General features: G+C 40.6%; 1 protein-coding gene, 4 non-coding genes and 1 pseudogene across 5 annotated transcripts; 5 read left to right on the top strand and 1 right to left on the bottom strand.

Annotated features, from left to right (window-relative positions):
* Positions 1-3,668: 3,668 nt before the first annotated feature.
* On the top strand, positions 3,669-3,741 carry trnak-uuu (transfer RNA lysine (anticodon UUU)). The gene has a single exon. It is a non-coding gene; the product is annotated as a tRNA-Lys (tRNA).
* A 10,926-nt stretch (positions 3,742-14,667) lies between these two features.
* Positions 14,668-14,739, bottom strand: trnaa-ugc (transfer RNA alanine (anticodon UGC)). The gene has a single exon. It is a non-coding gene; the product is annotated as a tRNA-Ala (tRNA).
* Positions 14,740-16,003: 1,264 nt separating this feature from the next.
* On the top strand, positions 16,004-16,116 carry trnal-caa (transfer RNA leucine (anticodon CAA)). The gene is made up of 2 exons: positions 16,004-16,041; positions 16,078-16,116. It is a non-coding gene; the product is annotated as a tRNA-Leu (tRNA).
* Positions 16,117-32,535: 16,419 nt separating this feature from the next.
* On the top strand, positions 32,536-32,629 carry trnai-uau (transfer RNA isoleucine (anticodon UAU)). Its single transcript has 2 exons — positions 32,536-32,573; positions 32,594-32,629. It is a non-coding gene; the product is annotated as a tRNA-Ile (tRNA).
* A 12,225-nt stretch (positions 32,630-44,854) lies between these two features.
* Positions 44,855-56,163, top strand: LOC148826032 (scavenger receptor cysteine-rich type 1 protein M130-like). Its single transcript, XM_088926354.1, has 6 exons — positions 44,855-44,912; positions 50,977-51,059; positions 51,189-51,297; positions 54,338-54,646; positions 54,947-55,027; positions 55,817-56,163. Exons 1-6 carry the CDS (start codon positions 44,855-44,857, stop codon positions 56,161-56,163), a joined length of 987 nt encoding a protein of 328 aa, XP_088782480.1.
* Positions 56,164-56,652: 489 nt separating this feature from the next.
* LOC148826031 (antigen WC1.1-like) lies at positions 56,653-64,888 on the top strand (annotated as a pseudogene).
* Positions 64,889-72,089: the final 7,201 nt, after the last annotated feature.

Here is a 72,089-nt window from a genome sequence, read left to right as displayed (position 1 = left end):
TTAAAATCTGTAATCTTTCCACTTGTACTGTATGTCATCAGAAAATACAAGAAGTTTCTGCTTTATGTAAGGATGGTATCAAAAAGTAATCTAAGTGGTGAGAAAGCTGTGCTCAATGATAATTAAGGGACTTAAAAGTAAAAGGAGATGCTTCATATTGCTTGACTCATTTTAAAAACTAAGTTATAGATGCAGACGCTCTGTTGGTGCCGCGCCGGATGTAAATATCTAAATATACATTCACCCCGGGCAGAGGCCGAAGAGCGCCCGGCTGGGGTGCGCGGGGAAGAGCAGGAAAGGAGTGAAAGTGGTCAGGGCGGGGTTTAGGAAGGCCGCCGACCAGTGCCCACAGTTTTCCTTGTAAATAGTTCCCTGCTCCTGCACCCCTCGATCTTACTCTCTCTCTTTTCTCTCTCTCTCTCTGGCGCATGGGCGGTGTGTTGGCTCGCGCTGTTGGTGGGCGGGGGCGCGGGAGAGCCGGGCTAGCAGGTGGTGACGGAGAAGAAAAATAAAGGCTTTAACTTGCTTTAACTCCGCAAGTCTTGTGTCCGTCCTATCCAAACCCGAAAGTATTACAATATGTATCTGTATAGCAGGTGGTGAACAGCTTTTTAGTATAGATTACACTTATTTGAAAAATAAAAACGATTACAATCTAATCCTTCCACGTTTGATCCCAAAATCCCAAGAAAAATAAATCTAAACGGGGAGAAAGCTATTCTGAAAGTTTATTAAGATACTTAGAAGACAAAGATACTGTATCAATTTATGTTGCATTTGTCTGATTATGATTAAAAAAAACACATAATTAAACACGCGTTTGCGATTTAAATCAAAACGCGATTTAAATCAATATAAATGTTTATATTGTAACGTATACTGTACAGCCTCCATTTCTCTATAAAAATTTACTCTATAACAAATTTACAATTTGTTGATAATAGAAATGTTAGGTTCTCTAAAGCTTTGTGATAGTTGACCCACCCAGGCAGCAAAAGATCTGCTGCACTGGTAAGATGCATCACCGAAGATATGATTAATAACCTTTTAAATCTGAAGGGAGATCTGAAGGGATTCCCCCCCCTACACACACACACCCACAATAGAAGCTGGAAGCAGAAGCAGGGACCGTTGTCAGAAGGGAAGAAGGTGACTATTCATTGTTATCAAAAATGACTTAGATTCGATCATGTTGTGATATTTAGAAATATAAAAGTCAATTGATTGTCCATAATATTGCTATTCTATTTTTTTCGAAGAAATGTTTGTTAAAAGAAATGTCACAGTGCCAGCTGGATTTGAATACACAACCTGTAGGTTAGTAAACAGGCACATAGACCAGTGGGCTACTAGGGAAGTCACATGAAGAGAGAGGCGAAACAGCCCTACACAGCCCTGTCGCAGTACACGAATATAATCATATGGTTATTAATTTTTTTAGATACGCGATTCCATATTATATTAGCAGAAAAGCTTAAAACTACCACTTTTTTACATGCTATTTCACATGTTAGTTAAATACTTTGATGCTTAAAATGTTTAGGGAGAAATGGAATACCGGTGTGTATTTTTTCTTTAAAGTACCGATTCCTGGAATCTGACTGGCTGACACCCTTCTGTGGTTCCATAATATCTGGTATACAGAAAAGAAAGCGTTGATAAAAAAGCCTGGATTCTCATGTATCTGATACAAGTATCTTTTAATTCAGTCTTTGCTGTGCTCTTGAGGATCCTTTTGATATTTTGAGCTCTAGTTGAATGATAAGTGTCGCAGTTTAAATAATTTTCGTAGTTAGAAATTATGAAACACCCTGTTAAAAGCAAGGAACTTTTTATGTCCGTTGCAGTAAAAGAAAATGCCTGACAAAGTAGGGCTTGGACAGATTCCAAGTGCTTGTACAAATGTGCTAAAGAAATTATACTTTGAGTATACAGCTTGTCCAAAGTCATTCATTATTAATACTATTAGTAATATCTTCGGTAAAGGCTTTGATGCATAAATATTTCTGATAAAGGTAGGTTGTGTACTTTTGTCCAACTGAGCAATCTTGCTTTCATAAAATATACCAACATTTTAATGACTGATGATTAACATGCTGTAATACACAGTTTAAATTTAAAAGCTCAAATGCTGTACATGAGAGGTTAAGCTTTATTGGCTCCTCCTGGCGGTTTTACAAGGTGATGCTGGATACTTTCTGGCATGACGTCAAATGACACAATTTACCCTGTGATACTGCGTGATACTGCGACATGCCCACGGGGTATACCACGAGATACCCCACCCATTTTGAATGGCTGCATCTGTACGTGCTGTAATTCGATACATGCAAAGCATTTGCATTCCCTCCAATTATCAATAAATTATTAAACATTACATGCCATTTCTTCCCTAGATGATGTTCATGTTGGATCACTGAGAAAGGCATGCCAGGTTGTGCTTGAACCAACATCTTACTATCATTTTAGTCCCAACCTGACCGCACTAAGCAATTGTACCACAGAGACTTAAATAGGTTGGTTTTCTCCATTTACGGTTTTTGGGAAAAAAATCATCTGCATTTTTAAGCAAGATTGTATTTCAAATTTCACAAATTGTAAGTATTTCTGGAAAAACGCTGTAACGAGCAGGAAACAACATTTCAGCAGTGGAGCCTTCTTTGGGTGTGATATAAAATAAACTTTTACTTGTTTCTTTCAAATGAATTTAAACCTCATCTCCAGCACCTAAACTCATCAGTTGCTTTCAGTAGCTAAAGACACAGGCCATACTGCTCCAGGTGAGGTTCAAACTCAGAACCTCGGCATAGCTTCACTGCATTCTGCCGTATAAGTACCGCGCGCTGACCAATTGCACCACTGGAGATGTGGGACACCTGCTTCTCATACCGTCTGACGCTGCAGAAACACAGGGTGAAAACAGGGTTTCAGTTGTGAATCCATCTCTACATGTGGGAAAGGGACAGTATGATAGAAAAGAATATACAAGAGAAGAAACGGAAAGAATTGTGCTCACTGCAAAGTAGGAAGAAAAGAGGTGGCCGGATACATAAAACAGCTCGGTGGATAATTTGTAACGACATTCTTTGCTGACAACCAGCAGTCGGATTTCTTTTCATGTTCCACTGTGCAGTTTGAACGTTTGTTCTCCCAGTTTGGTTGGTTATATGAGATCAGCTGATATAAATTAGGACTTATCAGAATCAATACAATTGATGTCTGGCAAAGGCAAATAACCTTTGTACATGATCTGGAATGTGACTGGTTAAATTTCAGCACAGTTGCAACCCCCTTTATAAAGGGTGTGCACATGTATACAACCAAGACATTGAAAGTTTTTTGTTGTTTATTGTTCCAAAAAATGTTCCATTTCTTTTCTTTCTTAAATGTTGTTGATTAAAAGATCTTATTAAATGTGAAAAAATCTGATTGTGAAAAGGTCAAAATGTTAGTGAAAAAATGTGTAATGTGAGGAAAGATGAATTGTGGGAGCCCCTTGACTCCTCATGTCGTACTGTATTTCTCTTACATTCTACTGGGAGTGGCGCCGTCACTTCTGGATAAAGTCCGTCAGTGGTCATTCCAGACGGGTCAGGTACGACTACGCTTCGGCACAAGAAGAGACATGTGACTTGCGAGGATCCTGACAGTGTCAACCTTTTTCCGGAGCCTGGATAGCTCAGTTGGTAGAGCATCAGACTTTTAATCTGAGGGTCCAGGGTTCAAGTCCCTGTTCAGGCAGTTGTGTTTTCCTTAAATCCATTATGAACGTCATTATAAATCGGTAAGGTGTCGGTCTTGTAAACTGAAAATCGTGGGGTTCAACCCCGTCTGTGCCTATTTCGTTTGCCAAGACTTGACTTTATCTATATCGTCAATTGTCTTGCAATGCAGAAATCTCTGTAATAAGAAGAAAAGAACTATCAGTAGTAGTTAATAATCCTTCGACAAAGAAACGGGCGCATTCAAAACACCAGCCCCCACTGCTGGTTAGGATGGCTGAGTTGTCTTAGGTGCCAGACTCAAGGACTCAATCATGTGTAGTGACAGTTTTATGTTATTCACAACACGGATTTCCATTCATGTTTATTAAGATGTGTAATTTGTATGTTGGTTGTATGAGAACAGTTTCTTCAAAAGTCCTGTCAATTAACAGTGGAGAGCTAGCCAACGTATGTCTTCATGAAAACGCTCTTTAAGGCGATTACAAATGTCTTGAACAAATCTGCGTCATATTTTTGAAATAGTTTAGCTCAAGATGCAATGGGAGTATAAATGAATTCTCCCGCCCTCCATTCCAAGATAAAACTCAATGTGTGAATCTTATTTTACTTGAAGTTGATGATGTTAGTCATTATTGGAAATTACCCGGTGAGGGCCAACACAAGTTTTAATGTAGATGACACTGTAGCAAAAGTGGTATTGTTAACTCTTGTAGAGTGATGCTGATTTTATTTGTTGCCTTTATTTTTAATGTGAGCTGCATTCTAAATCATAGCATGACTCTGAGCTTTAGTAGTTCAGGTGCGCACACCCGAAGAAGGCTCCACGGCCGAAACGTTGTGTTTTCTTTCTTCTTTTTTTCAGCATGGATTAAACCTATTACTTGATACTCTGAGCTTTACCTACAGATGATAACAGTCGATCTGCAGTACAGTAAAGTTTGGCAAATTTCAAAAATCCATTTACCCACTTCAATACAGAAACAAAATATTTCAAAGAAAAATGGGGAATTGTTGAGGGATCAATTGAATGTGGATCCCAAAGAAATATTGCATGGGGTAAGATATGATTGCCACCGATATCAGCAAACTGGCACTTACGATCAAGTGCCCATGAGAGAGACGTTTATATATGCCCCCATTTTGGAAACATTTAAATTCATGTGCTGGAATTCTCAGATTTATGAGTTGCTTAGAGAATGTCATACGCCAAGATTTTTGTGGTGGAAGTTACTTTAAGTCTCATCCACTGTTCTCGAAACCGAGCCACACATTACAAAATGAAGTTTGGTTTTGATGTTATACTGCCACCATTCCTAAATGATATCAGAACTTTAGAAGGTCATGGAATAGATCTTCCCTTTTCCACTGACAGAATATATGCTACCATCTCTCATATTACTGGTGATAAAGTATTCTTGGTTTTATAGAATCTTTTGCTGGAAATTATTTTTGTTGCATTTGCTTGATTGATAAGAGAGATATGTATATATATAGAGAGACAAGAGATTATATATTGTGGGGATGACCCCAAAATAATCTTGGGGGGAATTTTTTTTAAATGCATTGGCAGTCTCTTCAAGTTGACCCACAGCTAAATTCAGTTTATGGTGTGAAAAAAAAAATCAGTCTTCAATTCTTTACAATATTTTCATGTGTGTGATGATTACTCATCATGACATCATGCATGGCATTCTCGAGGGTGTATGAGGTGAAATTACTTTTGAATATCTAACAGAAAACTTAATTTCACAATCAGATTTCTTATTACGAATTTACTTCTTTGATTACGGGTTTTTAGAGTGTAAAAAAATGTCCTACACATGTTAACTTGGAAGGCACAGGTCGCAATATTGGGCTGAATGCTATACAAACTCGGTGCCTTGACAAAAACATTCCTCTATTATTTGGTGAGCTCCATCAAGGAAATCCAAACTGAAATTTGCTGTTACTTCTTCTTGAAATAATGAATATAGTTTTCTCCCTTATTCGTACAGATGCAACCATTCAAAGTGCGCATTACAGACACGTACCGCAGGTGGCATCGCGCAGCGTGACGCAAGATGACGCGTGGCACCGCAGTACGTGATTGGTTGACCAACAGGCGCACTCGTGGTCCGTTGGTCTGTCATAGAAAGACTTACAGTAAACGTCTTTGCTGTGCCCGTTGTAGATATTGAATTTTACCACTGAAGGGAAATCTTAGTAGCTGAGCATAAAAAGAATAGGAGCATACTGTAACGCATGTGAAGGCCATAAACGATATTAATTTTGGAACATAAACATACAGTATATAGCTGGTCTTGGTACTTTAAAGAAAAAAATACACACCAGTATTCCATTTCTCCCTAAACATTTTAAGCTTCGAAGTCTTTAACTAACGTGATACCGGAGTCAACAAGCATACTTTTAGAATTTGATTAATAGGGAATAGAATATGGAATCGCGTATCTAAAGAATTTAATAACGGTATGATTATATTCATGTACTGCGACAGGGCTCTGTAGGGCTGTTTCGCCTCCCTGTTCTTGCAAGTTGTCCTGTAGCCTACTGGTCTACATGCCTGACTAACAGCTCACAGGTTGTGTGTTCAAATCCAGCTGGTGCTGGACTCTATTAACAAACATTTCTTTGAAAAAATAGAATAGCGATATTATGGACAATCAATTGACTTTTATATTTCAAAATATCCCAACATGATCGATTCTAAGTCATTTTTGATAACAATGAAGTCACCTTCTTCCCTTCTGACAACGGTCCCTGCTTCTGCTTCCTGCTTCTATTGTGTGTGTGTGTGTGCAACAGAGTAAATTTTTATAGGAGAACTGGAGGCTGGACAGTATGCGTTACAATATAAACATTTATATTGATTTAAATCATGTTCTGATTTAAATCGCAAACGCGTGTTTAATTATATGTGTTTTTAATCATAATCAGGCTAATGCAACATAAATTGATACAGTATCATTGTCTTCTAAGTATCTTAATAAACTTTCAGCATAGCTTTCTACCCGTTAAGATTTATATTTCTTGGGATTTTGGGATCAAACGTGGAAGGATTAGATTGTAATCGTTTTTATTTGTCAAATACGTGATTGTATTTCTGAATGTTATGTGACACCTACAGTAGTTCACTGCTTTAAATACATCGAATTAAGAAAGTTATGTGTAGCACCTTAGATCTTTTTTCTGAAGCAGGGAAAATCTGATCATGTTTCTCTATAACAATAATAAAAAACTTTATTTTACATATCACCTTTAAAAGTGGCATCTCAAAGCAATACAGTAGATCGAAAAACAGTTAAAAGGGACCAAAGTAAATACCAGACAAACGCAAACACGTTTTTAATAAAATGCTTTCATTCATTCAGCAGGGAGTGAGAGGGACATCCAGCAGAGAGAGACACACACTGGTGTCCATTGACAAAATTTTTTTTTTCAATTCCTCTTGTCTAACAGGAATGTTTTGTTTGTGGACAGACTGTTAGACTAGAGGAAAAGAGCGCCTCCTTGTACGAAGCATTTCGTTGATCCGATCACGAATTCTTTTCCAGTCGCACGAAGTAAGGGTTGAGAATCTCCGATTCACCATGCGACTAATGGTTTCCCGGAGATTGCAAGGCAAGGCACTTTTGCCTCTGGACCCATCGAAATTTACAGACGTGGTCCACCCCCAGTAAATTTCAAAAGTCACAAGATTTCGAAACACCAGGGCGGCGTAGCGGTCGGCTCTTGCTTTCCCGTCTATGCTGATGCACTGCAAGTACAACCCCCCCTCCATCTCCTGAGTGATGGGTAGCAGTTGGATATCTGGGAGAATTATTCGTCCCACTGGCTTCTGTGAATTCCGCTCTGTGAACGGTGCTTCCTGGGGGAGATAGACGGCGGGGACAGCATCAACAAATTCCTGCGCGGTGGTGAGTGGAGAGGCCGGGATGGAGTGTCCTGAGGCGGTGTGTGCTCTGCGGAGGGCACAGCTTCCGCCAGGCATTGCAACCTGCGCGGCGGGGAGAGGCACTTTTCGGGAGACAGCTGCTCAACTGTTTGACTGCTGGAATATACTGTCTCCTTCCTCTGCATTTTCAGGAGTGTCTCTAGCCTCCCAATCCTCCCCAGTAATGCATCGTACTGCTCCCGCTGCTGCTGAAATGTCTCCACACAGGTGCTACTTCTACATGTTGGCACCTTGGCCAGTGGCCGAGAGCGGAGACCCACGGCCTGTGGCAAAATAACAAAATTCATGTAGGAAATAAAGTCACACAGTAGTATTCATTAGTCGCGGAACAGACGTCAAAATAAACTTTTCTTTTTTTCCGTCTTACCGCTTTCTTTTTTACTGTCCTGGTGGTAGATTTCGAAGATCGTTTCGCCCGTGCGGTGTTTTCTTGAAGAACAGGCTACGAAAAAATAATTATAATTGAATATAAAATTCAAAACGGCAATAATACCTTGTAATATGCGCTGTAATCGTGTATTTCAGATGAAGTCTGCTGTATTTGCTTACCCTTCGCTCTTTGGAAGCTGGAGCGGCAGAAGCACCCCGTCTCTTCCCGTAAAAGGTCTTGGTCTCTATACTGTACTGTGGTCACTCTAGTGCAGGTTCGCAGTTTTTTTTTGTGATGGGAGCTCACCCAATCCCTTGGTGTATTTATGCTATATTCACATGTACGGCTAGAATGCGTTCATTGTCTTCCAATGAAAGGCGGGTTCCTTTTGCCGAAGTCGGGAGACATTAGAGGCTTGCCACACCCGGACTGTTAAACCAGCGCATTAGCACGTCAAAGCCCATCGAGGACCCGGGCGCAATAATTGTTTTGTCCCTTGATTTACTGATCTGCATTAATTATGGAAATCGAGTTCCTGCTCTGTGCAGACGACCTGGTCCCGCTGTCGCCCACAGAACAGAGGCTGCGCCAGAACCTGGCACTGCTGGAGCAGCACTGTCAGACCTGGGCGCCGACAGTCAAACTGAACAAGACCAGAGTTATGGTTTTCCAGAAAAAAAGCCAGACCTCAGAGAAACAGGTACAAATTCACACTTAACAACACATTAGCATCTAACAACGGGAGCAGGGACGAATTAGGCCAGTCCCACTATTGTTAAACATACAGAAAAGGATATTAAAGTATTGAACATTAGTATTGGCTTTAGTATTAGCCATACAGAACATTAAAGTGCCCCTTTTCCATTCAGCGGGTGCCTGAGCCGCTGTGTCCAATCTTCTGACAGTCGCCGTTGTGAATGTCTGTAGAGTGTATCTTATTTTTAGTACTATATTTTTGTATTATATTCCCTATTAATGAAACTCTAAGAGTATGTATCGGCTTGTCCCCTCCTCCTCACTGTGTACTTTGAAAACCAAGTAATAACTTAACTATATGTGCAAACGTTTCATATGTTGCTGTTGTGAATGCCTGTGGAGTGTATCTTATTTGCCTTGCGTCTTGGTTATCTCGTGCGCCCCCCCCTCAATTCAATTCAAGGTGTTTTATTAGCATGACAGATGGGTTCGATCAGTGTCGGGTATTTACTTTGCTTTGAGATTTCACTTTTAAAGGCAATATATAAATTTTTGACTAAAATAAATTGATATCTTTGTCTTCTAAGCTCTCTGTGTACAGTAGAGCCTCCTGTCCAGCCAGCACATGTTCACAGACATTCACAACAGCGACATATCATAAAACGTTTGCACATATAGTTAAATTATTAGTTGTTTTTCAGGAAGTTAAAAAAAAACACTTGAACAACTTATCCAGTCTCTCGAAATAAAAAAACTAATAATAATGTAACATGCCACTGTTTGTTCATGAACAAAGTTACAGTATACTGAGATTTCCTTAGATATGCGATTAAAAAATAAATAAATAAAAATTTGAATCCCCGGCGGAACACATTCCATAAGAATCAGCGCTTTTACAGTATATATCGCCTTTAAAGGTGGCTTCTCAAAACGCTTTACGGGATAAAGACAACAAGAACAGCAACAACAACAATATTGTATTTCATTGCACTTTGAAAACCAAGTAATAACTTAACTATATGTGCAAACGTTTCATATGTTGCTGTTGTGAATGCCTGTGGAGTGTATCTTATTTGCCTTGCGTCCTGGTTATCTCGCGCGCCCCCCCCCCTCTCTCCCTCAATTCAATTCAATTCAAGGTGTTTTATTAGCATGACAAATGGGTACAATCAGTGTTGGGAATGTATATTTTGATATTTACACCCGGCGCGGCACCGAGGGAGCATCTGCATTTATAACTTAGTTTTTAAAATTAGTCAAGCAATATGAAGCATCTCCTTTTACTTTTAAGTCCCTTAAATACATTGAGCACAGCTTTCTCACCACTTAAGATTGCTTTTTGATCCTATCTTTACACAAAGCAGAAACTTTCCGAAGACTCACAGTACAAGTGGAAAGATTACAGATATTAATCATCTTTAATTTTGTTACGTTATACGTTTTAGGAATGTTTCATCTAAACAAACACCACAAAACTATTCTCGATTGTATTTTTGAATGTTATGTTACACCTGCAGTAGTTCACTGTTTTAAATACATCGAATTAAGAAAGTTATGTGTAGCACTTTAGATCTTTTTTTCTGAACCAGGGAAAATCTGATCATGTTTCTCTATAACAATAATAAAAAACATTATTTTACATATCACCATTAAAAGTGGTAGTACCTTTTTTAGTACTATATTTTTGTATTATATTCCCTATTAATCAAACTTTAAGAGTATGTATCGGCTTGTCAGTCAGGTCTTTTTTCTCTATTTGAATTGTCGTTTACACCTCGCACGACTTTAAAAGCTAGCAAGACAGGTTTCGATTCACATTAGCTGGCGAGCCTTGTTAACAAAAAAACTAATAATAATGTAACATGCCACTGTTTGTTCATGAACAAAGTTATACTGAGATATCCTTAGATACGCGATTAAAAAATTAATCCTGTGGAGTGGAATGCCTGTGGAGTGTATCTTATTAAGCTCTAAATTGCATTTTGAGCGTGGTTTTTTACTTTTTTTAAATTGCATTTTGGGCGCGGACAGCACATACAAGGGTTAATGAACTGCGCCAAGAAATTTAAAATAGTATTCTTTAGGTGTGAGGGTAGGAGTGGACCGCAGCAGGCATAATCAGCAAACCAGGAAAACAAAGAACAGGACAGGTGAGATGTGTATCCAGAAAGTGAGTGATCAGAAAAAGGAAATGGTGTTACGCCCAGGTTTTCGACCCAATTGTTTTAACTTGCTAATGCATCAGACACATTTCCTGGCGTATTGTGTTTTAAATAAAATAGGAGTGTCTTTCCCTGGCATTAGCTCATCGGTATGGTGTAAGTTTTATCTGTACCATACCATACAGTATATAGGTACAGAATTCAAGCTGCACCACTGTATCGCTTTGGTAAGGGGACGGACAATGACCAAAATCACGAAGACTCTCTCACACCAAATAATGAAGATGAAAAGAAACGGGAAGTCAACACGGGACATTGTACAGCAGTTGGCTTCGATGGACATCTTCGTTTCTGAAAGCAAAGTGAGACGGCATTATAAAGGGGAGAGGAGGCAAAGAGAATCTAAACCGAGGACGATTCAAAGGTAAATAAATTTCTAAAAATACTTTTCTTGCATGTAAATACAACTACGCACATTGTTTTTAAAACTAACTGCTGATCTCTTTTGATCTCACAAGTCCTATTGTGCGAGCTATCGACAAACTGACTGATGAAAATGATGAGCTACCGGCGATGCAAGTCCAAAGACGGCTATGGGCTGACCTCGGTGCGACCGTTAGCCCGACATCGATAAGAAGAGTACGCAGGAGGCTTGGATGGAGATATGGAAAAACCAACACATGCCCCATGATAAGGCTAACAAACAAATAGGAAAGACTCAAGCAAGCGCTCCAATGGATTGAACAGGGGGAGGCATTTCAGGATGTACTTTTCACCGACGAAACAACAGTGGCTCTGGAACAGTTTTCAACAATGGCATTTTGCAAAAAGGGGAGATATGTGGACAAGCCAAAGCCCAAACATCCACTGAAGGTTCACGTCTGGGGGGGTATATCTAGAAGAGGCCCGGGACCACTTCTTATTTTTGAAGGAATTATGGACCGTGTATTCTTCGAGGAAGTCGTGGTCACACAGCATGCTGCCCCATATATCAGGGAGCAGTTTGGATCAAGGCACCGTCTTTTTCAAGACAACGATCCGAAACACACAGCAGCAAGGGCGAGGCTTGTAGCAGAAGGAGTGAACTGGGTGAAAACTCCAGACGAATCCCCAGATCTAAATCCGATAGAGATGGTTTGGCATTTGTTGAAAGACTACGTTCGGAAAACCGCTAAGCCCGTCACAAAGCAGGAACTGATCGATGCGATCTATAAATTCTGGGAGGAAGAACTGACCGAACAAAATTGTAACAATTTTATTAACAGGCTGTTTCGTGTTCTTCCTAGGATTGTTGACCGGGACGGGGGACATTCGGGAATGTGAGTCTGAGAAAGACAGTCTCACATCTGTGGACAGTCTGTCCACAAACAAAACATGTAAAAAAAAAAACAATTACTTTTTGTCAATGGAAACCGGTGTGTGTGTCTCTCTCTGCTGGATGTCCCTCTCACTCCCTGCTGAATGAATTATTAAAAATGCATTTGCGTTTGTCTGGTATTTACTTTGGTCCCTTTTAACTGTTTTTCGATCTACTGTATTGCTTTGAGATGCCACTTTTAAAGGTGATATGTAAAATAAAGTTTTTTATTATTGTTATAGAGGAACATGATCAGATTTTCACTGGTTCAGAAAAAAAGATCTAAAGTGTTACACCTAACATTCTTAATTCGATGTATTTAAAGCAGTGAACTACTGTAGGTGTAACATAACATTCAGAAAATACAATCAAGAATAGTTTTGTGGTGTTTGTTTAGATGAAACGTTCCTAAAACGTATAACGTAACAAAATTAAAGACGATTAAAATATGTAATCTTTCCACTTGTACCGTATGTCATCGGAAAGTTTCTGCTTTGTGTAAGGATGATATAAAAAAAGTAATCTTAAGTGGTGAGAAAGCTGTGCTCAATGTATTTAAGGGACTTAAAAGTAAAAGGAGATGCTTCATATTGCTTGACAAATTTTAAAAACTAAGTTATAAATGCAGACGCTTCCTCGGTGCCACGCCGGGTGTAAATATCAAAATATACATTCATCCCGGGCACAGGCCGAAGAGCGCCCAGCTGGGGTGCGCGGGGAAGGGCAGGACACTAGTGAAAGGCGGGGTTTAGGAAGGCGTACAGTCTGGGCAGGTATAGATTACACTTTTCTAAAACGTATTACAATCTAATCCTTCCACGTTTGATCCCAAAATCCCAAGAAATATAAATCTAAACGGGTAGAAAGCTATGCTGAAAGTTTATTAAGATACCTAGAAGACAGAGATACTGTATCAATTTATGTTGCATTAGCCTGATTATGATTAAAAAAACCCATATAATTAAACACGCGTTTGCGATTTAAATCAAAACACGATTTTAATCAATATAAATGTTTATATTGTATCGCATACTGTCCAGCCTCCATTTCTCTATAAAAATTTACTCTATTACACACACACACAATAGAAGCAGGAAGCAGAAGCAGGGACCGTTGTCAGAAGGGAAGAAGGTGACTATTCATTGTTATCAAAAATGACTTAGAATCGATCATGTTGTGATATTTGGAAATATAAAAGTCAATTGATTGTCCATAATATCGCTATTCTATTTTTTCGAAGAAATGTTTGTTAAAAGAAAAGTCCAGCACCAGCTGGATTTGAACACACAATCTGCAAGTTGTTAGTCAGGCATATAGACCAGTAGGCTACAAGATATCTCACATGACCAGGGAGGCGAAACAGCCCTACACAGCCCTGTCGCAGTACACGAATATAATCATATCGTTATTAAATTCTTTAGATACGCGATTCCATATTATATTTGCAGAAAAGCTTAAAACGACCACTTTTTCACACGCTATTTCACATGCTAGTTAAATACTTCGATGCTTAAAATCGTTAGGGAGAAATGGAATACCGCTGTGTATTTTTCCTTTAAAGTACCGATTCCTGGAATCTGACTGGCTGACACCCTTCTGAAGTGGTAACATGAAATCTGGTATACGGAAAAGAAAGCATTGATAAAAAAGCCTGGATTCTCATCTATCTCATACAAGTATCTTTTAATACAGTCTTTGCTGTGCTCTTGAGGATCCTTGTGGTATTTTGAGCTCTAGTTGAATGATAAGTGTCGCATTTTAAATCATTTTCGTAGTTAGAAATTATGAAATACCCTGTTAAAAGCAAGGGAGTTTTTATGCCCGTTGAAGTAAAACAAAATGCCTGACAAAGTATGGCTTGGACAGATTCCAAGTGCTTATACAAATGTGCTAAAGAAATTATACTTTGAGTATACAGCTTGTCCAAAGTCATCCATTATTAATACTATTAGTAATATCTTCGGTAAAGGCTTTGATGCATAAATATTTCTGATAAAGGTAGGTTGTGTACTTTTGTCCAACTGAGCAATCTTGCTTTCATAAAATATACCAACACTTTAATGACTGATGATTAACATGCTGTAATACACAGTTCAAAATTAAAGGCTCAAATGCTGTACATGAGAGGTTAAGGTCCCCCTGGCGGTTTTACAAGGTGACGCTGGATAGTTTCCGGCAGAGCATCAAATGACGCGCGATTAACCACGTGACACTGCGTGACACCGCGACACGCCCACCAGGGTATGCCGAGAAATACCTCATCCATTTTGAATGGCTGCATCTGTACATTTAAAACTGCAGAGAGCACTGTAGTTTAATTGTGTAAACCTGGCTCTCTATGAACACAAGCGAAGAGTTCTCACTTGACAGAAGACTGCAATGTGAGCACAGTACCATAAAGCACTTGGAGATGCCAGGGATTGAACACAGGACCTCATACATGCAAAGCATGCACTCTACCACTGAGCTACATCCCCAACATAGAAAACTGTGGAAGTGACTTAGAGATGTGCAGGTGCTCACAGGACACAATCCATCTTTTGCATCTTTTAAGTGCTCTTAAACTATACATAGAAAAACAGCAGTACTGATGATTTTCATGGACTGATGCACACTTGTTCTGTACAACTCCAGTGATAAAACCTTGACTGTAAATATTGTAGAACGTAAAAGGGTGAAACAACGCTCCATCCACAGGAATGGTAACAGAAAGGATCATTTTCTTATTTAATACGTCCTTTTGAGATGCCTTGTCAACGCACACAGACGTTAGAGCTGAACTAATATTTTGTACACAAGACGGCAGTGCGATATTAGAATTCCTGTCTTCTTGATGGATTCAGACTCCTTCTCAGAGGTCCATGCTCGCCAAATAACGTTACAGCTGTAGCGGCAATGCTTATAAATAAGACAGAATTAAGCGTTGCTATGCTTTCCTAAATGAGGCCCCATCTCACTCTCCCTCTCTGTGGTGCAGCCACAGAGAAAGTATTCATGCAGGGTGATTTAAGATGTTTTCTATTGATAAGGGACAGCTCCCAAACGGAGATGCACTTAGCTAAGCCTGGCTATCATGATCAATGGTCATCCATTGGTGCCTATCTGTCTAGGGAGTGCCGAATGGACATCTGGACTGCATTCCTAAGTGTCAAGAGTAAGTGACTCATATCTCACCTTCATCAACCAATCAGGGATTGGCAGGGTGTGGTAACACCACGTGGGTCTCCAATGCCTCCAATGTATTTCTGATGGAGCGCTATGAGCAAAGATTTAATAAGCTACTCCTGCCAATGATTCAGCTTAAAGAAGTAAAAGCTTCACAAACAAAAGCAGCTCACTACCACAGCCAATATTAAATGTACTTGGTGGCACATTGCCATTTGCACTGGCTCAAAAGTGATCTTGGCAGACGTTGTTCCCTACGTAAAGCTGAAAGCGCCAAAGAGCATTTCCATTGAGAAAAAAAATCTGCCTTGATGTTAAACATAGAGAGCCTGCTTTTTAGAAGTTCTCCCTCTAAACACCTTGTGCAGCCTCCCGACAGACTAACAAAAAGCGCCTTTTCGCCAACTCAATTTATAATACGCCCCTCAAAACTCACAACCGAATAACAATCCATCCGTATATTTGATTTCCAAGATCCATTCAAGGCAACTTGGCTCTTCGCAAGCAAATAATTTCAGGGAAGAAACTCAGTTTAGTCAACTACTGGTGCATTCAGCACACCACTTGCTCTCACTTGTCAGGGTGGCCGAGTGGTCTAAGGTGCCAGACTCAAGGACATGTGTCTTTCCAGCTGGCTTGGGTATTCCAGTCTCCAAATGGAGGTGTGGGTTCAAATCCCACTCCTGACAGCTTCTGTTTTTACCTCTCTTGAATTGTTCCAGTGCTAGCTGACAGGGAATGACTGAAATATAAAAGCAGCAGAAGAAAGCAAGCAACTCAGTGCAATTTGTGAGTATTCTGCACTGTTAAAATGCACAGGTTTTCATACTTTTTGGAATTCGTAGCTCAAGAAGTGACTCCTGTTTCATTTTCTATTCACCAACTCAATTTGCATTCCGCCCCTCACACCTCACAACAGAATAACAAACGGCTTCATGTGCCACAGCATTCCCCTGTAGATTCGGTTTGCACTATGAATTAGGCGACCCCGAATGAAATATTTTAGTGTTGGCTCAAATGTGAGGAATTTCATGAACCCTCAAAAAGGAACGCTTGCAGAAAATGCCAGCAATTCAAAGCGTGTAGGCAGCATGAACAGACCAATTCTGCAATTTCTTTTATTGCGGGCGGTGCTTTCCGAGTCGATGGCTCTGCATTAGAAATGAGAAGTGCTGAACTCTAAACACGTTCTTGCCATTACTGCTACTCCTGCTGCTACTCCTTCGTCCTCGAAAAAAGAAAAAACAGGCATTTTTTGAGTCTCAAAATGATCTTCTGGATCCACAAGAAACATGTAAATTTGATTCATTCCGTAGTATTTTGGATGTACTGTACTTATAACTTCTATCGAAGAGAGATTTCATCAGTTGTATGAAATTGAAACTTTCGACTTTTTGTCTGGTATTGAAAACGTCAAAAAAAAACAAACAATTTTCTAACGAACAACTCATGAATTATTGCCAGGATCTATATTTAGCGTTCGGTAGTGATAGCACTGCTGATATTGATTGAGTAGAAATCTATGATGTATTGACAGCTTTATCTGAAGCGAGAAGTCCTAGAACGCCATCTATGAAGTTTTAGGATTCGTACCAAGAAATGCCTTTTGTTTCCCACCCCAACTGCTGCTTTTGCATTACACATTACGTGAACATTACCAGTTTTGGTAGCTTCTGGGCACGATTAAACTGAAACTGAAACTTACTACAAAATTCTTTAAGATGAACCATGTCCAAAAATTGTAAATCAGGACTAATTTTAATATCAAATGAAATTACTACAGAAGAAAAGGTTTAACTGAAATATGAATAAGACTATGCAAGCCTGAAAAATAGAACAATTCAATTTATACAGATGCAGCCATTCAAAGTGCGCGGTACAGACACGTACCGGAGGTAATTGGCTACGGCGTCGCGCATTTTGACGCAAGATGACGCGGGGTACCGCGGTACGTGATTGGTTGACCGACAGGGGGACTCGTGGTCCGTTGGTCTGTCGTAGAAAGATTTACTGTAAACGTCTTTACTGTGCCCGTTGTAGTATTGAATATTCATATGGAATTTTACCACTGAAGGGAAATCTTAGTAGCTGAGCATAAAAAGAATAGGAGCATACTGTAACGCGTGTGAAGGCCATAAACTATATTAATTTTGGAACATAAACATACAGTATATGGCTGGTCTCGGTACTATAAAGAAAACGTACACGAAACATGGTTTCATTATGACCAGAATTGGTCTTGAGATATTTTTAACTTGATTTACAGTATTTGAGAGGTATGTCTTGACACCGATACTACGCAAATACTGCTCACGTATATGTTTCTAGGTTTATATTATGCATTTCATACGGTCAAATTACTTTTGAGCAACTGATAAGAAGCGCGAAATGGTATGCCCAGGGCGTTTTAGTTTCGTTTTGTGCGGGGACTCTGCTTTAACTATCTCGCCGTGGATTGATTAGAGATATCAAGTACATACAAGTCATTTTTTAAATGTTGTAGTTCGTCTTGTAAAAATGTTACGAGTACATCATCTGTCAAAAATTACACAGGTTCTGTTTCCATATTGCGGATTTTGGTTACGTAATATTATTTTCTAATTTCACGTTGTGAATATATGATTTGGGCAAACAGAGCCGCAAAGAAGTACATTATGGGTTGTTGTTTTTTTTTTGCAGTTTTATCAAGAACAAGCGATGCTTAAACCTTTGTCTGATTCTTGTGAAACTATCCACACGACAGTTACCTAGGAGTTGACTTCAGTAATGTCACTGATGGGATGTTTCTAAAAATCCATCCACTGTAAAACGTCTTCTCCAGTTGTCCTGCATATGTATTCGCTAATGAAGCTGTGTGTTCTGAGCCTGGTTCTCTACATTTCTGTATGAACTAGTTTAGAAGGCTAAAGACAGCTTGTGTTTAAATTGAGTGTAAGGTAATTTATGCTTCTAAAGTCATGGTCAGCATATATTATTGTACTGTGCTGTAAACTTCTTCTGTGCCTAATTACATTATTTTATAGCTTTATCAAATCTGTGCATTGTCTTTCGATAATGTTTCTGTAGTGCTTTTTCAGCACTCAGCATGTGACTGTGCCGGTGGTGCTGTGGGTTAGGTTCCTGACTCCCATGGTCTGTAATTGAATCCCATGGAACTATGACTATTTTTTAACAAACATTTCTTTGAAAAAATGAAACGTTTCCCTTGGTCAGAGATTAAATAAAACCTCATTCGCACCAAACAAATTTATATTTCTAAATATCACAACATGATCGAATTTAAGTATTTTTAATAACAATGAATAGTCACCTATGCATTACAAAATAAACATATATATTGATTTGAATCACGTTTTGATTTAAATCGTAAACGCGTGTTTAAATATATGTGTTTAAAGGCGATATACTGTATAAAAGCGCTGATTCTTATGGAATGTGTTTCGCCGGGGATTCAAAAAATTTATTTTTTTTAATCGGGTATCTAAGGAAAATTGCAGTATAACTTTGTTCATGCACAAACAGTGGCATGTTATATTATTAATTTGGGTGTCTCCTCTTGCCAGAAAGCTCTAAATTGCATTTTGAGTGCGGTTTTTGACTTTTTCTAAATTGCAACCCATAAATAAACCGCGACACTTATCATTCAACCAGAGCTCGAAATATCACAAGGACCCTCAAGAGCACAGCAAAGACTGTATTAAAAGACTGTATCACACCTAAAGAAGACTATTTTAAATTTCTTGGCGCAGTTCATTGTGCAATTAACCCTTGTATGTGCTGTCCGTGCTCAAAATGCAATTTAAAAAAAGTCAAAAGCCACGCTCAAAATGTAATTTAGAGCTTTCTGGCAAGAGGAGACACCCAAATCAATAATGTAACATGCCACTGTTTGTGCATGAACAGGGTTATACTGCTATTCCCTTTGATACCCGATTAAAAAAAAATAAAAAATGTTTTGAATCCCCGGCGGAACCAGGCATCCATATGAATCAAGTAACAGGTTTATTCCATGCTGAGAAAAATAAGAAAGAAAACACATTCCATAAGAATTGACTGAGCTCCCCTCTGTACCACGCAATGATCCCCCCCAGAGTCTCTGTCCCGGGTTATTTGGGTTTTTAGACAGAGGGTAAAAAACTCTCTCTCTCGCTTGACCTCCCCCTCCCTGTGTATTGTCTGTTTTTTTGTTAACAAGGCTCACCAGCTAATGTGAATCGAAACATGTCTTTCTAGCTTTTAAAGTCGTGCGATGTTAAAGCCACAATTCAAATAGAGAAAAAAGAGCTGACTGACAAGATTTAAGATGTGGCTGTCAATGTTGGATTAAAAAAAACACATTGCCGACATTTGTTGCATTGCTTGAAAAATAACTTTATTTCAAGAGACTGGATAAGTAATTCAGGTGTTTTTTTTAACTTCCTGAAAAACAACTAATAATTTAACTATATGTGCAAACGTTTTATGATATGTCGCTGTTGTGAATGTCTGTGGACATGTGCTGGCTGGACAGGAGGCTCTACTGTACACAGAGAGGTGCGGGAGGAGGGGACAAGCCGATACATACTCTTAGAGTTTGATTAATAGGGAATATAATACAAAAATATAGTACTAAAAATAAGATACACTCTACAGGCATTCACAACGGCGACTGTCAGAAGATAGGACACAGCGGCTCAGGCACCCGCTGAATGGAAAAGGGGCACTTTAATGTTCTGTATGGCTAATACTAAAGCCGATACTTCAATACTTTAATATTCTTTTCTGTATGTTTAACAATAGTGGTTACTGGCCTAATTCGTCCCTGCTCCCGTTGTTAGGTGTTAATGTGTTGTTATGTGTGAATTTGTACCTGTTTCCCTGAGGTCTGGCTTTTTTTCTGGAAAACCATAACTCTGGTCTTGTCCAGATTGACTGTCGGCACCCAGGTCTGACAGTGCTGCTCCAGCAGTGCCAGGTTCTGGCGCAGCCTCTGTTCTGTGGGCGACAGCGGGACCAGGTCATCTGCACAGAGCAGAAACTCGATTTCCATAATTAATGCAGATCAGTAAATCAAGGGACAAAACAACTATTGTGCCCGGGTCGTCAATGGGCTTTGACGTGCTAATGCATTGGTTTAACAGTCCGGGTGTGGCAAGCCTCTAATGTCTCCCGACTTCGGCAAAAGGCACCCGCCTTTCATTGGAAGACAATGAACATTCTTGCCGTACATGTGAATATAGCATAAATACACCAAGGGATTGGGTGAGCTCCCATCACAAAAAAAAACTGCGAACCTGCACTACAGGGACCACAGTACAGTATGGAGACCAAGACCTTTTACGGGAAGAGACGGGGTGCTTCTGCTGCCCCAGCTTCCAAAGAGCGAAGGGTAAGCAAATACAGCAGACTTCATCTGAAATACACGATTACAGCGCATATTACAAGGTATTATTGCGTATTGAATTTTAAATTCAATTATAATTATTTCTTCGTAGCCTGTTCTTCAAGAAAACACCGCACGGGCGAAACGATCTTTGAAATCTACCACCAGGACAGTAAAAAAGAAAGCGGTAAGACGGAAAAAAAGAAAAGTTTATTTTGATGTCTGTTCCGCGACTGATGAATACTACTGTGTGACTTTATTTCTTACATGAATTATGTTATTTTGCCACAGGCCGTGGGTCTCTGCTCTCGGCCACTGGCCAGGGTGCCAACCTGTAGAAGCAGCACCTGTGTGGAGACTTTTCGGCAGCAGCGGGAGCAGTACGACGCATTACTGGGGAGGATTGGGAGGCTAGAGACACTCCTGAAAATGCATAGGAAGGAGACAGTATGTTCCAGCAGTCAAACAGTTGAGCAGCTGTCTCCCGAAAACTGCCTCTCCCCGCCACGCAGGTTGCAATGCCTGGCGGAAGCTCTGCTCCCCGCAGAGCACACACCGCCTCAGGACACTCCATCCCGGCCTCTCCGCTCACCACCGCGCAGGAATTTGTTGATGCTGTCCCCGCCATCTCTCTCCCCCCAGGAAGCACCGTTTACAGAGCGGAATTCACAGACGCCAGTGGGATGAATAATTCTCCCAGATATTCAACTGTTACCCATCACTCAGGAGATGGAGGGGGGGTTGTACTTGAAGTGCATCGGCATAGACGGGAAAGCAAGAGCCGACTGCTACGCCGCCCTCGTGTTTCGAAATCTTGTGACTTTTGAAATTTACTGGGGGTGGACCACGTCTGTAAATTTCGATGGGTCCAGAGGCAAAAGTGCCTTGCCTTTCTCCGGGAAACCATTAGTAGCATGGTGAATCAGAGATTCTCAACCCTTACTTCGTGCGACTGGAAAAGAATTTGTGATCGGATCAACGAAATGCTTCGCAGAAGGAGGCGCTCTTTTCCTCTAGTCTAACAGTCTGTCCACAAACAAAACATTCCTGTTAGACAAGAGGAATTGAAAAAAAACAATTACTTTTGTTAATGGAAACCGGTGTGTGTGTCTCTCTCTGCTGGATGTCCCTCTCACTCTCTGCTGAATGAATAAAAGCATTTTATTAAAAACGCGTTTGCATTTGTCTGGTATTTACTTTGGTCCCTTTTAACTGTTTTTCGATCTACCTTATTGCTTTGAGATGCCACTTTTAAAGATGATATGTAAAATAAAGTTTTTTATTATTGTTATAGAGAAACATGATCAGATTTTCCCTGGTTCAGAAAAAAAGAGCTAAAGTGCTACACCTAACTGTCTTAATTCGATGTATTTAAAGCAATGAACTACTGTAGGTGTAACATAACATTCAGAAATACAATCATTTCTGAATATTCAGAGAATAGCTTTGTGGTGTTTGTTTAGATGAAACGTTCCTAAAACGTATAACATAACAAAATTAAAGACTTAAAGAGTTAAATTAAAGATCTTTCCACTTGTACTGTATGTCATCGGAAAGTTTCTGCTTTGTGTAAGGATGGTATCAAAAAGTAATCTTAAGTGGTGAGAAAGCTGTGCTCAATGTATTTAAGGGACTTAAAAGTAAAAGGAGATGCTTCATATTGCTTGACTAATTTTAAAAACTAAGTTATAAATGCAGACGCTTCCTCGGTGCCGCGCCCGGTGTAAATATCAAAATATACATTCGTCCTGGGCAGAGGCCGAAGAGCGCCCGGCTGGGGTGCGCAGGGAAGAGCAGGACAGGAGTGAAAGTGGTCAGGGCGGGGTTTAGGAAGGCGTACAGTCTGGGCAGGTATAGATTACACTTTTCTAAAACGTATTTGAAAAATAAAAACGATTACAATCTAATCCTTCCACGTTTGATCCCAAAATCCCAAGAAATATAAATCTAAACGGGTAGAAAGCTATGCTGAAAGTTTATTAAGATACTTAGAAGACAAAGATACTGTATCAATTTATGTTGCATTAGTCTGATTATGATTAAAAAAACACATATAATTAAACACGCGTTTGCGATTTAAATCAAAACACGATTTAAATCAATATAAATGTTTATATTGTAACGTATACTGTCCAGCCTCCATTTCTCTATAAAAATTTACTCTATTACACACACACACACAATAGAAGCAGGAAGCAGAAGCAGAGACCTTTGTCAGAAGGGAAGAAGGTGACTATTCATTGTTATCAAAAATGACTTAGAATCAATCATGTTGTGATCCACCTTTTGCCCATCAGTCAAGAGAAGGAGGGATTGAATGTGCAGTGTCGGCACAGAGGGGACAGCCAGAGCCGACCGCTACACCGCTCTTCCGTTTCACAATTTTGGGACTGGGGGTGAACCACATCCATAAATTTTGACTGGTCCAGAGGCAAAAGGGCTTTGCATTCTCCAGGAAAACATAGGTATGGTAAATTGGAGATTCTCATAACTTTCTTTGTATGATTGGAAACCGATACATGATAGGATAAACAAAAAGCTTCAAAGAAAGAGGTGCTATTTCTCTCTGGTTTTAGTCTGTGCAGCAATAAAACAATCAGATTAAACAAGAGAGAGTGCGACATTACTTTTCGTCAATGAAAAAATAGTCTTTTCATGTTTATTTAAGTGTCCTTCTTTCGTTTGGATTGCATTAAACAACTCGGGAGTTATTGTTATGATTACTCTATTATCGAATCCTCAACTCGTTCACTTTTTCTTATTTTGGGAACATTTTGACATGTTGCTTTTAGCCGTCGATTCTGTTGAATTCACTCAGTTTGTAATGTAGGGTGTAGGGTAAGTTAAACTTTGATACAGGACAAATGTATTTCCCACAAGCTGTACTGTAGTAGCATTAAAAGTATACAACATGACACTGTATGCATGTGGCACATCTTTGTTCAACTTAAGAAAAAACAGGACATTTGATTGCTGATTGCCTTATGTTAAAGGCCAACAATGACACCATAAAACTGAAAGTTCTTTCACCTCCCCAAGTAGAACTGTCTAATCTACATAAACACAGTGGGGTGTAACACCTAGCCTAGACTTTGTGAGAAGTATGGAGCTGCGTTGCATTAAAATGTCTGCAATGGAATATACATAGTAGGCAAAAGTTAATTTCAAGCTGAAAAGAAAAGACTCAACATGTCTCCTCTATACATCTTCCATTTAGACCATCCAATCATTTATTATTAATATCTTCCATATCCCATTAAAATCAGAAAGTTTCTTAGAAGTGTAAATCCAACTATTTTCTAATCGCTTTATCCAGGACAGCTAACAGTTTCACCAATAGTATTTGGTAACTTTTTACGATTGTCAAACTTCAGAATGCTTCAACTGATGCTTAAAGATATGACATAATGCGTACTGTGTTAAAGAACATCTTTACACTTGTGAAAAGATTTGCATGTGCAGTTTATTCTTATCTGTGTGAAAACAGGAAATATAAATGGAGTTTCAGAAAGCAAACAGAGGTCTGGAACACCATATCTCAGATGTTTAATAAATTGAAGTTTGTGAAAACAGTGACAAATCACCCCCAAACAAAATACAATTTTAGAATACAAGCAGTTTGAAATTATTGTTGTTATTAATAAATCACTTAACTTTGAACATCTTGTGATATTTCGAAATAGCAACAAATCAATACAATTTACTATTTTAGTTTTTCAAAGAAATGTTTTTGTTAAAGGAAAACTCATGCCAGGAGCTGGGTTCAAACAAAGCTAAAGCTGAAAAGGGCAGGCAAAATGTTTAAGTAATCATGGGTGAACGAGACAAATTGATGGAGATGTTTAGAAAGAAAGTGGACTATGGTAATATTTTGAGCTTACAGCCTATCCAATATTATTCTTTATTAATCTTTCATATCACATTAAAATGAATGTTGTTTTTAAATGTAAGAGAATACACAACGCGTGTCCTCTATAACACTTCAGTGTACTTTTTAATCAGTTTAATTTTTAACAATGCTATACAAAGCTTAAAATTATTAAATTGTATGTACCGTTTAGACTGTTAAATTGTGTACTTGACAAAAGATTGTCCCTCAGTATTGACAGGGATTCAAATCCAAACATTTTCTAGCAACAGTGCAAATGCTGCACATGAGACATTAAGCTTTCATAGCTCCGCCTGGCAGTTTTACAAGATATTTCACCCTACTTTGATACATCATGCAGTATCCTACAGTTCTTTGCAGAACAAGCACTGCTATTTACTGCAGCATACCTTGCACATTTTGAATGGTTTGATCTGTAGTTCTACTCAGTTTGGTGTATTCTTGATAAACCAAACTGGTGCCCTCCCTCCAACTCACCATTCCTCCCTTATGGTAGTGTATGCAGAGAAACCCATGTATATAAACCCATAGGGTCAATTGCAATGGACATCCCAAGTTAAAACACAGCCGCGTGCTAAGTTAGTATGGTACATTCTGGAGATCATCTCCCACTCCGAGTTCAATTGCAGCAAAAACATGTGGAACAAAGATGGAGCTCAGCTCAACTTGTGCTTAATCCTGTTCCAAGGGCTCAGCCTTGTTGTACTAATTAGCCTGAACTGCAGGGGACTGTGCATCAGAACACTTCTGATTAGTAGGATAATACGTAGGCCACATTAATATACAATTTCTTTTCTGTTTCTTATTTATATTCAAACTAAATTTCCTGACAAATCAGTTAGTTTTTAATTTAAGAATTGCATTTAGGCTACAATTCACCTGATGAGGCTACACCGTTATTAAATGAGATACCCAATTGTAATTAGTCATGAAACAAATGAGAACCGCAGCTGTGCATTTGAAATTAAACACTACTGTATTATTGCAGCATTAATTTTGTTTAACACTCCAGATGAATAAGTGGACACATCGTTATAGCTAAATCGTTACAAAACACCCGACCAATAACCAGTAAAGTTAAGTTTAATTTTTAACAGAACTGGAAATTAAACTTGTGCAAAAAAACAAAAAAAAAAACAATTGTTCCTCTGACCTTCTAAGCAATTTTTTAAGGCAATACATTTCTTTAGCAGGGTGTGCCTTGTGCTTACTTTTCAGAAGTTTGATTTTCTCTCTCTCCTGTATCAGTAGGAGCGTACATTTCAAATTAAGTTATTTTTTAGTCAGTTCCAATGTCTTCCTTTCAGTTCAGCTCAACTTGTGCTTAATAAACATTTGGAACAAAGTTGGAGCTCAGCTCATTTTGTGCTTAATCCAGTTCCCAGGGCTCAGCATTGTTGTACTATTTAGCCCAAATTGCAGGGGACTGTGCATCAGCACATTTCATCTGATTAGTAGGTTAATTCATAGGCCACGCTAATTACTTTGTCTCTTGTTTAAAATTAGTCAGGAAATTTAGTTTAAATATAGTTTTTAAATGTAAGAATTGCATTGAGGCTACAATCCACCAAATGAGGGATACTCAATTGCAATTAGTCACAAAACAAATGAGAACTGCAGCTGTGGGCTTGAGACAGGACACTACTGTATTAATTTGACATTAATTTATTTTTAACAGAACTTTACTGAAAATTAAACTTATAAAACTACCTGAGCAAATAAATACAACAATTGTTGTTCCTCTGACCTTCTCAGAATCAGTTCCAACATCTTCCTTTCAAAGTGGGGAAGTGCTTGCTGGCGAGTTGTTTTGCTAACTCATGCTTATCCTTTATAACAGTATCTTCTGACACCTCTGCACAATCCAACAACATTACAAGACCAGCACTATAACAGGAGTCATAAAAACACAAGAAGCCACATTGAACGAGCTTTCAGAATTGTAAAACAACGCTTTGCTTTTCTGTCATTTGGTTTGCATACCAGTCCATCAAGAGCTAGCACAACCCTGGCTGTTTCAACACAGTCATTGGATCACAGCCACAGGACAGAAAAGGGACTGTAAACCATCATAAATCACTTTTAAGATGCTGAGTTTTTTTTCCTTTAACATGCTTGGGTGCCACCTATTTCCTCCTCATCCCTGCTTTCCTCTGAATACAGAGACCCATCACTAAAATATTTAACAAATCTATCCAGTTGACTCCTCGATTTTATAGAACACATTAAAGCCTCACGCTACATTTATATAAATAATAGCTTAGGTTCTGTTCTCTTCACTCCCTAGCACCTTAAACTTCACAGCTACTAGTAATGATTAACATTCAACATAATTAGTAAATGTCACTTTTGTAAATACACACATTAATCAACTTCATTATGAATAAATGTGGTATGAGTGTTAAGCAATTTTAATTAAATATTACAATGTTTCCAAGCGACGGATGCATAAATTCAGTACGTGGTAACAATATTATTTCCACTATATTCTGGAGCCTTCTAATGCGATTCTTCGTTACACCAAGTATGGTACTAAGTTGCTCAAGCCATATTAAGAGGTGGTTTAAAATAATTCACTAGTTTAGTCACTCCTAGGGGACAACAACTATTACTTTGTGTTCGTCGCAATTGAGAACAGGTTAAGTATAGTGCTGTGGACTAAGCACAGCAGCAACGTTCGTTACAATTGGATTTAAGGTGGAGCACAACTTCAGACCACAGCTGTGTACTAAACACGGGTTGAATGCCCGTTAGTACTTCACTTTCAGTTTGTTGCAATTAACCCCTAGACTTTGCCCTACTAAGGTCGAAATCAAGCTCAGGCAGAGACAACCCATTAATGGCTTTCATAACTTCCATTAGTCTCCACCTCTGTCTTCCCTAATTCATTCTTGATCTTTCTAAACTAGGCATTTAACTGAAATTCAGCCAAACGATACTGTTTAGTCTGAGAAAAAAATATAATAAGCGCTATTCCTGACAGCCTGAAAAGAAACACAGATTCCTATAGCCTCAACTGAGCAAAAGAGTCAGTTCCAACACCTTCTGAAGTATTATTAAAAAAATACTACCCTTTTAAAATCTCCAGCACTGGCTGGAGAGGCTGTGTGTGTCCGGGCTATATAGGAGAGGACTCAACGGGCAGCAGATGTGATTCATTGCTCTGCGCTGCCCGTGCGGAATGCGCGTCTCCTCCCTCCACGCCACCGCCTCGCTAAACCGCCTTCATACTCCCCAGCGGCAATAACATCTCCATTTATTACATTTATTCTTCCCTCTTACCCCAGAAAACTCCTGGGACGTTTCTGTGAACCGGTAAAGCTCTCTCTGTTGGTGGTCACAAGTAGAAACAATGCACGAGCTGAAAGCAGGAAGTCAAGCACTCCTCCCTCACTGTACGAGCATATTTGGGTCCTGACTTCCGAAAACTCCTAAAAGTGAATTTCCAGAAAGCCATATTAAAGTCTCCCATCCGTTCGTTTCAAATACATAAATAAGATGAGTTTGGGTACATTTCTGATGTATTTTAATAGTTTGGCACTGTGCCTTGTTAAATATGTTACAAGTAAAGTTTATCAACTTCACTTTCATGCGAGGTTTTGCGTGGATACAAAAACATTATATGATATCTGTAACACACGTGAAAAGTGAATCTGAATTAATCAGAATGCCTCGCTGCACCAGAATTGTTATTTACGTATTTTAAAAATACATCTGGTGCATCTGAAGACAGAATAAAACCCAGAACTGTAAAAGGACGACAGACCATTAAACTGTCTGGTGATATTGCTGCACGGGGCGCAAGATCACAATAAAACACGTTATTGTAAAAAATGTTTACATTCGTGAATGAGTATTTTTTTAATTATACCAAATGTCCGTTAAATAATGAATTACGTTTATCAGACCATAAACACTATTATATGAAAAAAAAACATTTACTATATATGCATTTAACTTGCTTTTTTAAAAAAAAACATGACAATACGGTAGATGAAAATTGTTGTTCAGCGCTCTTGTATTAAATATACTCTACCAGCCTTTTAAGTCATGTGTCAGAAATAAAGTGTAAAAAATTCGCTAAATCAAACAAAACACCAGCCCTACGAAAAAGAAAAAAATGTGTTTATCCTGCAATTTTATCTTGCTGAAACGTTTTTTTTTTCTGTGGCACTAACGGGCTAACGGTTAGGATTCCTGGTTTCTTGATTACATAGAAATGTGTCTCTCTTGACTTACGGTGTCCAAATGATCAGTTCAGTGTAGAAAAGAGCACCGTAAAACCCCGTCAGGCGTGCAAAACGTAAAAATGAAAGAGATCGCTTTGTTTCTGCCCGCTTTCTCACTGAAGTCCTTTGGTGTGTTAATAGAAGGTTATAACCGCTACACTGCGCGATGTGGGGAGGGGTGACTTGCAAGCAGAGTTGACCTTTGAGAAAGGACTCGTCTCGGGAATATATTTCCACATTTTGAAGAGATTTTCTCCATTTCTGTAGCCTGATTTCCACTATTGCTAAAGAGCTGTAGAATCTGGAATAACCTATCCAGCTCTGGGAACAGTGTGTAGATGACAGGTTTGTGACTTTCTCATGAGCACGGTATATGAATCCATCAGATTAAAGACACTGTGAGCATTTGAATAAAATTAAGGATAGTCTGTCCCAGCTCGCCACGATGGTATAGTGGTCAGTACTTTGTGTTGTGACCGCAATACCCGCGCTTTGAATCCGGGTGACAGCAGCCCAAGACAAGAGAGTTTCCTTCGTCTATGTTATTTCACTGAAGGGGGGCATGCGTGTACAGCGAACGATCATCGAGTTGATGTGTTGCCCCATATAAGCAATGTGAACCAACACTGCTTTACAAAGGAGCACGGTCTGATTTTATAGTTGATAATCTGGAGACCAGACCGATCTCTTCTATGACGAGAAGAAAAGGTCAGGAGCCGCAGTATTTAATATAAATAGATTTCATTTTTTCTGTGGCGCAACTAGTACCAAACACTTAATCTCGGGGTTGTGAATTCGAGCTCCACACTGGTAAGAAATCATATAGGTTATGATAAATTTACTTTTTTAAATAAAAAGTAATATTATTAAACTTTCCCGATACCAGTTTGCAGGTGACATGTTCTTTATAAAAATAATCTTTGGTATGGGATCAATAACCGCGCCAGAACAAATATCGGAAAGAAATCGCCTGTCACTAAGGAATTTAAGTAAAGTAGAGACATAATCAGAAAACCTACATATAGGAAATGTTAGTTACTTTGTATGTGCCTTAGTGTTTTCTTTTATATACCGAAAAAAAGTTCAAGGCGTTCTAGTCGCTGTACTCCTCGTAGATAATCTCAAGGAAATCACAATACAGTACAGGACACGCAGTGAGGAGCTCACGCAACGAATAGTCTTGAACATGCCAAGCGTAAAGGCACACTGCACATCTGCGAAACATCACATCCTAGTTTAGTTACAGTGAGATTATAGACTGGAAGCTAGGAAGTCTCAGATCACTTTTTTATTTAAGGTTCAAGCAAACCCAAATACCTTTGCAAGAGACATTTCAGAATCCCAGTCAAATCCAGTACAATTGCTGGATCCCTCGAATTCGACTATATCACAGATCTGCAGTCCACGATTAGAATACTTTAGGTGCCTTGTGTAAGACATACCGTCCAGAGCATTTCTAAGACAGGAAATACATTTTCATTACGAAATGAGATATACTTTCATTACGAAATGAGATGTACGTAGAGTGAAATGGTCTGGTACGAGTCCTAAGTTTGAATAATTCAAAATAGACGAAAAGGGGTAATTACAGACTCTTTCGAAATGTAAGAACATTAAAGCTGTGCGGACCTTATCTTGATTTACCTAGTTTAATCGTTTTCAGAAAGTGTAATTGCATTATTTTATGTACCCCTGACGATTCTACTGATGTTATAAGTGCTCTTGTTTATATTGAATCTATTTTGTTGTTCAAATAAAAAGTAAAAAAAAAACTTTCCGGATGCGGCTGCTGTAAAAATAAAATGACATCAAAGGCGTTGTAGGTAGAGTTCTGAAGCCTGCTCCACAGAAGAACTAGCTGAGATGAAAAGTTCAATATTCTACTGACAGGGCTACTCCCGTCAACTCAGTTTCTTTCTGAAACAACGTTTTTCAAGAAAAACTTACACTTTGCAAAATTTGAAATAAAATACTTGCTTAAAAGTGCAGATTATTTTTTTTCCCCAAAAACTGTAAATGGAGAAAACCACCCGTTGGAGTCTCTGTCGTAGCATTGCTCAGTGCGGTCAGGTCGGGACTAAAATGATAGTAAGGTGCTGGTTCAAGCACATCTAGGCACGCCTTTCTCACTGTTCCATCGTGAACATCATCTAGAGAAAAAGTGGCATGTAATGTTTAATACATTATTGACCTTATTAATAATTTGAGGGAATACAAATGCTTTGCATGTATCGAATTACAGCACGTAACAAATGACTACCTGAGTCGATATCACCGGGCAATTTCCAATAACGACCAACATCAGAAACTTCAAGAAAAATAAGATTCCATATCTTGGAATGTAGGGCGGGAGAATTAATTTATACTCCTGTTTCTCTCGAGCTAAACTTTTTTTTTAATATGACGCAGATTTGCTCAAGATACTTGTAATCGCCTTAAAGAGAGTTTTCGTGAAAACGTACATCGGCTAGCTCTCCACTGTTAATTGACAGAACTTTGAAGAAACATACAAATTACACATCTTAATGAACATGAAGGGAAATCTATGGAAGCCCGTTTCCGCCAGGGAGTAAAAAAAACGCGCTATGGTATCTCATTGTATGTCCTTTTTTACTTAAAAAAGGTCTTCTTTAGCTCAGCTGGCAAGACCTGGGTTCGAGCCAGTGCAGCGAGGCACGAACTAGGGTGGGAGCTGCGAGGGCACAAGCCTAGAACCCGAATCCGTTACAATAACAAAAGGACAGACATTGAAATATGGGCTATTGAACCCGCGCTCTTCGGTTTACGAGACCGACGCCTTACCACTTGGCCACCGCGCCCCCGGTTCAGTTCTCTTTCCCATCAAGGCTTATACATTTTGAAAACAAAAAAAAAATCTTTGTGCACAAATTGCAATGGCAGGAGAAGTAAAACAAATATGATTATGATGTACAGTAATTGTTCACTTAGTGAAATACTCACTTTTTTGGCCCACTGAATAAAGTTCTTCTGTGGAGCTGGCTTCAGACTCTGCTTATAGCGCCTGTCAAATAAAATAGATATTTTATTCTTACAGGAAGACGCATTCCGAAATGTATCTGCAGTTTTAGAAAAGTTTTGAATGGCATATTTTATACAACGCACAAACCGTATTCTAATTGCAGACTGCAGATCTGTGCAGCAATCGTACTACATTTCACTGTGATTCTGAAATACGTCTAGCAAACATATTCAGGTTTCCTTGAACCTTTAATAAAAAACGACTTCGCTTTCAATCTCTGATGTCACTGTAAACATCGGACGTGATGTTCTGCAGATGTGCAGTGTGTGCCTTCTTGTCTTATTCAAGTTAACTGGATTTTTGAAACGAAAATACAAACTGGACAGTTTCAGACACATGAAGACTCATAAATGTCACTACAAATGACAAATTTGTAGTGTAAATCCGCCGGGCTGATTTACGTGTCTGACCATCTCTCTCCTCCCTCTTTTGCAGTGAGCACTATTTTTTCATTTTCTTCCCTTGTAGTTTCCTCGCTCTTTTACTGTCCCTTTCTCCCACGGAGAGACGGAAAACATGCCGAAATCGTTTTCACCCTGTTTGTGCAACGTCAGTGTGTGAAGGGACACTGACGTTGTAATTGACGCGGCTCCAGTGGCGCAATCGGTCAGCGCGCGGTACTTATACAGCAGTGCACAGCAGAGTCATGCCGAGATTGTGAGTTCGAGCCTCAGCTGGAGCAGTATAGCCTGTCCTTAGCTACTGAAAGTAACTGTCCACTTTAGATACTGCTACTTATAGGTCGTCCTTAACACCTTATCTAACGGGATTGTAGCCTGTTAGGTATTTGCTGGAGATCCGGTCTAAATTAACATCAAAGGAACAGGTAAAGGTTTATTCCACGTCACACCCGAAGAAGGGTGTGTTACCTTCTCTTTTCAGCATGGAATAAACCTATACTTTTTCCTTTGCAGCTGACGCACGTCACTACTTAAATTCCCATCAGCTGTGGACCCCCAGCTGATCTGTACACAGATAGATAGAGGAGAGGTCTACTGGGACTAAGGATGCCAAAGTATGGGGTACCAAAGACTTGAAAAAGCTCTCACATTAGATTCTGTGTTTTTGTTGTTTCCCAGATTTGTTTTTAATGTTCTTTTTGTTTTCCCTTAAGTATTTTTTTATTGTATTTTCTGTAGTCGTTAGACTACTACAGTGATTTACTGAGGTTCCCGGAAGGCTTTTTGCATTGTGGTTGTTGTGTTTTTGGGTTACAAGTATTTTTTTTTCTATTGATAGGACCCCACGCATTACTGTGGGACTAGTTAACTTAAGTTCTTACATTGTACCTGAAATTACCACATGAACTACTACTCTGTTTTTCCTTTTTTTTAAATAAAGGCACAAATGATGTTTTTTTTTTTCTTGTGGCTGATTGGCAATGACCCTACAACGGCAATGACCCTACAACCTGGCTGCTGAAATTTGTCAGCAGCTCTGTACTAAACCTGTTCTCAATTGCAACAAACCTAAAATAACATCTGCTGCCCATTAGATCTTACTGATGTAGGAGACTAACTTAAACCACCTCTTCACAGGATTTAAGTAGCTCAGTAGTGGAACAGTCGATCGCTTTTGAACTGTTCTGAATGTAGTGGAAATAATATGGTCACAAAGTAACGAACATACAGTATTCACCACTCGCTTGAAATATTTAGCTAAAATTGTTTTCTAGACACCACAACTATTCACAATGAATTTGATCAAAACATGTCTTTATTAATAAAAGTGTAATTTATTAATAATTAAGATTAATGTAAACCTTTATTAGTAGTTGTATTACTGGTTAATCTGATGAGAATTCAGAACACGAGTCTCTCGCTCAGTAAACGCTTTATCGTTTACTGAGCTTTCGATGAACGTCTAAGTGAAAGACAAATTCACTATTTTCACTTTTTGTTTAAAGAACACTTTTATCACATGTTCTGCACTCCTGATGGTGTTTAACGGTGCTCTTTTCTACACACCTGATTTGAGGATCCCCAGCTAAAATATTTTTTACTTAACAGGCTAGATTTAAGCGTCTTTACAGAGAGCTGATTTGGAAGCCTCACATATGCAAATGGTGACACTTTATTTTTGCTCCACATAAGAAACTCATAAATCTGAATGCTTTCCTCTTCACCTGCAGCACTAGCATTTATCTAGAGTTTGTGGCATCTTTTCAACACAATATATTTCACCATGGACTGAAAGATCAAATGGTTTTGGAAAAAGATAAGGAGATCTCCTGGCCTGTTAGGGATCAAACCCACAACTGTGGAGTTATTAGAACAACAATTGATCCAACTGAGCTACCTGACCACATACACGTGAGGCTCTCTGTGCAGCATAAAATTTAATTTAGAGAATTATTTTTCCCTCTGAATTTAAACCCTCACAATTATGTTTACTGGCTTTCTGGAAGTGGTGGATATGATGAAGAAGAGATCAGCCTCTGTGATGCAATATCAAGTGACACTTACCTTCTGTTATACTGTTCCCTGCTGCATTTTAACCTACTGGGGAAATACTGGTATCCATGCATGTAAGGTTTCCTCCTTGTCAAATTATTTTCAAGCAAATTTTTGTTGTTGAAAATAAACCTTGTGTATTTCCATGCTGTGTCCCTCTTCTCTTAGTGTCACCCAAATTGATACATTGTGCTCTGGCGATTCTTCAGATCATACCATTTTGTAGAATACTGTATCAGTATTGTAGAACTCATATCATTAAAGAAAATAAGGCTTTTTTTGTATATTTTATTATAATTGTATTTAGATGTGAAAATATGTTATTTTAATATCTACATGTAAATTTGAAAAATATTTTCCCCCCTAAAAGCAGGCAGCCTAACATTTTCAGCTGACAAAAAATTATATGAATTTTTAAAGATCCAGACTGAAAGTTTATAAAATATTGTTTTACACTATATGCTGCTGTTTTGGAAGTATACTTATTTTACAGGTGTAACTGTGGTTAACATTGCTGCCACGCAGTGCTGGAGCTGTGTTTATTTCCTGACCTGTTGTTCTATCTGTGTGGAGTTTGTATGTTCTCCCCATGTTTGTTTGGAGTTTCCGCCAGGTGCTGCAGTTTCCTCCCACAGTCCAAAAACATTGTGATATCATTTTAGGAAGTGAATTTCATGATCATAAGTTTTCTAATGTCATTTTGTCACACCTGTCAAAGTGTGAATTGTTTGAACTTTCATCTTTCCTGTCATTTGAACCCAGACGCCTGTAACAATCTGTAGCTATAACATTTCTGCAGTTCTAAGTGAGGTAGCGATGCTGTATATTTCAATGAGTGGATTTGTCCACAGTGGCTTTTCTCCTTTGTGTGGTCCAATGTATACATATTGATAACAAACATTTAAGTTTCCCTTTCCATTGGGGTTGATATTTTCATTGTGAGTTGCCAAGAGCTCCTTCATTTTTAATTGATAGTTTTAATATAATAAATTAGACATTATAAGCACATAAAATGGTTCTAAAAAGTTTCTTGCAAAAAAATTGTTCCCATCAAAAGTGTTACATTCAGAATTTACACCAATGAATGGTTTCATTTCTTATTTCTGAAACATCAAATTGTAGAAAGAAGAAAGAAATCGGATGTTCAAGCCTCCCACACACTGGGTACACACACTGGTCTTTACCGCTGGGGTCAATTCTTGACTTCTTATTCTTAATATACCCTCAGTATATGCACTGTGACTGTAATAAGATCCTGTACAGGTGAGTCTGTACAGTGTGTCAAATAAGAGTCTGTAGAGTTGACTCTACACAAGGACAGAGGTTCTGTTCACTTCTTACCTGTTTCTGAATCTCAGGAGCTCTGACGTTCCTCGAAGGAGAGGGCTCTTCTGGGGGTTGATGGGGGCGGCATGGATCAGTTGGCAGGGAGTTTAATGAGCTCAGCGGGATCACAGGTGATTGAGGAGGGAGGGCGCAGGGGCGCCGAGGTCCAAAAGAGGAAGGGGTGGAAAGCTGGTTCTCGTCCACCTGTAAAATGCATCTCCTGGGCTGTAGAGGCTGAAGACACACAGCAGACCTTGGTAATGGAGACACCCTTCACTTCCATTTCTGTATGCACTCTAGGTCCACATGTACTGAGTCTCTAATACTGTATTAGTCTGGATACCAGGTGCGTCTGCACAGTGTGTCCAATAATAATCTGTACAGATGATACTATACAGTGTGTCCAAAAAGACTGTACAGGTGTGAGTCTATACGGTGTGTCTAATAAGAGCCTGTACAGGTCTGTTTATATAGTGAGTCCTGATAAGAGTCTGTACAGATGAGACTGTACAGTGTGTCCAATAAGAGCCTGTACAGGTGTGAGTCTATATGGTGTGTCTAATAAAAGTCTGTACAGTTGACTCTACACAAGGACAGACGTTCTGTTTTCTTCCCACCTGTCTCTGAGTCTCAGGAACGACGTTCCTCAAAGGAGGGGGCTCCTCCGGGGGTTGATGGGGCCGGCATGGCACAGTCACCAGGGGTTTCTCTGAGCTCAGCAGGGTCACAGATGATTGAGGAAGGAGGGCCCAGGAGTGCCGAGGTCCAGGAGAGGGAGGGATGAACAACTTGTTTTCTTCAACAGCCTCGCCCACCTAGATCATGCGTCTCCTGGGCTGTGGAGACTGAAGACACACAGAAGACCTTTCTGTTTCTGCTGAGGCCTGCAACAGGTCAGACTGTCTAAGACTATTACAAAGAGAAAAAATAAACCTGCTATTCACAGACCTCGGCCACAGCCTCTCCCAGGTACTTCTGCAGGATGAGGTCGAGCTCAGCTGCAGCCTGGCCGAAGCACTTGTCCACCTCTGAGAAGTCACACCTGACCTTCATGTTTTTGAAGTAGGACTTCAGTGTCTCCTTCGCCTCCTCGTAGTCGTCCTGCTTCATGATTCCTGTGCTCTGGAAGGGAAAATCCTGGGAATAAGGGGAGGGAGAATCAGGCAAGATGTCCTGACCATGTCTGCTGCTGTCAAACCAAACCTCCATTATCAGACCTCCCGTCGTGTTGTCTGTTGTCTTCATTGTTTTAATTTTGGAATTTGGTCAAATTTCTTATCATATTTATCATGAAACTCCACTAACTCAGTACCAACTCCTGTACCAGATAGGGAGAACAAGGACAGTGAATCATCAGCATACCTCAATAATGCTCCACAGCGCCAGGCAGGAGACAAGGGGTGGAACTGTGGTGTCTCTTACCAATTACCAATAGAGAACCAAAAGAGAGGGGGGTCACCCCACTGTTAATAGAGCCAATATAGAGAGGGGGAGTCACCCCGCTGTTGCCATCGATGACCAAGAGTCTCACCACCCACTCTATGATGCCCCCTAGTGGTGATCTGTAAGCGATATGTCTTTCACCCACCCAGTTGAAATAACAATAATTGAGAGGGGTGACGCAGGTATCTTGGAAAGCTGAGGGGGACAGGAGTGTCAGCCCAGCTCCTGTGTACCGCAGTGCGAGCAAGGGGGGGGGGTTTCAGGGACTCTCCAATCCCGCCGATCCAAACTTGGCCAGGACCTCATCGTACAGCTCCAGGCAGTCCAGCTGGACAGAGGACATCATGTTCTGAGCCCAGGTCCGCACCTGGCTCTCCTCCACCTGGAACAGCCCCTCCAGCTCGACCCGCACGCCTTCCCTGGGGCTGCTGGGCTGGGGTGAGGGGGCGTGCCAGGGGGTAGGAGAGGGGGTATGCGAGAGGGTGTGTGAGGGGGTGTGCAAGGGGGCACATGAGGGCATATGGGGGTTTCCAAGGAGGAGGTCCATGCCCTGTCACTCTGAAGATCCCTCTCCGGGCCTTTCAGGCTGTCCTATGGCTTGATCTCGGTCTCCTGACTGGTGATTGGTTGGCTGACCTGAGGGGACAGGGGCACAGAGAGGGCATGAGGAGGACAGAGAGAGGGTATGAGTGCACAGACAGAAAACTGAGAGGGTCATCTCTAGGAGGACAAGGCCCTGCCCCTGGTCTCTCAGCAATCACAGTCACCATCATTACAGCTAAGAGCAAACATTTCAACAGATGTCACAGACACATTAGGCTCATAGACTCACAGCTCTAGGCATCCTGAGGTGAGACACAGGGGGAGTCTGCTCCTTCTTCCTCCAACAGTCTGCAATTGTCTCCTGAAGGATCTGCAGGAGGAGAGGTACTGTCCCATCAGATGGTAGCAGCAGACGTGACCCAACCCCACCTCCCCTTTCACACACACCCACACACAGGCATGACTGTGTCACCTTCATCACCACATCCACCATCACAACCCCCACTATCTTCATCATCATCACCTGCACAATCACAAGTTCCACTATCTTCATCACCATTCTAAAAAATGATCAACTCCACTAACTTCATCACCATATCCTTCTTCATCATGACCATCATTATGTCCACCATCATCATCAGCAGCTTTTTCATAAAGACAATCACCATCAAGACCACCTTCATTATCTCCACTATCTGCATCACCATCATCATCCTGAGCAGAACACACTTTTAGTCTTACTCTGTAGTAGAGTAAACAGTCTTTGCTCAGAGCCTCAGTATCGGTTGCCCCTCTCTGGCCTTTCAGGGTCACGCCCGTCTCTGTCGAGACCTGTCAGTAAGTTGACTGCTTAAGTCTCAACAGCAACAGCCGACCAAGTTTATGTGTGTAGGGACAGGCTTATTCTTAGTCAAACAGTATTAAACACAGTAGTAAAACAGCATTTAAAACTGAGCAGGACAGCAGGAGGCACTTCTTTACATAGAAGGTGTGGGGGTGTGGAACAAGCTGTCTAGTTATGTTGTTGAAGCCGATATCCTGGCTTATCTCATGAGACCCTACAGTCAGGACAGGAGGCACTACTGTACTTATGTACTTAGAGGGTGGTCTGGATTTGGAAAAAGCTACCCAACCATGTTGTTGAAGCGAATACTCACGTTCCTCTGGGATCTGCCACAGGCAACACTGTGCCGCCTCTCTCCCTGATTGGTCATTCCTCTCTCGCCTTGAGGGAGTTTCTCCCGGCGGTGCTGGGGAGGAGGAAAGAGTTACCCAGCCAGTCACACAAACACACCTTCATCATCATCATCATCATGGCCCAAGATGACCCTACATGACAGTCGTCCTCGATCCAGAAGCAGTGTCCAGCTTCATGATCCCAAACATCCCTGCTGAGATCTGTTGAAGGGCCAGTTATATTAGACCAGGAGTCTCAAGCCCGATTCCAGTCACTGGAATGTGCATCACAAGGTTTTCTTTTAAACTGGGGCTAGCCAATTAAACAATTAAGCTAATTATTTTCTTAGTAAGATGTGGAAATAATGTGTTCAATAATATATTTTAATGTCTCTCATTGTTGAAGACTCAAAACATTCAAGGCACAGTTAAATATTGTAGGCCTGAAAAACGGAATTAGAATCATTTTTCATTTAATTAAAAAACTGGATATACTTTGTAACCGAGATCTGGACAGAAAATCAGGAGACTAACCCTCTACGAATGGAGTTTGAGACCCCCTGTCTCTCACACCTTCTCACTCCTAAAAATAATAATACAGACTCAATGTTTTTGGGGTCTTGGGTCTGGCTCCACAACCTGTGTTACCTCCTTCCTGATCTGGGGACATCAGACACAATTCTGTTACAGACACGGGCTGGACCAGACTCAGAAGAACACACACCCACAGACACAGACTCCCACACACTAACACACATGCAGATGCACACACTGTCAGGTAGAGTCTTTCTCTTCCTCAGGAGAGGACGGCAGAGCCCTGCTACTGCGATGAGCTTTAATTTCAGGAGGAGGAAGAAGAGGAAGAATCACAATATGAAGAAGACCAGCAGTGGACTCACAGCTCTCTGGGTCTGGGACCTGACTCTCGAACCCGTCTCCAGTCTCTGGACATCTTCTCTGCTCACCTCTGTTGACATCTGTGGACAGGACAGTTCTGTTAGACAAATGAGTTCGACCAGACTTCACTCTCACAGTCAATCAATCAATTTTTTCTGAGATTTTGACTTTTAATCCAGAGCATCCAGGCACTTTATAAAATATGCCTAGAATATAGAGTATAGATGTGTAATACTGTAGTTTCTGAACTAACTGCTTGGATAATTCACTGTTACTATTACTGCTATTACTACGACCATGACTACATATTCTAATACTAATTCTGATACTAATACTCTTGCTACTACTAGTGCTGTCATTACTAGTAATAATGAAAAAATTGGTCTGGACTCTAAAAAGTGGTTCCATTCGCAAGCGACTCTGGACCTCAACACCTGTTGATGGGTCACTTCTGTCAGACACACCAGTGGAGCCCAAGCCCACCTACACACACATTCAAACACTGACTGATATACACCCACACATTTACACACATTATCACACAGACAGACACACACCCACACGCATTCACACAGAGACATTACACACACTCACAGGCACCACACACATTTATACACACAGACACTCACACACATATCACACACATTCACAGACACACATAGACACTACAAATACTCACAGACACACACCCACACACTCATAACTACAAATACATTATAACTAACACTAACACAAATGTCACTAACATTCCAACAGTAACACTATCGCTAAGACTTACACTATCATCATAACTACTAAACTACTAAACCTGACACAAACTACTACTACACTACTAATACTAATAATAACAGTAATGCTATCACTAAAACTAACATGACTACTAATGTAAATACTCTAACAGTAACTATAATAATCACTAATATTAACATGAATACTAGTGTAACGCTTACGGCCGACAGGTACTGTGTAAGAGCCAGCTTACCAGAGCGGTGATGTCGCCGCCCTTCCCTGTGATAGCAGGACTACAGCTACTGGGCTGTGGAGAGATCTCTCTGGCTCGGTCCCTGCTGAGTGATGTGGGAGTCCCAGGTTTGAGCCCCCAACGGTGCAGGGCTGACCTAATGCGGCAAGGGCGCCCGCCTGAGCCCCCGTAAGTGTTACACTCTCCTCTGCTTAATTCGCCATCCCCAGCGAAGGGCTATCCCACCCCACTTCTGAAACCAATGTAACGCAATGGGGGCTCAGGTGGGCGCCCTTGCTGCATTAGGTCGGCCCTGCACCGTTGGGGGCTTGAACTTGGGACTCCTGTGTCACTCAGCAGGGACCCAACCTGGTGAGCTAAAGAGAGATCTCTCCACAACCCAGGGGCTGTGGTCCTGCTATTACTGGGAAGGGTGGTGAGGTCACCTGCTCTGGTAAGCCGGCTCTTACACAGTACCTGTCGGCTGTAAGCGTTACACTAGCATTAAAACTATCAGTAGTGCTATAATCGTTAATACTGACATGAACACTAGTATTAATATTAAAACTACCGATTGTACTCTCACTTATATTAATATGAATACACTCGCATTAGTATTAGTCCGTGACGTCACACCGCTCTTTGTGACGAAGGCAAGACACCTAGCCGGGCACAGTGATTTGGCGCCTGTCGCCGTGGTTACCATACTTATGATTTGTAAACAGTGGAAAAATGCATTTAAACTGCTACATACACAAATTTATCAACTTGGAATATAATTTTCAAGCTCTTGGATACTATTCCTAAACAATCATTTGAATAATCATTCTTTAATTTCGGATTGAACATTATTAACACTAAACGCACTATAGTATTTGATCGATACAGGCTGTATTGACTGTTTTCTAGATATTTAAAGAACTTAAAGAAAGAAAATAATCAGTACTCACCAATCGATGAAGTAAATCGATTATTCTACGGTTCTTCAGTTGAATTAATTGGTTGTCGATATATAAGTGATCAATATCTGTCCTCCATGCTCTCAGTGCTCCTCCCGCGGTCTCGCTCACTGATCCCGGCGCTCTGGCTGGAGTCTGTGACGTCACAGCGCTGGAGGAGACTCCTGTCCGGAGCCCGGGGGGCTTTTCTTACAGATGTAACATCTCCCAAAAAAAAAAACACAACGGGCTGTGAAGAGAAGCGATTCATAACAGTTGGAGAAGGAGAGTGACGAACTGAGGAATGAAATTCATTAAACAGAAAAAAATAGTTTACTTCACAGACTAATACGTTGTATAGCGTACTCCCGTAGAGCAGAAGAGAAAGGGCACAAGTCCCTGTACTGAGCGCTTTTAAGCGTTTTACACGGATCTCCACAGAATAGAAGAAAGGAGAATCAGACTATTTATCCTGGAAGTTCAAGGGCATCTCCTGGTTTTATTTCCACTCAAGCTGTCAGTTTGATTATTTATTTAACTGTTTAACTGTTATCAGACTCTCTTTAACTGTCTCACTGCTCAGAGGTACAGACTGGTCAACTAGTCACTATTGTAGACAAGACCATCAGTCTGCTGCTGCTGAGAATCATATTACACTTATGAGAGTGGCAATACTGCTGTTCATTAAATCAGTAAAAATAATAATCAGTAAAGAGATAATCACATATTGCTCAATTGTCAGTCAAACACTTCTGACAGAGGGTTGGAGGAGTGACTTACAGTAAAGACAATGAATCAGGACAGTAATACTGAAGGGCTGGATATCTTGGAAAGGATTAATAGAAGCTTCTTGCTTCTGACCTGGAACAGAGCCCACAGCTGCCAGATCAGTGACCCCTGAGCCCTGTTCACAGAGAAGAGAACCCGGAGCTCTTCTCTGTCTCTAAAAGGGCTCTGAGGAAGGAGAAAAGGGGGAGATGTGACCTGAGTCCAGGCTGATCTGCCTGCTATTATTCATGTAGCAGCACTGATTGTCTGAATGTCCTCTGGTTCTGGATTGTCAGGAGAGAGAACAGTATGAAGATGAGCTTCTGTCTGTTCAGGAGGGAGGAGTTTGGGTAAAGTACTGAGGGACCCAGAGCTCTGTGTGTGAGTCTGAGCTGTGAATCTGACTGAGAGGAGAAAAATATTTTTGTTTTATTCTGCCTCTGAGAAGTCTTTTCCTTTGCCAGGCAATGTTCCATCCCCTTCAGATACTCTGCACAGACTGTCAGAGTAAGCAGAGAGGAGAGAGAGAGATGGACAGATAAGAGCACACACAGCGAGAGAGACAGAAAGGGGGAGAGAGGAGAAGGAGCAGGAAGACAGTGCAGGTGTTCAACCACACTGTGACCACAGGAGACAGGAGGCTTTTCTCAGCTGCTGAAGAGCTCAGTGCTCATGGCCACTCAGGCTCAGTGTGTCTGGCAGCAGTCAGGTCTGAGAGCTTCTCCTCATACTGACACTGGAGCTCTGAGAGTCAGCCTCCATTCTGACTGGAAAAGCACCTCCTGTTCAGCCCTGAGAAACACACTGAGAGAGCTGTGTAGGGAAAGGACCTGTCACCCTGTAGAGCTCTGAACACTGGACTCTCCTGTGTCTCCCTGTGCAGCACTGGAGCTCTGAATATTGGGCTCCCTGTGTGTCTCCCTGTACAGCTCAGCTCTCAGCTGCCTCATCACACTGACACCCACAGCCTCACAGTACAGCCTGGCTTCCTGTGCTGGAAGAGCTCGGAGGAGCACAAACCACAGACTCACTGCAGAGCCTGACCTGTAGCTCCAGTGAAGCTCTGCCTTAAATCACCGCTGTATTAACAAGGACTGAACTTTTTTTTCATAATTTTGTTGCTTTTTCAAATTTGAAACTGACTCCTGCTCTGTGGCTCCTGCTGCTGCAGCTATTATGGTGAAGCTGTAACACAAGACCTCTGCTATATTGAACAGGAGAGTTTAAATACAGCATAACTGCTAATACTACTACTGCTACCACAACTGCTGCTGCCACTGATACTACTGCTACTACTAATATTTTACTGCTGCTCCTACTGCTGCTCCTACTACCTACAGTATAATAATAAGGAAGAGGATGTGAGCTGTGCCCTCTAACTGTTCAGACTGGGGGTGTATCAGTGTATCAGTATCAATTCAGCTCCACTGTGCTGTTAGAAAGTCTCAATCACACGGTCAGCACCACACAGAGAGACACTGAGGCAACAGCTGGAGGGCTTGGAACATCTGTGTGGAGTGGAGCTGCGCAGGGACAGACTCAGGGTCTGAGGGACTAAACTGGAAGAGCTGCTGTCCAACAGGCTCAGTACATAGGGGACAATCACTGCTGAGCTTTTCTTTCTTTTTCATTTAAATTATTGATCACAGTCACAGGACAGCCAGTTCCTATTCAGTCCACCTTGTCTCCGTATTCCTGTGCTGACCTGAATGACCTCACTGCCACCTTAAGCACAGGCTCTCCTCACACTGCCCTTGACCAGGACCAGAAGACATTACTGTCTGGAGACACAACAACTCTGTGACTCACTGCAGGACACCAGTCATTGGACACTGCCTGACACCGACAGCAAGACAGGACCATATTCAGGACACCAGTCACTAGACACTACCTTACTCAGACAGAAAGACAGGACCACGTTCTAGACACTTCCTGATACAGACAGCAAGAATTACAGGACCATATATACATAATTGATTATCTTGATACTGATTTAAAAATATAATACTTGTCTACAATTTTTTTAGTTAAATATCTGATCTCTTCCTGCCCCTGCAGCACCTGCAGCCCTGCTGTCTGTATCTGTATCTGTGTTTCCTCCAGTGAGACACAGAGCTGCTCCTGTCTCTCCTCTCCTCCGCACTGCTGGGAGTGTCTTCAGGAGAGGAAACAGTGATGTGTCTCTGATATATATGGAGAAGACTGAAAGGGCCCTGTGTGATTGGCCGTCCCGCCTGTGTGAGGGGTTCCTGCTGTCAGTCTGAAAAGGCAGTGCTGTGTGTGATTGGCGGGGTGGGGGGCTGTGTTGTTACTGGGGGTCCGGGATGCGGAGCAGCAGCTCAGTTGCCCTGTGGGCTCAGGGTTGAAGACAGGGGTCTCAGCTGCGCTCTGTCCTGATGACAATGGAGAGCTGCCTGTCCATCTTCTCTCTCGCTGTCCTGGTGCTGCACAGCTCAGCCAGTAAGTGACCAGTCTTCTCCTGTCCAGACAGACAGACAACAACTGGAATTAAATTAAGTAAAGTTTTGATGTAAATGGATTTTTTAAAAATATTCTTAAGATTTCTAAACATTATATAATAATAATGTTATAGATGGATAGAGCAGAAGCTGACCATTATCACCCTCTATTGATAATTTGTGAAAACATGGAGTGTATAAAATCTTTAAAAAGTTATTTAACTTACTCGTTACTGTAATAATAAACTTTATATATAAGTGATAATTTGAGTGATATGCTGTGACATGTGAAAAAGTCTTCATTTACTCGAAAACAAAAAAAAGTGTGAGCAATAAAAAATGTTTCTAGAATAATATCATATTATACAGGATGATTCAGAAATACCCTGGGTTGTTTATTGTTTAATTGTGTTCAATTCTGACTCCTCTGTATTGTCTTATTACAGACTGGTGCATTAATAGAGATACACGTGTTTTTAAATAGTGAATTATTATTGAGACTGATATTAAATAATTACAGACTGATGTATTAATAGATATACAGTAAATGTGTTGTCACCACCAACCAAAGTGTTTATGCTAGAGAATTAAGACTGGAGTTTTAATGCTGCCATTATATCTTTGGTGTATTCAGACAGTCCAGGTTTCTATCGTTAAGCTGTGTGATATTCAGTTGCTGTGAAAACAAGTAGTTCCTCTAGGTTTTATAAGAATATGTGTTCCAATATGATAGGAAGTTATGAATGTGAATTCTTCATTTTAAAGACATACAATTACATTTTGAAAATGTAAAACATTTTCAGTCATAGGACAATTAGCTCTTGTATTTTTATAGTGTGAAAATAAAATGTGTATACTGTATGTATAACCTGTTTCATAAAGACCAGGTTTGCTTGTTTTCACATTGAAAAGCACAGGCTGATAAAAGTTACATTCATTATTGGTTTATAAGCTATAAAATAAAAAAAATATTAACAGAATTGTGGAAATTCTTTGTATTGTAGGTGTATTATTATTAACTGAGGTGTAACATTAATAATTTAACAACTACAAGACATTGTGGGATTACAGGAAGAATTAAAAAATGGTAGTTGTGTTTTGTGTTTATACAGGATATGTCTATTATTTAACAGCTAAATAACTTATTTTGTGTTTTTAGGTTATCTAATGACAGGTTTTTTTTGTAAATTGTGAAGTTTTAATAAGAATGCTTTATTGTTTTTGACTACATTCGAAATCTGAAATTATTATCAAATGCAATTATATAAGTATGAGTAATACAAATTAAATATTTCATTACATGTTATCATACAAATGCAATATTTAAAAATTAATTCGTAATCACAGGACTCAAGTTTAGATTTTTGAGCAGTTGCTCAGGACAACATCATAATAAATGTATCTGTGCCTATAGGTTAAACCTGTCTGGTATTTTTGAAAAATGTTGTTCTTTAATATAATTTAATCTGATGATCATGTGTTAAGTTTAGATGTTGGCAGGTAAAGGCTAGAAAATCATTGTCAACAATTCACATACAGACAATGGGAATATACACCTCACACACATTTCAGTACAACATGTGAAGTACCTGTCAGCCTCTGACCACTGTTGTGACCACAGGTCCACTAACACAGAAACACTGGTCCCAGGACTTGGAAGCCACAGAGTTAGTACAGTGTCCAGTATAGTGACCACAGCATCCTGGAACCCAGGACCAGCCATCTGAGGTTCTCCAGTCATTACAGCCACTGCCCGCCGTAGTGACCACAGCATGCAGAAGTGCTTTTCTGTTTAATTTAAAACTCAGCTTTATGGATATTTCTTAAAATTATAATTTATTTTATTCTGGTGCTATAAATAAGGAAAAATAATAAACAATTTGCAGTATTAACAAGAATTTCACCTCTACAATTAATCATAATATTAATTCAGCTTATATGTTTTTTAAACTATTTTCTATTAATGCTGTATTAATAATTTTATATGCAGTTATACACTATTACACACAACACAGACTAAGGATAATGTTTTTTAAGTACTAACATATAATTATTATAACTATTAATATTGTAGATATTTAGCAACCTTATCACAAATGTTGTACAACTTGACAATCCCTTATCTATTACCATAATAATAAAATACAAAATTTTGGCTGTAATTTGGGTCATGTGCTAGAATTTTCCTATTTGCAAACAAAAAGGAATACAAAAGTTTTAACAATAAAACAATGTCTTCAAAATATTTACCAGGGGTTGTTTATTTCATTGTGCTCAATTCTGCCCTCTCTAACAGGTATAATAACAGACTAGTGTATTAACAGAGATCAGTGTGTTTTTAAACACTGTTGTATTGATCGGACTGATATTTTATTTTACACACTGATGAATTAATATGTTTTATTAAAGTAATTAACTGATGTATTATTAAACACTGGAGTATTTTTAGACTAATATTTTAACTGAGATAAGTGTGTTATTAAACACTAGAGTATTATTGAGACTCCAGTATTATTACTATTGACACATTTTATATTTACTGTATTATTAAAGTAACATTAATAATAACATTATAACATTATGGAAATGTTATTAAAAATAGAGTATTTTGAGAGAAGGTGACAATTTTAGTGCAAAGAACTATTACAGACAGGTGATCAGAGATAAAAGTATATTTAAGGCACGTTTCCGATTAACAAATAATATTAGTAACTATTGCAGGTGAATGTGCTAATACAAATAGGAGTACTGAAGGTAAATGTATTAAAATATTTTTGATCCATGGTTATTTTTGAGAATGATTACAGTAGTTTTAGATACTATGGTAATTATATTACAGAAGGATCTAACATTGTAACATGATTGAGGACAAGACATATAGTTGTGTTTATTTGTTATAACAGTCACATTCAGGTGTTAGGTATTTGTATTGCAGTGTGTTGTAGTTTTCTGACCTGAATCCATACTGGGTGCTTTTAGACAACAATGTCCAGTTTCAGTAACAGCACAGGAGTCCTGAGGCAAATCTTGTAGTTTTTTCAACTTTAAACAAAACTTTGGGATCTGTTCAGAGGTTTAATTCTTGTTCCATGTTTATTCTGCATTTGACTGATACTTCACAGCTAAATGAATTGTTGTTTGTAAGTCTTAGATAACTAATGATAGGGATAATTTTTCTTACATTATGGAATTAAAAAAAGATACATAAAAACAACCTGTGCACTGTGATTCTAGAATATATTATTAAGTGCAACTATAATTCAATCTGTGAATTATGTACTAAGAGGTAAAAGCTAAAACACATTGTTCACATATTTATCATGTAAGCATAGCAAAAAATATATGAATAAAAAGTAGTATTTAAATTAATTGTAGCATATAGTGTGTAATGGAAAAAAATATTTCACACTCCAAACTGAAGGTGATTGAAAATCAAAAAGAACAAATCTAGTTACTGTAAATGTGCCCTGGACAGTACGTATACACACTTCACGTACAGTCTGGGCTGGGACTGACTCACGTCAACAGCAACATTCCCTCGAGCGCTCACCCTGTCATTCAGACTGGGTCAGGACGTCTTTCAATTAAACCTTCAGTCTTTTATTCAGGCTCCCAGTCACACTAATCACCTCTTTATTTGAAACTGTTCAGAACACCGAATCTCCTTCATTAGAGCTAAACCTTGTGAACCTAGCGATCGCATTCCTCTCATAGTCAAGTTTATCACTCGGTTATTTTAATTTCTCACTACTCCTGCTCTTCGATCCTGAGATATTTTCTCTGTTTTAATTCTTTCCTTTTCCTCGCTGACTCTCCAGCCTTTCTTTTCTTTATTTGAGCTGGGAGACGGGCTTCCCTCTTTATTTTTTCTTTCTGCTCACCTTTTTCATTCAGCCCAGCAGCCTGCATTCGATCTGTTACTCCCTGATCATTCAAACTCTGAAAGAGCTCAAAGTCCTGCGCCTGGGTTTCAATTATATCTCCTGCTGCAGATTTTCCATCTTTCTGCAGTGTAGCGGCGAGGCTTAATAATAAGGCAGAATTAAGTGTTTCTGAGCTTCCCAAATGAGGCCCCATTTCTCTGTTCATCTCTGTTGTGCAGCCACAGAGAAACTATTCATGCAAGATGTTTTCTTTTGATAAGGACAGCTCCCAAAGGGGGATGCACTTAGCTAAGCCTGGCTATCATGATCAATGGTCATCCATTGGCGCCTATCTGTCTAGGGAGTGCCAGTTGGACATCTGGACTGCATTCCTAAGTGTCAAGAGTAAATGACTCATATTTCACCTTGATCAACCAATCAGGGACTGGTAGGGCTGAGTAACCCACGTGGGACTCTGATGCCCATGGAACTTTCAGCCAATCAACGAGCTGAAGTTCCTCCAGGTAAAAACAGGCAACACAGAGAGCCTGGGAGATTCAGATTCAGAAGGGGAGATTCAGTAAGATTCTGGAGAGGATTCTGTGGACTGTTCTAAAGGGAATTCAAAGGAGAATTCCAGGGCAGGACGGCCCAGGAGCAGAAGGCTCCCAAGGGCAGGACATTCTCGCAGCGCGCCTCCTGACCATCCTGAGACTCAGCCCGGACAACCACGGAACGGCCAGTGTGTCCGAGTGCCAGAACTTTCCTTTTTTCTAAGAGTCTAGAGTGGAGGTTGCCAGAGAGCAACAGCAGCAGGCCTCGTGAACAGGTCGGAACTGTGGACAGCTGAATCACTATTCAGAACTAGCTCTTCATCAGGAATGAACCGGTCCTCTTCCTGACTTACTGGGACCCACAGTCATCTTTTCTCCTGTGCACAAACTGTGCTAGTTAAAGCCAACACTAACTAGCCGGTCAGTGAGCATCAGCAGCGCACCGTCGCAAGCCGCACAGCACAGCCTGGCACGGAGCCAGAGAGCGCGGATTGGACAGCAACAGCCTGCAACTGTTTCTTTGTGCCCACAGGAGATCTGAATCCCCAGAGATTGGATGAGTATTCAACTTCAATGCATTACAGCTCGAGAATTCAATTGTTATCCAAACCAGTTGATATCAATTTAATTCCTAAGAGTTATGTACTTGTTTGAGTATCTAATGTAGAAGTTATAACCAAGTTCATTTATGAAACGGTCTTAATGAATGATATACTGAACGTATGTCCTCTTGATGTGTAACACTTCGTAACTGATTGAATATATACCTTTTGTATTCTGATAACCCTCTCGATAAGATCTGTTAGGTTTATATGCATATTCTATGTATTAATAAATGTATCCTCGTGTATTAGTACCTGTGTGTGTGCGTTGTTTGAGTTATGTCGCGTGGTTGGATTCTAAAGCCATCAAAAGAATCAACTTTGTGATTTACTGCTACAATTAATAATTGTCTCAGTAAATGCCCAAACCCTACAGAACTGGTGCCTTCAGAGAGCCACTATGATTACATATTTGGCGTCCCTGAACCGGTTTTTCCCTACAGCAGCATTACACTTCACATATTGCAGCACAAGTTGTGAAGCATCCATCCATTAAGAAAATATTTTTATTGATTCTGTTATGGATTTTATAACTTATTTTCAAAGTAGACCATTAAAAAGACTTATCAGTGTTTAAATCAGTGTCTGATACAGACATGTGGTCAGTGTGCACTGCTAAGTACATGTGGGGCCTGAGACCCAGATACACCAGATACACCAAACCTGGTTTCAGTCATTCAGCCTTCTGACACCACAGCCACTGTCCACTGTACTGACCACAGCTTCCAGAAACCCAGAACACCATCATTACAGTCACTGTTCACTATACTGACCACAGTTCCCAGAAACACAGGAACACACTCATTACAGGCACTGTCCACTGTCCTGACCACATTTTCCAGAAACACAGGAACTCCGTAATTACAGCTACTGACCACTGTACTCTGTACACTGTCACTCCACTGTCTCTTGTTCCCCATGGGAGAGACTAACAATCCAATCAAACAGGTAAAACAAAATAAAAATTCCAGATGTGCTTCTAAAATGTCTTAGTATAAAAATATCCTGTAGACATGGTGATAGGGATTGTTTCTCTCTCTCTGCAGGCAGTGCTGATGTGAGGCTGGTGAATGGTGCCAGTCCCTGTGAGGGGACAGTGGAGGTGTATCATGGTGGAGAGTGGGGGACAGTAATTCACTATGGTTGGGATCTCAATGATGCTACAATGGTGTGCAGACAGCTGGGCTGTGGATCTGCTGTTTCAGCACCAGGAGGAGCTCACTTTGGACCAGGGTCTGGATCAGTCCTGCTGAATCAGGTCAACTGCAAGGGGTCAGAGGCTGTGCTGAGGGACTGTGGAAAACAAGAAGTGAAAAAGATTACCTTTTATCAGAATCATGGCTATGATGCTGGAGTGAAGTGTTCAGGTAAGATACACAAACTCTCTCCAGTCTCCAGCACTGAGGATAATTAAAACTCCTGCACCAATCTAGAGTCCTTCATCATTTGTCCATCCTCCCATTGCTGCTGCTCCTGTCCTGCTGAGAGCTGTGACAGCACTCCTCCCTGTCACTGTGTGTCTTTTCTCCTTCAGGATTGTATTTCCTGCAGTGTGTAGAAAACATATTGAAAACTGTCTGAAACCCCCAACCCCACCTGTATGCTTTCTGTTAGGTTTTACAATTGACCAATAAATTTACACTATGTGACCGTTAGAACTGTAGTGAACAAATTTATTCTTGGTCTTGATTTTGAAAACTCCAGTTTGTCCTCCATGTAAATCATCAGCATCATATTCACTTACAGTTCTGCTGTGTCTCTCTTACTTCTCCCTTTTCTCTATTTAATTCAGATTCAAAGAGCTGTATTGATCAAGGAATTACAGCATTGACATTGAACATCCGTTGCTTTTCTCTGACATTTACAAACATTAGAACAACGACCACATTCTGTGAGATTGAGTGAAACAAATTAGTTACAACACTATCTAAAAACTATAGAATAAAAACAATATGACTGATACGTATTCTCAAAAGACCCATTACAAAGGAGAGGAGATCTCTCAGCTTCCTGGTCCATTTGGTAGTTAGTATTGATCCAAGGATCTCATCCACTGTTTCCTCAAGAAAGCTGGGATATCTGGGTAACTTGTTCCATATTCCTACAGTCCTTTAGCAAAGGTGCCCTCAGTTCTCAGTGTACATATGTAACCTTTTTAAATACATAATAAATACATTCACATTGTTAGAAAATAACTGAAAAAATCTGATATAACAACTCTGTTTCTCTTGGGGAACATGTCCCTCTCCCTCTGTTCCATGTCTTCCAGGGGAGTATGGGTTGAGGTTTGAAAAATAAAAAGGCTTTGTAAGTTAGTGTCAAACCCAGAAGCCAGCTGCTGTAAACAGGCAGCTCTTTGGATAAACACAAATAGAGCCTTCATTTCTAAAGTAGTGTTTAATTATTTACAGAACAATAAAAACAACCCAAGAACAAAAAAGTAAAAGTTAAACTTTTGAATGAGCATCTTCACATGAAGGAATACAACAGGCAGTTAAGCTGCTTACCAGCTCTTTAATATCTTTCTCAAAAGTGATCAGTCCCTTCCTTCTGCTCCCATCTCATCAGGGTGAACTGCTTCCTTCTTTTAAATGTCACCTTACGGGTGACTGAGGATGGCAGATCAATCTTCATGGGTTTGACAGAAATCACAATCTTGTCTTGTCTCCACATGCTCATCCCTTTACAAATTAGAAAATAATATGTAGGCACTGTACCTGAAATAAGGTCACATGTGCACATGTCTGTAGCCAATATATACTGTAAGTACATAAGAATAATACTGTTTCTATTAATCTTAATAGAAGTGAGCTTCGGTAATTGAGCCTATACTTCCTCAGGATCTGTTTCTCTTTACTGTGTCTTACCCTCAGCTAGTGTGTGTTGTCATATTGTCCAGAGTGTCTGTCAGTGCCCAGGTCAAACAGTCCTGCTCCAGCAGTGCCAGACTGTGACAGTCCTGGTCTTGTCCAGAGTGTGTGTCAGTGCCCAGGTCAGACAGTCCTGCTCCAGCAGTGTCAGGCTGTGACACTCCTGGTCTTGTCCAGAGTGTGTGTCAGTGCCCAGGTCAGACAGTCCTGCTCCAGCAGTGCCAGACTGTGACAGTCCTGGTCTTGTCCAGAGTATCTGTCAGTGCCTAGGTCAGACAGTCCTGTTCCAGCAGTGCCAGACTGTGACACTCCTGGTCTTGTCCAGAGTGTGTGTCAGTGCCCAGGTCAGACAGTCCTGCTCCAGCAGTGCCAGACTGTGACAGTCCTGGTCTTGTCCAGAGTATCTGTCAGTGCCCAAGTCAGACAGTTCTGCTCCACCAGTGCCAGGCTGTGAAAGTTCTAGTCTTGTCCAGAGTGTGTGTCAGTGTCCAGGTCAGACAGTCCTGCTCCAGCAGTGCCAGGCTGTGACAGTCCTGGTCATCTCCAGAGTATCTGTCAGTGCCCAGGTCAGACTGTCCTGCTCCAGCAGTGCCAGGATGTGAGATCTCTGTTCCTTGGGTTTATAACGCCTGGAGTGACACGCTGCTCTTCTTTTGTGAATTAGATGATAATGATCAGCCATTTCTTCTGTAGTTATTAATTCCATACCTCTGGCTCCACTGAATTGGAAGAAGCAGAATTCATGGATGGATTTGTTATCACTTTCTGTTTTGATTGATTTCACAGCAGTCTGTGTACAACATGAAGCACTACTGTCAGCGCTGTAGTAATAGTTATGGGCATGTTGAGCAGCTGGAATGATAGTGATAATTTGGGTACTTTGTAATGTTCCACAGACTGATCAATTTGGTATCTGTGAGTTTTATTTGCCCCAGTGTACAGCTAATAATGCACTGAGTTTCTTCAGAGACACATTTTAGAGAACAGGTGGAGGTGGAGGTGGAGATTGGTGATTTAGCCTCTTTGATCTTAATATACATCTAAAATTATTAGATTAACATGTATCTACATTATTTCTGGAAGAAATTAATCAATTTTACATTCAGTGAAAACATTCTGCCACAAAATATTTTTTGGTTTAACTATTTGACGTTGACCTTTCAGATTTTCTTCCAACACTCCTCTCTTTAATTTAATTTTTATATCCTATTATCTACTTTCTTATCTATATCCTATTATCTATATTCTTATTGAAAGCACTTTGCATTATTGTACAATTGATTGTAATAGTATATGCATTTATAAAATGTAATTTTCTACGCCAAATCATAGGTGTAAATCTATTTATGAATGGAACAATAAGAAGTCAAGATTTAAACTGAGAATCTATGATATCTATTTTTCACATGAAGGTAATTTATTTTCATAGGGTAGTAAGTTTAATTTTCACAGACGCCAGGTTCAATGACAGTGAGCAATGAGCTGCACTATGAGAGATTACCTGCTCAGACTGACAGCCTGTAGTTCTCTATTGCAGGTTTCCTGAGGCTGGCGAACGGACACAGTCTCTGCTCTGGGAGAGTGGAAGTGAATCTCAAGAACACCTGGACTTCAGTGTGTGACTCTGACTTTGACTGGCAGGATGCAGAGGTTGTCTGTCGTGACCTGGACTGTGGGGCTCCTGCAGTGATACACAGACGGGCTCATTTCGGACAGGGCCAGGGTGCAGTCGGGTCAAAGCATTTCCAGTGTAGAGGACAAGAGTCCAAACTACAGCACTGCCCCACTGCAGCCAGGCCAGAGCAGAGCTGCTTCCAGAGTAGAGCTGTGAGTCTGAATTGTACAGGTAAGAGAGTCACATCACTGTCCTTCATGGAAACAATCGTTATAGAGTCATAAATGATACATATTTTGATTGGGTAATCTCTGATGTAGACTGAGTGATCTCCAGGGGAGAGTGGGTGAGGAGTGCCGAGTGGGGCAGCACGCAATCGGCATGTTCTAGGCAGGGTCCCAAGCACACACCCCACACACCAGACTTAATTTAAAACAGTGATTTATTGGCTGGAACTTACAGTATATGACCTGGACCTGGCACACTAGACATAGGAGCTTGTTGTTTTTGAGGATGTTGTCATTTTTGCAGATAACCAGGGTGTAGCTGAGGGGAGTGTGAGTGACCGTAGGACAGTCCCTGTGGCTGTGTCGGTGTTCCCATTGGCACCCGGTGTGGGAACTGCTAGTGGAAGAAAATAACACAGATGGTTTAGTGTAACAACTGAGGGGATGGTGCTTTCTGCCTGGGCTGTTTTGTGAAACGTATATCTACAGCCTGTGCTATGGCCAAAACTTTCCTTCAGCCTTGAGGCTGGGAAATCTTATCAGCCTATGCTGTGCCAAAGCCTGTTTTAATAGCAGCAACCTATCCTTCAGCTCTCAGACTGTGTGGGGAAAAAAGTACAGTTAGCAGGTAGTAGGTGGTTTTTTCAATTGTAACAAAGCTGCTCACCGATGAAGCTCGGAAAAGTAAGGTAAACAGCCTGTGATGACAAGGGCTGTTAAAGGAATATCAAACGCTATTCTTCGGGCCTAAGACTGGAATTGTAGAGATGAAAAATGTAAGTAAAAACCTTCATCATGGGGACAATTTATTGATACTTTTTTCAATATGTGCCAGGCTGAGGCAATTATTGTGGAATTTTTTTGTCTTCTCCAAGTCCTTCTTGGTTTTATGTGGCCTAGAGCAGGGTGCTAATTGTCTCCTATGAGCTGCACATCGTTATCTTACGTATGGGGAAAACTTGGAAAGATAAGTCCCCAGGGAAAGTAGCACCTTTTGAGGAAACAATCCCTTATGGCATCACAATATCTGTTCTTATTATATGCCTGCAATTGGTTTCTCAGTCACTATATACTGGATATGCTAGTTTTTTTTCACTGTATTGGTACTTTATTTTGTTGTATTTCTTGTGGCCTGCAGTGGTGTCATGCTGGTGAAGTTCTCTCCTATCTGCAGGATACACAGGGTTCAGGCTGGCGAACGGCTCTGACTCCTGCTCTGGCCGAGTGGAGTTACAGTGGTTCTTCAAGGACTGGGGGACAGTGTGTGACCTGTACTGGGACCTGACAGATGCCAGGGCTCTCTGCCAGCAGCTGGGCTGTGGGGAGGCTGTAGCAGCACCAGGACAGGCCAGGTTTGGACAGGGCAGTGGACCAGTATGGGCGGATGTGTTTGAGTGCCAGGGCAATGAGAGTCGTCTCTCACACTGCGCTGTCTCTTCATGGGGCAGAGCAGGGTGCTCTCATGGACAGGACGCAGGAGTCATCTGCTCTGGTGAGAATCGTGTGTTTAAAACACAGTGACACTCCCTCTGCTTACACACAGAAGCACACTGTTTTCATGATTGAATATCTGCTCTGTTACACACTGCCAGTTATGTAAGAGATGCAAAGATGAAAACACATATTCCTTAAAACGTGAGTGTGTTTTTAACATGTCATATCTATCTCAAATATTCCCTCAAGGTGTTATTAGGTTGTTATTTTCTTAGATACACAAATACACTGAAGACTAAAAATCAGTTTTATATTTATATTGATATCACTAATGGCTCTAAAAGATTAAAGAAAGTTCTGTACCTCAGTATCCTGTAATTAACATCTGACCTGCTTAATTAGTTTAATTAATAGAGCCCAATTAAACAGGAGCCTGAAAAGAAAGTGAGTCTCAGAAAGTCAAGGTTTACAGATGTTATGTTCTGCTGAGCCCCACACGCAGCTGACACTCCACTGGTGAAACATCACTCCTGTGGACAGAAATGAGCTCCTTTCTTCTCTTTCACAGACTCAAATATGACCAGAGATTCACCTGGAGCAGGTAAAGAGAGAATGAGGACTGTCTTAATCACATCAGTGCTGTTTTATTTGTAGTTTCATTTCTGGTGTTAAATTGCTCTTCTCACACAAGGTTCACAGTCTGATTTCTCTCTCTCTGTTTGTTCCACAGGCTTCCCTTCTTCAGCTGTACCCTCTTCCAAAACACCAGGTATGAATTAGCCCCTGTTCTGTATCTCCAGAGCTCTCAGTGTGTGTTGATGTCTCTGTTGCTCAGCGGAATCCCAGATCAGTCAGTGAGGCAACAGCTGTGTGTGTGCAGTTTTTTCTGTGTGTCAAAAACACACTCAGGTCTTTGGGATCTAAGGCAAACACATCTATCTGAATACTGCAATTTGACACTGGTGGAGCTATTGTCTCTATGCCCAACAGTGGGTCAGAAAAAATAACTTATCTGGTATACTGTTTATGAACAATGTGGAATATATTAAACTTACTGTATATATTAAATATATATACAATATAATATATATATATACATATATACTGCTTAAGAACAATCTGTTACAATAAGTGTATATATTAAATTAATCAAAAGTCAAGAAACACTGTACTTGAACTGTATCTGCTGTGTCTAGTGGGCCGAGATAATCTTCAACTTGTAACAGCAGGACATGGTGATCTCTTAGTACTACACTGACCTCTGACCCCTGACCTCTAATTCTCTGCTCCTAGATCAGCTGTCCCTCAGGCTGGTTGGGGGAGGAGATGACTGTGCTGGGAGGCTGGAGGTTTATCACAATGGCTCCTGGGGGACAGTCTGCGATGACTCCTGGGACCTGGCAGACTCTCAGGTGGTGTGCAGGCAGCTCCAGTGTGGGACGGCCCTCAGTGCCCCAATGATGGCCTCCTTCAGCCAGGGAACTGGTCCCATCTGGCTGGACGAGGTGGGCTGTCTGGGAAACGAGTCGTCTCTGTGGGAGTGTCCCTCAGTAGGGTGGGGACAGCACGACTGTGGACACAAGGAGGATGTGAGAATCCTGTGTTCAGGTAGGGGAGATAATTAAAATTACAATGATTCAGATTATTTAATCCCACATTGTGGATATGGCTTGCATCTAGAGTGCCTAGATATGTTTGACTTGTGAGGATGTGAGAATCTTGTGTTCAGTAAGTTAGCTAAATAAAATAATCCACATGCTGGAATTCCACATTGTGGATATGGTTTGCATCTGGAGTGCTTAAATACATCTTAAATACAGTACATGAGCTGGATGCAGAATTAATTTTAAAATAAATATTTATATTGATGAGTTCAGGTGGGTAGCTGCGTCAGCATGCGTAGGTTGCAAAGGAACTAGTAATAGGTTCATTCCATGCTGAAAAAAAGAAGAGAGAAAACACAATGTTTCGGCCGTGGAGCCTTCTTCAGGTGTTTATATTGATGATACAGCTGGGAATGCACATATTCACATTCACATAACAGCGAAAATAAATAAAGAGAGAAAGAAACTCTGGCACTCAAGATAAATTCCCCTCCACTAGTGAATGGGGATAAATTCATCTCAGTCCTCCAGTAAAATCTAGGGTCCAAACTTTAAACTTCTCACATCAATTAGACCTGTTGTCTGTTTGGGTGTATTTGTCTTGGCCATTATCTTTCATGATTTTCTGCCTCAAATGTTTTGTTTTGATTTGTTCAAAGAATCTTCCTGTCAGATCCTGTTGAACCACTTGGTGTTAATGTCACCCTGAGCCTCGTTTTCTCCACTCACAGCGCTACACCGCTCACCCTGAGCCACGCATTCTACTTTCATACTCAGTCTCTTAGTTCTGCTGCTGCTGAATAGCCAAGTTGATCAGAATGACATTTTGGTTCAGAACCTGATCATGTAATGGGATTTTAAAGCTCTGTGTGATGCACTGTCCAGATTCTGAATGAACAGAACCACACAGTCCTGTCACCTTCATGTCAACTGTGTGATTGTACAGCTGTCCTTATTTCATGACGTGAGTCAGTTATAACTGGATTAGTACAGGAAATGAGACTGGTTGCTGTCCATATTGTTTGCTGGTTGTTTCTTACCAGTTCAGAATGAAACGTTGGGCTGTCTTGTCAGTGTTTGTTTCCTTTGACTTTCCCTGCTGTCTTGACAGATCACACTCTCCTGAGGTTGTCTGCAGGATGTTCAGGACAGGCAGAGGTTTACTACAATGGCACCTGGGGCAGCATCTGTGCCAACGGCATGACAGACACCACAGCTGCAGTGATCTGTAAACAGCTGGGTTGTGGAGACAAGGGCACCATCAGAGAGACAAACTCCAGGCTGAGGCCTGATCCCAAATGGCTGGACTTTATCTCCTGTCGCAAACACGACTCCACCCTGTGGCAGTGTCCCTCCTCCCCCTGGGGTCAGAATGACTGCACAGACCGGGAAGTGGCTAACATTACCTGCTCAGGTACAGGGTGAAGAGTAATGCTCTGTGAATTAGTGTTTTGCCATATTTAGAACAGACAAAAGCTTTAAACTGAATTCTTATTAATTTATATCCAAGCATGTATAAAAATGAAAGCAATGTCATTGTTATTCATTTTATAATAATAATAATAATAATGTTTTTATATGATTATTAATCTTTGAAGGTCCTAGGAAAGAAGCTGACAGAAGCACTCCAGCCCCTCAGGAAGAGCAGCCTCAGCTGTACTGCCCAGGTGAGTTCAGTGTGTAAAACAGTCAGAGACACTGCAGCCCTGAGCTGAGGAACAGGAACCTTACAGCTCTCTTCTAGAGTCATTCAATACCTCACTAATCTCTACTACAGTCACTGAGCTGAAGACACTCAGTAACCTCTCTGCTCTCATCTACAGTCACAGATCTAACGACACTCAGTAACCTTTCTGTTGTCTTTCAGTCCCACTGGCTCTGCGCCTGGCTGGAGGCACTAACTGCTCTGGCCGGGTGGAGCTGCGGTATGAGGGCTCCTGGGGGACAGTCTGTGATGACTCCTGGGACCTGCAGGATGCCCAGGTGGTCTGCAGACAGCTGGGCTGTGGGGATGCAGTGAGTGCAGCAATAGAGGCCTCATTCGGACCAGGAAACGGCACCATCTGGCTGGACGAGGTGAACTGTACAGGCAGTGAACTTCACCTGTGGGACTGCTGTCACTCTGGACTGAATCAGAGTGACTGTCGACACAAGGAGGATGCAGGGGTTACCTGTACAGGTGAGGAGAGTCTTAGAACTGTAGATGAACAAGGTAGCAGATCAATGGAGAAGTTAGACTGATGTCACCCATACTCTATCACTGCTTAATATCTAACTGAACCAGCTAAGATCATCAGTCACAAGATTGGGATGTTTTGTAGCCCTGTGTATGTGAACAACACTAGTCTTTAATTCAGAACAAGACACCTTTCATCCTGCAATCCTACATTTGACCTCAAGGTTGACAACAAATATAAAGTTTTTTTTATTAAGACCACTGTGGATTCAACCTGCTGTAAAACCAAAGGCAATATATTGACAGTTCTCCTGTCTCTTTTACAGGTTTGTCAGAGACAACAGCCAGTCCAACAACAGCTACAGGTGAACAGAAATCCTCCCTGTCATTGATAACTCCTGTCTTTCTGTCTCTTCAGATTCCCAGTGTAGCTGTAGTGTCTCCTCTCCTCCCTCAGGGTGAAGATCAATGTCTCTTCTGATTCTGAGTGTACTGTAGCTGTAGTGTCTCCTCTCCTCCCTGAGTGTGAAGATCAGTGTCTCTTCAGATTCCCATTGTAGCTGTAGTGTCTCCTCTCCTCTCTCAGGGTGAAAATCAGTAATTTCATCTTCCCAGTGTAGATCTAGTGCTAGTGTCATCTCTTTCCTCACTGATTTACTGACAGTTCTGATGGGTAAGGTTGGGAATCCTTATATTCTTCGCTGATTTTGGGTTAACCCTGAAGCCATGAGCCCCATATGGGAACAGGAGGAGAACAGGACATGTGTTGAAGTGTATATGAGCCCAAGAGCACCTCTCCTGATCCCTTTTCATCTATTGTCTCCCTCCCTCTCAGGCAGAACCAGGACAACACCCCAGACACAGCCACTGGGAGGTCTATCTGCCTCACCCATGGTCCTCCTGCTGCTGGGGGCTCTGCTCTTCGTGGTGCTGGCCCTGTTAGTGGGGCAGCTGATCCAGAACAGGAAGCTGAGGAAAGGTAGGGAGGGAATTCACCATCCACATAGTGACCTCTAGTGGTCATTTCTGTCACTCACATGGAGTTGATATTTATATAATTACCTTTTCCTCACACAGCCCTATCTAAGGGAGCACTCGCCCCCTATCATGATGCCGTCTACGAGGAAATAGAGTACAAACTGGCCAGAGAGGGAACCTACAGTGCCCCCAGGAGAGGTGAGTGGAGAGAGTCTTCAGGTGTGATTAGTCTTCACCCTCTAAGGAAAATCTGAGGACTTAACACTTGTAGAAAATCTCACCATACTGGTTTTAAACCCGTAGGATTTTTTTTCTCAACTGGTGTTAAAGTAACGGAAGAAAATCAGCACTGCTCCGGTCCTGATCTGCCTTATACACACAAACTCTGAGATACTGTTCACACCCTGGCTTCTTCCACAGCCAGTGGAAGGCAATGAGTCTGCTGTCTGACTGCAGGTAATATTGATCTGTCCTCCTGTTCACAGGGAGATTCCTCTCTGACGAGCTGCCCTCTGGATACGATGATGTGGAGGACAGTGAGGGAGACCCAGTACCAGGTGAGGGGAGTCTGCTCTTCAGTGTTGCCTCACACTAGCCTTATCTCAGCAAATCACAGATGCTGAGCAAAACTAGATCTGGTCAATACTGGGGTGGTAAACAGGGTGCTGCATTAATTGGTTTTGATAAAAAAGGAGACTGCGAAAGAGCATGCTGTACAAACTGCCTTTCAGATCAGATTAATCAGCGATCCTAGAGTTTTGGCTTAACTATACACCACAAAACATTTAAAATCACACTTTACAATTACTTTGTAGCTCAATGGTCAAACTACGTCTGAGTCCTGAAGTGTACATTCTCTGTCTCTCTGTGTGGTTCAGGAGACTCAATAACCTCTGTGAAAGAAGAGATCCCAGAGTACTATGATGATGCAGTAACTGTACCTCAGAGCCCAGATGCCTTGTCAGGTGGGTTATTTCAGTCCAGTCACATGGGAAATCTCTGCACCAATCCCACTGAGTCTGAATCTCTCTACTCTCTCTTCTCTCACTCTTCTCTCTCAGCCTCTGAATACGGAGTCTGTACTATTCTGCACCAGTTACATGAATCTGACTCTCTCTCTGTGATCTCAGCCCTGCACACTCAGTCTGGGTCACTGCTGCCAGTGTCCGGCTCCTCTTCAGTATCTCATAGGGTTCACATCACCACCCTCTCTGTCCAAATACAGCCAAACTTTCTCTGCCCTGTTGTCCTTTAACATCTTATTTGAAAATCTAGGAATTGTTTTACATTTATTACAGTTGTGAATAGGACTGGAAATCAGGATCCCCCTGATCTCCTGTACTTAGAGCCTGGAGTTTTAGTTCCTGTGTGATGTTGAGTTAATCAGTGTGTTCTGATGAGCTCCAGCAGTCCTGTGCTCTAGATGTCATTCAGTGTTCTGATGAGTGACAGTGAAGCTGTGCTCTGTGTGCTTTAGGAGAAATGATGTCCTCTGTGAAAGAAGAGGCCCCTGAGTACTATGATGATGCCATCACTGTGCCCCAGAGTCCAGACACTGTGTCAGGTGAGTTAAATTAAATAAGACTAAGGAGTACCCCCTGTACCAGCCCACAGTAGCCTTTGTCAGAAATAAACCTCAGCCTAATTTCATATCTGCAAATAAACACTAACTGGAAATGAAGAGGCCAGTTTGTGTCAGAATGACAGAGACATTACTGACCTGCTCTTCTGTTCACAGGGAGACTCCTCTCTGATGAGACACCCTCTGGATACAGTGATGTGGGCGACGGTGAGGGAGACCCCACTTCAGGTAAAGGGGGCTACAGCCAGGGGGCTCATTGTGGGTTAGGTAGTTCAGGGATGAGAGAGATAACCTCCAGTAATCCATCTCTGTTGCACTGTCATCCAAGACAGGGGGGAATCAGGCATTTTGCAGTAGCGGTAGCTTCACTCTGTCATGTCCTACAAGGATCAATAACAGCTAATAAAGGCTGAGAGACCTGAATTGTACAAAGTTAGATCACAAAGATCAGAGTGTCATTGAAACCCTGACACACCTAGCCAATCAGATAGCCAGATTGATTTAAACTGATCAGCAGCTGATTAATTGTGAGGGAATGAGGTCTGGGCAGAACAAAGCTTTAGATTCCCCAAGACCAGGAATTCTGTTCTCTGACTGCAGAGAGATTTACTAGGCTCAGAAATTACTAGGTCTTCCTCACTGTGGTTTAAGAGCATTGATACTTCATAAGTATAAGTGAATTCTACACTGAATCATCAAGTCTTCCAAAAATATACCATTTAATTTTTAAAAAATCCTATTAAACACTTTTGACTACAATATTGTAACATCTATTCTGTATACTATAACTGTTAGTCCACTAATAGCCATTGATATCAAAGCAGATTACTTCTCAGATATGTTCTATTATGCTTATTTTTTGTTATGCAAATTATGATTATATTAATAAATTGTATATTGTTTGGTTAGAATACATGTGAGACTATAGATTATGGTGTTTGATTAGTTCCTAAAAGTCTACAAGTACTCTCAAAATATACTGCTATAATTTCTGATTGTTACAGAAAATTAAAATCCCCTTTCACTACACTATTGTGACTATGTAAGTGTTTTAAAAAATTTAGGTACACCTGGCTAATGTCATCAATTCCAATTCCAATTCCAATTACATTACATGGCTAGGGGCTGCAAAGCAAGGATATGTTTGCTGAGATGTTGAGGTGTGAGATTCAGTGATCAAAGCAACCATAAAGTTTAGTTAAGTTCTGGGTAAATGATTGTCAATCAACCATCCAGGAATGACAGAGCTATTTCTTAATTCTACTACTTGTCCAGATCAACTGGAAAGACCAGATTGGAGTTTAGTCTTTGACCCTCATAAAGAGAGCTTGCCTTTCTGTTGTTTTTAAAACTTTAATTTCTTGTTTAGAGAATCCCTTGGTTAAAAAAGTGCCTCTCCTGGCTAGTGGGAGCATCTTTAGAACAGGGAGATAGGCTCCCATTCATTTTGTAGCAATTGGGTTCACAAAGAGATTTAACTGTAGGTTGTAATGTCTTTGGTTTAGAAGGTTTGGTTTCTCTTTCTTTTATGTAGGTGATCTGTAAAAGCTGAAAAACTTGGTAGCAGTGTTACGGATTCGGCCAGTGAAACCGAAACCAAGTAGTGAACCCACTTGCGGGAGCCGATAGAGACAAGTCATGATCCAAATACTGTAGCCGAAGGAGAGAGCTGAGAGTCCAGGGGAAGCCAGAGAACCAAACTAGGAGGAAGCAACCGAAGCCGAGCCGTAATCCAAAAGACGTAGTAAAAGGGGATAAACCAAAGTCGGAACCAGAACAGTACGAGGAGGTAGAAGGTGTAGCGCAACTAAGTAGCTCGAAAGGGAAACCAATAATGAGCGAGGGGGTAGGGAAAGACTAATGCTTAAATACCAGATGAGACGGAGGTGTGGTGGTGAAAGCGTACACTGATAGGTGGACTGATGAATTAAGGCTACGCCTTCTTCTGCCTCTTTCGTTGCCGAGAGGCAGGGATCGTAACAAGCAGTTTGAGGATTTTCTGGGTGGTTAGGATGTAGGTGTCTAAAACACCTTGTCAGCAAATTTGTAATTGTGTGCTGTATGTTTGTTGTGTGTAATTTTTTGTGTGTTGTGTCGTTAATGACAAATATTTAACTATTGGGAATATATTTGGCAAAATCTTTACAAGTTGGAGGCTTATGATTATGACTTTATGATTTAATTATTAATTTATCTACTCAGTCATTTCTGATATTCACCATTTTCATAATACTTATTTGTATCAATATTATGTTAATAACTGAGTCATTTTTAAAAATATGAGTCTGTGTCTCTCTGTCAGGTGTCCCCCACGCTGGCCCTGGAGTGGACAGGGTCCTGCCCACACTGCCCTCTGAAGAAGGAGCCCCTGCCCCTGACAGGACTGACTACGATGATGTTGGGGACGAGTCTCAGGGAGAGGATGGGTGCTGTGAGACTGACAGGGCTGTCTGGGAGAAGCTCCTCCTGTAGGTCTAGACACAGAAGAGCTTCACCAACAGAGTCACGCAGTCTTACAACAGTTCTGAGCACTGAGACTGTCTGTGACCTGAGTCCACGTCACTCCACTGTTTCCACACTGACACTGTTTGTGACCTGAGTCCACTTCACTCCACTGTTTCCACACTGTCCTGCAGCTTCTGTTTTGCAAAATTGAGACTTGAACATTCCATTTCTGCTCAGCCTTTCTTTTAATACCTTTTGATGTTCCAGATATAGGAAATAAAATTGTTGATTGATGTACAGTTCTGAATGTACCACTTTTGATGGGAATATTTTTTATTACGTTTTATTAAAGTTTTGCTTTGCAATAATCTTTGGTTTTGATATGCTCATTTCTGATGTATGACACTAAAGGTATCATTAAAAATTAATGAGCCCTTGGTCACTCGCAATAATAAAATCAAAAGAAAGAAGAAAGTTACTTGTTTGTTTCAAATCATAAGTATCAGTAGATCCACACAAAGGACAAAAAACACTGTACACAAAGATAGACACAACACGATACAACCTAAATGTTATTTAAATTTCCCTACAAATCAAGAGAAATCATGGGTCCTGCAAGAAGACACTGTACAGCATCACTAATCCAAAACCTACAGAATTGTAGAGCTACAGTGAGTTACAAAAGCATCTGGATTAAAATAACTGGAACACAGGAAAGTTAAAACTATAAACAGGAATGACGTACATTGGAAAACTCATGATCATAAAGGGTCAGGCCTTTTTAAACTAACTTGCTAAAATAATATCAGAATGTTTTTGGACTGTGGTAAAAAAATATAATTAATAATTGCTTGTACTTATATAGCACTTTTCTGGACACTCCACTCAAAGCACTTTACAGGTAATGGGGACATTCCTCCACCACCACCAATGTGGAACCCCACCTGGATGATGGGACCACAGCCATAGTGCACAAGAATACTCACCACACATCAGCTCTCAGTGAGAAGGAGAGCAGAGTAATGAAGCCAAATCATAGATGGGGATTATTAGGAGGCCATGATTGGTTAAGGCCAATGGGAAATTTGACACATCTATGTAGAACAGAGGGACAGTTAGTCCTCAGTAATATACTCTACTTTGGCCTCTACTCTTTTTGAAAGAGGTCCCAGCATTTTTAATGGCCACAAAGAGTCAGGACCTCAGTTTTACATCTTACCAGAAGGACAGAGCCAGTTTACAGTATAGTGTCCCCATCACTATACTGGGGTATTAGCACCCCCTGCTGGCCCCACTAACACCTCTTCCAGCAGCAACCAGTTTTTTTTTCCCCAGGAGGTCTCCCATCCAGGTACTGGCCAGGCACACACTTTTTTTAGCTTCAGTGGGCTGTTAGTTATGAGTTGCAAAGTGATATGGCTGCTGGCAAGAAACTAGACCACCTGAAGGAAACTAATGCACACATGGGGAGAAACCACTCAGCTCTACTCAAGGACAATTTTTATCTCCCACCTACGATTTCAACATTTTCCTTGGAAGATGTCAAACCACAGAGCCTGTGCTGCGCTTCAGTGCCGGCTGTAGTGGACATCCTGTTGAACATAAAAAGCATATTGAGTTCCTTGGACATGAAATTACCAGATAAAAGCCATTTCTCGTCACTTGCTCAGCGAGCAGGCTCAGCGCAAACAGAACACCGGTGTCCAGGTGATTGTAAAAGGGCAGTGCCGCAGCTTAGCTGGTTAAAGTGCCTGTCTAGTAAATTGGTGATCCTGAATTCAAATCCTGCCAGTGCCTTTCTTTCTCGTCATGTAGAGTTTATCATTATGGACAGCAGCAGGCGTCTGCCTTAAGTTTAATGTAAGTGTTCATTTCTGGAACAACTTGTTTTTCAAAAACTGCACACAAGTTGCAATAGATAAAATACTAATCTCCCCTGTCAGTGCAGAAGAATTACTACCAGCTGGCAAGAAAATGAAAACTATTTTAGCCTTAAACCTATGAATGTAGAACAAAAGATGATTTAGAAGATAACCCTTAGACGTTCATCGAAAGCTCAGTAAACGATAAAGCAGAGGCTCGTGTTCTGAATTCTGATCTGATTGTATTGCTTCAACCTTTAAATTGTACACTGTGTAGACGTGTCACTCTTCCTAACACAATTAAAGAGCCGCAGGCAAAAGTGCCTGTCAGGAGTTCAGTTCAGTGGCAGAGCACTTGCATTGCGTGTATAAGGCTTTGTTTTCTATCGCCATTCTGGTTTTCTTTTTAAACGTGATATCTTATCTGTGATTATCTTTCATGTGACTTCCCCCGTGTTTGAGTTTCAGTGCGACACATAAAACCGTTTGTCTGTTTTAAAGAGATGCTATTTTTAAAACAGACCAAATGAAAGACCTAGTAGCTAAATACAAGTAGAAAACACGTGAATCTAATTGAGAAAATTTGGACTGGAGCGATGTACAGAATTACTAATAGTGGCACAAAGCTCACAGTGGTGGTGTTAGGGTATCAGGGCCAGTGGCGCAATGGATGAAGCGTCCGATTTCGGATCGGAAGATTGTAGGTTTGACTCGCACCTAGCTCGTAAAGTTTTTAAACCACACTTCTCAGCGTCGTTTACGCAACCTTTCAATCGACTGGATGAGTCTCCCGTTACGTCTCCATTTCTTTCCGCACATTCTGCTTGTTTCACCTCCGATATTGTTGGACTAAAGCCACAGAATAGAGGAGAGATATGGTTCCGATAAACTGTCTTAAATAATCACGTTGAAAAAGGTGACAAAGTTTTATTTTTCTTTAACATCACCTTACATTTGCCTTACATTTTACATTTCTGTACGCGCAAATTCCACCATTTTTCTGCTGTCTCCTGAGAAATGTGTCAAATCACAATAAGTAATACAATCTATTCAGTTAAAAATCTATTCAGCTAACACCCAGATGTGACTGAACACATTTAAGACTTACACCCCCTTTAAATATGTATTTCCTTCATTTCAGTTTTCTTCCCTCCCCAGGATACCTGAAAATTCACTATTTCATATTAAAGGCTGTACATGCATTACCTGTAATACAGCTACTAATAAAGATATACATTAATCTTAATTATTAATACATTACACTTTTATTAATAAAGACATGTATTGATACAATTCATTGTGAATAGTTGTGGTGCCTAGAAAACAATTTTAGCTAAATATTTCAAGGGAGTGGTGCATATGTTCGTTATTGTGACTATATTATTTCCACTACATTCAGAACAGTTCAAATGCGATCACCTGTTCCACTACTGAGCTACTTAAACCCTTTGAAGAGGTGGTTTAAGTTAGTCTCATACATCAGTAACATCTAATAGGCAGCAGATGTTATTTTAGGTTTGTTGCAATTGAGAACAGGTTTAGTACAGAGCTGCTGACAAATCTCAGCAGCCACATTCGTTGCCATGACCTGTTGTAGGGTCATTGCCAATCAGCCGCAAGAAAAAAAAAACATAATTTGTGCCTTTATTAAAAAAAGAAAAACAGAGTAGCAGTTTTTGTGGTAATTTTAAGGTACAATGTAAGAACTTAAGTTAACTAGTCCCACAGTAATGCGTGGGGTCCTATCAACAGAAAAAAAATACTTGTAACCCGAAAACACAACAACCACAAAGCCAGATGTCTTCCGGGAACCTAGGTAAATCACTGTAGTAGTCTAACTACTACAGAAAATAAAATTTAAAAAAATTACTTAACGGAACAACTTCAAAACAAAAAGAACATTAAAAAAAAATCTGGGGAACAACAAAAACACAGAATCTAATGCGAGAGCTTTCTCAAGTCTTCGGTACCCCATCGTGCTCCCTTAGTCCCAGTAGATCTCTCGTCTAAGAAGATATCTCTCATCTATCTGTGTACAGATCAGCAGGGGGTCCACAACTGATGGGAAATTAAGTAGGGAGCTGTGTCAGCTGCAAAGGAAAAAGTATAGGTTTATTCCATGCTAAAAAGAGAAGGAAACACGACGTGGACCCTTCTTCGGGTGTGACGTGGAATAAACCTTTACCTGTTCCTTTGATGTTAATTTAGACCAGAACTCCAGCAAATACCTAACAGACTACAATCCCACTAGATAAGGTGTTTAGGACGACCTATACGTAGCAGCATCTAAACTGGACAGTTGCTTTCAGTAGCTAAAGACCTGCGCAGACTGACGTTGCACAAACACAGGGTGAAACAGGGTTTCGGCATGTTTTCCGTGTCCGCCTGGGGGGGGAAGGGACAGTAACAGAGCAAGGAAACTACAAGGAAAGAACATGAAAAAATAGTGCTCAGGTGGTCAGACACGTAAAAAAACAGAATCTAACTGCGAGAGCCTTTTCAAGTTTTTGATACTCCATCGTGCTCCTCTCGTCTAAGAAGATCAGTTGGAGGTCCACAGCTGATGGTAATGTAAGTAAGTAGCTGTGTCAGCATGCATGCAAAGGAACGAGTGAAGGATTATTCCATGCTGAACATCGTTTCGAAAGTGAACCCTTTTTGTTTTTTTCATGTTAATTTAGACCTGCAAATACCGAAAAGCACCTTAACTCGTCACTTGATTTCAGTAGCTAAAGACACTGCTCCAGGTGAGGCTCGAACGATATTTATGAGTCAATCAGCACACGGATTTCTCTTCATGTGTCCGAAACTTTGCAGTTTGTATTTTCGTTTAAAAAATCCACTAAACTGACAATAATGGAGAGCTAGCAGACGCACGCCTTTGTGAAGACTTTCTTTAAGTCGATTACATGTTTCATTTTCAATTTGCCTCCTTTACACGCATAGCAGCCCGGACACGAAGCGAAAGGTTGAGAAATTATCTAGCACGTCTCATGTTCAACGTATTCAATGTGAAGCGCAGTACAGGCTCGATGGCTTCACATCTCCCATGGAAAATGTTGATCAATCAAAAAAAAAATGCAGTAAAGCGCTCGAAATAGATAAAACTGTATTGATATGGACGGGAAATTGAGGTGTTATAGCAGTCCAACCCAAGACAAGCAAAACCAGAATAGACGAAAAATTAAAATACGTAGAGTAATACAAAATAAATATATAGTTAGGTGTGTGCAAAATAGGCAATATTACTAGCATTGATTCAACATAGTATAGTAGGCTAGCACCTTCCCTCTGAAGGAACGGTGTCCAAGTGGCAAAGCATCGGACTTGTAAACCAAGGATCGTGGGTCCGAACCCCATCCCTTTTTCATTCACCTTTATCAAGGTCTACAAGTAACATGGAAACGTCTCTTCTTGTTACTCTTTCTGTGAAAGCACACAGTTGTCTGTTAAAGCCTAAACGGATTGCGAAAATATAATATATGGAATTTGTTAAGAACTTTATCGTCTTTTCACAAATAAAGAATAATAGAAAGAAGACGTTTTATAGTCGTATGCTGAGACCAGTAACAGTATCTACGCACACATTCAGAAGACATTACAATGCCAATAGAAAAAAAGCATTTGTTTTGGTAAATTAGATCATGAATCATTTTAAATCAGTTCTTTTTAACACAACATTTGCTGGTGCTAGATTCCGCGATTAACTAAAAGACTTTTTTTTTCTCTTACAAGATTTCTCGTTTACTTATCAACAAGTGTAGAAAGAATGGGGAATAAAGCAGTTTCATAAATAACCCAAAGGTCTATCACCCTTTGGGAGATGTCAAGCACATTGAGCTCCTTGGACATAAAAAGTGCCAGATAAAAGCCAAAGCATGACTGTGGAACCGACTTAGGGACGTGCAGTAGCTCTCTGCACACAAGCAATCCACCACAATCGAAGAATGGCTGCAGATTCCCGCTCCTGTGTTTCCTTTACTACAGAGTTAATTCATGGGAATGAAGAAATAAGGATTGTGTTTCTGCAACATTTCGTGCACAGTACACCATTTCTATCTAACAATAAAACAACAGCCACAGCAAGGGCTTTACACGCAGTCTGGGGTATTTTCCCCTTTTATATTTTTGCCACTTTATACTGAACCTGTTATACTCCCAAAAGTGCAAAGTAGATTGTAATTAATAAAAATATACAATTCACCGCTGTTATAAACAGATGTGTGCCTTGTTTGCCTTTGTAAGCATTTGTTTCAAACATAAGTTCACAATACGATAAAAACACAGAAAGCACAAACTTAAAATATAACGATATAACGAACTCAATACCAAATCATAAAGCCAATTAAGTACCTATCCTTTGAAAACAGAGATTTGTTTATATCTACAACAAACTTGACATTTGTATCTACTTATGAATTACAAAGCAGAGAGAGTAGTCCCTGAAGTCCCTGAATTCAAAGATCAGATCTTGGCCAAAACAAGACAATAAGAGGTGGGCTGAATTTGGAACAAGAGCCTCTGCTTCGTCATTTATTGAGCTTTTGATCAACGTCTGAGTGAAAAGGATTCACTGCTTTAACCCTTTGATTAAAGTACACAAAAAGCACCTTCCTTCAAACCAGAGACCTAAGAATGCCCTGCTGTTCCCACTACAATCCACCGCTCTACCAACTGAGCTATCAAAGGGATGCTACAGATGCAGCCATTCAAAATGAGCGGTAAAAAACCCGCGGTACAGTAACCAACCCGCAGGGCACCGGAGGGCACCGCGGTAAGTGATTGGCTGGCCAAAATGACCGACAGGGGCACTCGTGGTGCATTGGTTGGTAGTGAAAAGATTTAATCATTTAATGTCTTTACTGTGCACATTTAAATCCCCTTAGTTTTGAATATTTATATGGAATTTTACCACTAAAGGGAAATTTTAGTAGCTGAGCATAAAAAGAAGAGGAGCATAACGCATCTGAAGGTCATAAACGATATTAATTTAGGAACATAAACGTTACTGTATGTATATTAACTGTACTGTGTATGGCTGGTCTTGATAGTTTAAAGAAAAAATACACACCAGTCTTCCATTTCTCCCTAAACACTTTAAGCATGAAAGTTTTATGAAACGGTACCCAAATATGTGATTGCTGTATAGAATGAATTTTAATTTTTAAAAATTATTTAACACGAAAATTAAGCTGTTTACATCTTCCGCCTGAGAACAGTCACCCGTTGCTACCCAACGCAGAAACACAGCCACTAACTAGCAAAGAGAGGACATTAGCTAGCCAATATGATAAAGAAATAAATGATTATTTTGTTTATTTCTTTTGCACATTTATTTGAACATTTCCATCGATTGTACAAGCACT

This window comes from Atractosteus spatula, chromosome 10 (genome assembly GCF_055471065.1).
Source record: "Atractosteus spatula isolate fAtrSpa1 chromosome 10, fAtrSpa1.hap1, whole genome shotgun sequence".
NCBI lineage: Eukaryota > Metazoa > Chordata > Actinopteri > Semionotiformes > Lepisosteidae > Atractosteus > Atractosteus spatula.
Note: the sequence above shows the minus strand (reverse complement) of the source record. Positions and strands in the feature narration are given on the sequence as shown.

What these genes read in the sequence shown, in the direction of transcription:
- LOC148826032 (XM_088926354.1), top strand. Translation starts at nt 44,855, where the DNA reads ATGGAGAGCTGCCTGTCCATCTTCTCTCTCGCTGTCCTGGTGCTGCAC. An exon ending in GGTGCTGCACAGCTCAGCCA is followed by an intron (nt 44,913 to 50,976) that starts GTAAGTGACCAG and finishes CTCTCTCTGCAG; the next exon opens with GCAGTGCTGATGTGAGGCTG. An exon ending in TGTGAGTCTGAATTGTACAG is followed by an intron (nt 54,647 to 54,946) that starts GTAAGAGAGTCA and finishes TCATTTTTGCAG; the next exon opens with ATAACCAGGGTGTAGCTGAG.